This window comes from Alligator mississippiensis, chromosome 3 (genome assembly GCF_030867095.1).
Source record: "Alligator mississippiensis isolate rAllMis1 chromosome 3, rAllMis1, whole genome shotgun sequence".
In the NCBI taxonomy this organism is placed as follows: Eukaryota; Metazoa; Chordata; order Crocodylia; family Alligatoridae; genus Alligator; species Alligator mississippiensis.
The window spans coordinates 197,010,703-197,082,791 of NC_081826.1; the positions used below are offsets into that span (position 1 = coordinate 197,010,703).

Below are 72,089 nucleotides of genomic sequence, written 5' to 3' on the forward strand. Positions count from 1 at the left end.
TTGGTAAAAACGTCTGGCTGAAAAACATTTACAGAACAATGAAAATGTTTTGTTTTTTAAATAAAATATCTTGATTTTTTTTTTCAATTGTTACACTTGAATCATTACATTTTGAAAAATAGCATGTTTATTTAAGGTAAAATCACCCAGAAATTATTTTGATAATTTTCTTTAGTTTTTTTGTTTGAGAGAGAAAACCAAAACAATTTAATTTCAAATTGATCCAAAAGGATTTTTTTCCCAATGTTCTGGATTGGTCATCAAACCAACAATTCAGTTACCTGTTCAGAACCAGTAGATTTGGTTTTACATATATTTTATTTTCATGCATGTGGTCTTTCATGTATTTTCTATTTTTAATATGAATGAATGTGACTATTACTTCTGTTTCTATTAGGATCTAAAAACTAATACAAGTTTCCAATGGCAACAGCTAAACTTCCCAAATGGGAAGATGCACCCAGGGGGATTCAAAGTTCTGTGTTTGTCTAACATAGCTATCTACTAGGGCTGTGCAAATTTTGCCGGCTGTTTCATTTCGATGCTGTTTCAACTCATTTTGAGCTTGAAACAGCAAAATTGAAACAAAATGAAGGGCTTTGAAACAGCCTCAAAATGAAATGAGGAGCAGTCAAAATGTTTTGAAAGCTTTGAAATGTTTCGAGTTTCAAAGCTGAAGCTGGGCTTGCCTGCAGGGAAACAGAAAGTAAGGAGAGGGAGGGGGCTCTGATATTGACTGTGTAGCTGGCCAGTGATTGTAATCCTTCACTGAGGTCCCTTCCAATCCCTGTGCTCTGAGGGAAGGACAGAAAAACAGCATAAAAGCAGCATTTTTTGAACTGGTCTGTTTTCTGCCTTGGGGTCAGTATCTGAGCTATCTTCCAGCAGCTCAGCAGTGTCAGACAACAAAGGCTACTACCATTGATTTCCTACTTGCTAGCCCAGCAAGTGGGATTCCACAATACCTTTTGCTTTCTTTCTATACCCTTTTATTTTATTATTATATTAATTGATTCTTTTCAATTTATTCCTCCCCCAAAACCATCTTTTTGCTTGTCAGGGAGGGGCAAAAGAGGGGGTAGAGGGAAAGCTGAAAGTCCCACCCCCCCAAACTGAGATCCAGCCTCTTTGTTACAACAAGCAGGCATGAGGCTTCCACTAGTTGTACAGGCACAGGAGAGGGGAGCAGTGCCAGTGCCACTGCCTGTGCCTGAGTCTGCATCCCCTCCAAGAGCACCAGCCATAACCCTCCCCACTCCATTTACCACCATGACAACAAGTAGCAGCACCAGAATGACATTCTCCTCTACCCCCATTTCATTTCCCAGGCTGATCCTTCCAGTGCCAGAGTAAGAGCTGGAGCTGAATCTGAATGCCATAGCAAGGGAAATTGTGGGGAAGGAGGGGGAATCATCTGAGTTTGTGTTCCACATCCCTCAAGTTTCCCCTAGAGCCAGGTCTCCTTCCCCAGAAGGCACTTCAGAGGAGGCTGAGGTAGAGGTTATGAAGGCAAGTTGCTCAGCTGAGTCCACTCCTCCTGTTGCTATGCCTCTGCCTGATGAGGAGGGGGAAATTGCAGCATCCACACATGCACCTGCACCCTAGAAGTGAGTGGGTAGTCTGATATGGATCATTTTGAGCTGGCATATGATCCCACATATGCTATCTGCCTGAAACGCCAAGCCAAAACCATCTGGGGCAAGGGAACAAAACACATGTGCACCACAGGGATGCTGATGCATCTCCGCAGGCACCACCCCCTTGCCCTTGCTCCTCCTCAGCCTGGCACAAGTGGGAGCATGCTCAAAGAAAAGTCCCCCTCTCATTCCGAGGCCCCTGTCCCCCTAAAGCAGAGGCAGGCCACCCTGGAACAGTGAGGGAAAGCTGGACAGAAAGGGGGTGTGCATCGCAAAAGTGAACAAGATCACCCAGAGCACTGGGGAGATGCTCACTGTGAATGGTGAGCCCTTCTTAGTTGAGCAGCCAGGGTTCAGGCAGCTCATGGCACTCATGGCCCCATCCTACCAAGTGCCTGCACGTACCACCTTCAGCAGGACGGTGGTGCCCTCCCTGTATGAGGCATGCAGGGAGTACTTGAGGGAGGAGCTGCACAAGGCAGGTCCACAGGTGGCCTTAACACTTCACCTCAGACATCTAGAGCAGCCAGGGTGGGGATCATGCATACTTCTCCCTCACAGGGCACTAGTGCGATGAGTCAGGCCATCTGTGGACTCTCCTTCAAGCTGAGGTGATGGATGAGTCCCACATGGCAACTGAGATCATGGGGGCCATGAACCGTTAGGTGCAGGGGTGGCTTGTTGGGCAGGGTGTGCTCACCCATGGGTTCATGGTGATGACAATGGGGCCAATATGGTCAAGGTGGTCCGTGATGCCAATTTTGATGGCATCTGGTATGCGGCACACAAGTTCCAATGCATTGTCAGGGATGCCTTGGAGGAGGACAGGGCTGCTGGTGATGGTGCCAGCACCACCAGCAAGCTCATTTCTAAATGCAGAAAGGTGGCAGGCTACTTCCACCAGAGCATCAAGGTGGGCAAAATGCTGTGGGACAAACAGGCAAAGCTGAACATCCCACAGCACAAAATCATGCAGGATGTGGATACTCGGTGGAACTCCACATACCTGATGCTCGAGAGGCTGGTGGAGCAACAGAAGGCCATCCATGACATGGTCTTGCTCAGAGACATTGGGATCAGTGGCTCCTTTAACAAATCAAAGTGAGATACCATCTCCCAGATCTTGGTGGTCCTCAAGCCTTTCCCCAAAGCTACTGAGACCCTCAGTGCTGGCGATGACCTCCTTATCCAGGTGATGCCTGTAGTAAGGGAACTTCAGAGCCAAATGGAGAGCTTCTAGGGTATCAATGTTCCTGGCTGGGGCAAGCCACTGTCACAAGATGTGTAGGCACTGGTGAGGTGGCTGAAGAAGGGCATCAGGAAATGGCTTGATCCCTTGCAGTTCAGTATGGTCCATGTGCTGGCTGCCATGTGTGACCCAAGGGTGAAGGGCAGTCTATGCAGCAGCCAAAGCCTGAATCAGTGGACGAAAGTGCTGGTGAAGAGAGTCAGGGAGGCAGAAGGGCAGAGGCAAGGGGATGTGGAAGAGGGGGATCCGCTTTCCCGTGCCAGCACTCCAACCACCAGTCAGTCTCCTCCACACCATCCATTGCCAATGTGGGCCAAGGGCATGGCTTCCATTTTAGGGTCCAGACACACCAGACCCCAGCCTCACACAGGTAGTGCCAAGGCTTCAGTGGCTACCTATCTCACCGAGGATGTGGAGCCACTGGACTGTGATCCCTTGGCCTATTGGGCAAGCCACAGCCAGATATGGCAGGATCTGGCCACAGTTGCCCAGGAAAAACCTGTCCTGTCCACTGACCAGTGTTCTGAGCAAAAGGGTGTTCAGCATTGCTGGGGATGTAGTGACATCCCACCGTACATCCTTGGATCCTGGTTTGGTGGAGCAGCTGGTGTTCCTGAAGGTGAACTTCCCACTGCTGGAGTTCCCCAAGTGCCACATGTAGATGGAGTGAGCACCACACTCCTCACTCTGTCCACACCTATTTCCTTTTTCTTTTTCTTTAACCATTTAATACCTTACTCTCAGAGCTGGAGGCAGCACTCACTGCATCACCATCCAGCAGGGGAAGAACATGTCCCTGCTGAGCTCCCATGCCAGGATGAACTTGGAGGTATGGGCTAGGGTATAGAGGAGGTATGGAGGACATATGGAGGAGGCCTCAGGTCCTGGGCATGACCACTAAACCTATACCCTACCAGGGTTGGGAGGCTTGGTGGGACTGCCAGCAGCATGGCAGACCCAGGAAATGCCAGGACCAAGGATCCCCCTGATGAAAGGCAGGTAGGAGGCACCATAACTTTCAGCCACCACACGCACACACACAGTCCTGGCTGGGGAAAGCCCAGACCTGTCATGTCTTTGACAGGCCTGAGGCTTGCTGCTTGCAGTGGAGTTTGAGGTCCAGGTGAGCTCAGCTTAGCTGCCTGTGGTGCCATCTACAAGACATGGGCTTTTGGGTTTAAAACCCTTTGTCAGGCTGAGGAAGCATCTAGTTGGTGTGTGTGTGCTCTTCCTGGATGGAAGGAATAGTAAAGAAGCCAGAGGCTGACATGTAATGCAGGCAAGAAAGCCAGTCAGTGAAAATGGATGTGTACCACAGGTATATGTGTACCACAGTTTGGGAACCCCTGATCTAGAAGAAGCCAATGGCAAAAGACCCCTGTCATGAAGCGAAATTTGTGGGTTTTTCCCCCACTCACAGATCTCACTATATTGTGGGCTTTACTGGAGGACATTGGTTTTGAGGTTACAATTTTATTCATATTTAAGGGCAATTAAGTTATACTTTTTTCCACAACTGTTATAAAAAGTGAGCATTTTATCACACATAATCTTAGATGATCCTTGGAAAAATGTTTGCAAGCAAAGCTAAAGGAAACTTTAGAATGTAATCTTTAAAATTTAAAATGCAATCTTGCCTTAAATTAAGGAGCCCTCAGGAAATCAAGGATATTACCATGGGCTGGTTTTTCAACCCTGCTTATTCAGAGTAACTACTCACATGAACAGTCTTATTGGATGAACATGAATAACAGTTGAAGAAAAAGAGCTTGTTTTCAGATGCTTGTTTTGCAAAGTGTTTTGTTACCCTTCAGGATGAAGGCACTAAATGTAAACTGTGTATAAAATAAATACAGTTACTATATCTCACGTCTTTCCTCTTTCCAGTCCTCTAGGAACAAGAGAAGGATAGTAAAATCCTGTCATTAAGCAATTGTCTACCATCTATCTATTTCACTATTTTTTAAAGTCAGAACAATGGCATAGCTAGGGCAGGGTGATCGGGGCATGCTTCGAGTGCTGACTTGGTGGGGAAGGGAGAAAGAGAAAGCGCTACCACTACAGCTGTGCAATTGCAGAATGGCATGGCAGCAACCATAAGTCACTGCTGCCCCTACATCTGGCAGCTGCCCCAGGTGCCTGACCACGTTGTTATGCCTCTGAATCAGAAGAGAGAAATTCAGATATCATCAAGTAAGATTGCATATTGGGCTGTATTATTAAGAGGCAGTGTTTGCTCTCAGTCTATAGTCCTCCAAGTAAAATATCAGTAATGGCTCCAGGATTTATTCAAACCCCTGGGACATGGATCGAGCATCAAAGCAGGTGGCAATATCTTCTACAGAGTACTGACTGCCTTTAGTAATACTAAGGAATACTTTGATGATGATAAATATCCAGCTGTATGTGAAGCCTCATCACATGTTTAATCCAGTTTAACTGACAAAATAATAGTTCCCTAGCTAAAGAATCTTATGGATCTGGCTTTCTGTTAACAGAAGTTTTTCATTTATAGATTCTTTAGATATCCTTTAAACCTTTTGCCCAGAATATGGGCAAGTAGATAACTTAGTTGAGAGGCAGGGAAAAAAAACCCCTAAAGAGAGTTTCATGCTTTCATCACTTTAGTGTTATAGGAGAATAAAACCAACATCGTTATAGTATATAGGGATGCAGATAAAACAGGAATGTGGGTGATAAGAAAAGATCTGAATTCATAAGACCATATGGGGTATGAGAAAGTAGGCACTTTCCTATCTTGACACTTTCTAAATACCATGTTAATCCAGCCAAACCAGGCAGATGCCAAATTCAACTGGGGTCACAAGAAAGTATGTTTATGTAGGTGTCAAAAACTCTCAGTCTGCTATAATGACCTGTAAAACTTTTCAGTTCCCCTCACAATAAAATGCCATCCCTGTTATGTACACCCACTAAAGTATACGGAATACTGTAGACCTATATACTTCTTACAACATTCTCCATCTCTCACTTTGATTGACATTATTTACACAGAAAAGTTGCCATTGTTTAACAAGTTTCTGGGGTTTTTTAATCAATTTGACTATTCCAGTTCAGATCCTGTGTGGACACTCACAGCTTCCTCTAAGTTGGTTCCGAACAGGTTTAAGAGAAATCAAATTAAGACAAGTTACGTTAGTTTAATTAAATATTTTTAAAAATAGAGAACCACTCCCGAACTGCAATAAGGATATCAATGAAGGGGCTTGTACATTTGATTTAAATTCTCACTTTACAATAAATTATTCTTATGTATACAAGCTTTCAGATTTGCATGGAAAAGCTTCATATGCAAAAAAATTATTGAAAAGGTCTTTCCCTGTCCCCTAGCTTGCAATTTGTGTTTGTAAAATTCACATCTAAAGTGCTCTCATATTCCAAATGTTAGTGCAAATTATAAGGACTATGCCTCACTCAGTGATGACAGCAGCAGGAGTTTCTCTACAGACTTTATGTGGCTTTGAATTAAGTCTTAAATTCAGACACGAATACTCCAATTTAATGCAACATAAATATAGTTTTTTTACAACCACCAAATTCTGTCAAAGATCAAACAGACTTTTGCAAAGCTAGGCCAGAGTGAAAAGAACATGTTGATAAATATTTGTTTCAGATAGGGGTGGATAACTTAAGAGATCATCAAGAATTATCTGTGCACTGTGCTAGTAAATATGTAGATTACAGGTTTTTGTGGGTGCTACATGTGAAAAGAAGCCAAGCCTAGAGTACCCTCTGTTAAACAAGTTTAGGTCAAGCTATAGCAACATGATTTTTAGCTCTAGAAGTTCCAAGTTGTATCTTAGTGCATTGGCTGAAATGGTAGGACTTTTCCAGAGTTAAAATGTGAAATGCTGGAGGCTGCGAGAGAGAGGGGAACTGTGGGGGGAAAAAAGCCCTGATCAAATCCAGTTCACTCTCCCTTCCAGGATGCATGCTCTGCCACTGTGCGACACAGGCCTCTTTGATGCGCTGAGTGGATCATGGGTTTAGGCCTATCAAGAAAAACCATGGGCGTCTTTACACATGCTCAGGGTGGGGCGAGGGGGCTTTAATTAGAGTAGCTCCAAGAGCCACTCTAATTAAAGCCCCCGCAGTGTCTCATGTTTTCAGCATTTTGCATGTCAAAATGGTGGCAAGGATGCTTTAACTAAAGTTCATTTGGCGAGCTTTAGTTAAACTGCCTCTGCCACCATTTTGAAGACAGGGAAGCTAAATACACAAGACATGAAGGCTGCCGGAGTGTACTAATTATCACCCTCCAACAGACACGATTAATTGAGTCTGCTGTGGCACACTGTACCTTAATAAGGGAGGCCACTGGGAACACATCAACTAAATAAAGCCATGTGGGTCTCCTGCAGGAAGAACACAAAGTATCCTTTCCCCCAGAGGAAGTAGAGTTCCCAACACCTGTAAGACTCATCCTTCATCTGTGCACTCTGAACTCCTGGAAGACAGCCATGAAGTTCACATTCTCCAGCCCCACTGAGGGACCTAATTGGTGGGGAGTGTTGTTATTCTTGGCAGGGCTTTCGCAGGAGGCAATGCCAGCTGCGGGGCCCATCAACAATCCTGATACCCTCCCATAGGTGTAGACGGCAGCATAGAAGCTGAAAGCCCACTGGTAGTTCCTGGCATTGTTCCACTTGTGGCCTTTGCCTTCCCCCACCAGAGCCCTAAGCAAGTTGAGGACTTGTTGGAAATCCCCCTAGTTGTCCAGGGCAAGCTGCACCTTCTTCCCAGACCATAATATGCTCTCCAGAAATTGGAGCAGCAATTCAATGCTGCTGCCAGGACTGAGAGGCCCACACACTCCTGCTTGTACCCCTCCTGGTCTTGTGGTTCAGTGGGCTCCTCCTGGCTGCCAGGTGGCATGGGTGTTTTCTCCTCCTCCACCCCCATGGATGCAGAGGCCTAGCAAGCACTGCCCAAACTACCCAGTCCTCTACATCCCACAACATGGGGAGAAGCAGAGCTGCAGATACTTGGGATGGGGGAGGGGGCAGCACAGGAAGTGGTAGGGCAAACAGCAGGGAGGTCTCTGCAGGGTCCCTCTTGGGGTTAGCTTGGTTCTTGGGGTACCCGTCTTCTCCCTTCTCTGAGCTAGGGTCACAGGATGTGTTGTGGTCCATGTCAAGGGAGGTTTCAATGGAGGATGGAGGATACAGTTCAGGCACCTGGGTGGCAATGGTGCCCTCCCTGGAGTACTGAGGAAGTGGTCTTTCCCATCGGGGCCCACTGGCATGAGCCCCAGGATTCCCACCTCCCTAGGTGATATGAGAGGAAGGGGTCCATTGCCAGACCAGCCCCAGGGGTGGCTGAGGCTGCGGCCTAAGCATTTGTGGCAGTGGGGGGCATGTTATGGCTGGCATAGTTGGAAGTCTCCTCCATGAGCTCTTCTACCACAGGATGGCTCTCCATCCTGGGCCCTCCTCCATGGTGGTACTAAGTTTTTGTTTTTCTTGGGGTGGGAATCCTGGTGCAGCTCAGAGCATGACCTGTATCTTCTCACCTATTAGGGACTTCTGGTGCTGGCCACAAGGGCACCTCCACCAAGAGTTCCCCGTCTACCACCAACAAGGGGGTCCATGAAGGAGAGAGCTGTACCTGGGTCTTGTACTTACTCTTTCTCTGGGCAGCACAAAGCCAGCCTCAGGGTTGCCTGGCAGAGAGATTGGTGCAGCCTGTTGGGGCAGAGCAAGTTGGGCTTAGGGAATGGCAGGGTAGGACACAGAAGGGTCTTCTCAGAGACCTCCTCAGAGTTGTTCTGGCCACTAGGGGACTCAGCTTTGCATCCCCTTTGTCTCAGGACCATGGGGTGGGTCTGGGCTCATGTTTGGGATGATTTTTGGGGAGACCAGAGGAAACCTATAGGGGTGGTATTGATGCCCTCCCTGAAGCTTGGAGAAAGGGATCTTCCTCATTGGGGTTCATTCACCAGTGAGCTCTGGAGCTCATACCTGCCCCAGTTGGTTAGAGGAGGAGGGATCTGCCACCAGACCCATACCAAGTGTGTCTGAGGACTGTGCTGTGGTGCTTATGGTGTTGGGGGGCAGGTCATGGTCACTGTAGTGGGAGGGTCTCCTTCATGGGCTCCTCTCTGGGACAGCATGGCTGTCTCATGCCCTCCTCCATGGATGCCATTTTTAAAAAAATTCTGTATGGGAACACCCTCTTGCCATGGAAGCTGGAGCCTCCCCCCGAGCCAGGGTCCTCATGTAGGTTGCAAAACATGGGAACTCTTTCTCAGGCAGCCAGCACCATGCTTGCAGGTAAGGGCTGGGAAAGGGACCCCAGTGCCCAAAGTGAAAGGGGCAGTGATGGTGGAGGGTCCAAGCTTCAGGGCTGCAAGTTTCCCTGAGGTGGCCTGGACACAGCTGTGTCTTCCTAGTTAGAACCTGTTCTGGCAAGGCCAGGGCTGAGCTTAGTGTATGTGGTGCTCCCTGATCAGGAGCACCTGGTCCCTACAAGATTGGTTTGGGCTTGGCAGCTGGCCTTTGGCCCTTCCCACCTCCAGGCATGAAAGAGGCAGCTGAAGATCACTTTCCCTTCCCCCTTCCCTTGCACTGAGTCCCTTTGCAGACCCCTTCTGGCTCTGCTGCCTCTCCCTGTGTCATTACCAGCTCCCATGTTGGGGGTGCCAAAGTGGCAGCCCCTTCAGGGGGCTCTCTCCTTCCCATGGGCCAGGGTGAGGATGGGGTGGGGTGGGAGGGGGAGCCCAGTGGCTTCCCCTCTAGTTAAGAGAAAGGCTGAGGGGGTCAGGAGGGCTCTGGCAGGGTGCATCCTCCAGCTGTACTATGGTGGTAGGGTAGAGTGGTGGGGAGTGGAGCTGGCATATGCTGGGGGCAAAGGGAGAGAGGGAGGTGACGGGGTCAGAGTGGTGGATGGGGGATGTAATTGGGGTCTGGAGCTCTGCAAGGGACTAGGCAGGGATGGGGCCTGGGGCTGGAGGAGGGGATACACACACAACAGAGGGGGAGGCCCACAGCTTGCACACAAGGGCACACAAATACAAGGGCAGGGGGGAGTGGAGCACAGGAGTCACCACATGGGGGGCAGAGACACTGGGATTCTGCTGAGGCAGCTGCCATGGGTGGAGCAGAGAAGGGGCCCCACTGCTGTTGGGGGGGGGAGGCTCCCCTCAGGCTATCCAGCACCCATGGCAGATCACAAGCTGGGAGCAGAAGTAGGAAGCAGAAGTGGGTGCAGTTGCAGATGTGAGCAAGGGTGCACCCTCACAAGGGGGGAGGGCAGCAGCAGTGGCAATGGTGGAGCAGGGGCTGGCCCAGGTGGAGGCAGGTAGGGGCTGTCTCTGCAGGGAAGCTGTCAGGAGCCTCCTCCAGCAGGGAAGCAGGCAGGGCAGCAGGGTCCCCACAGATGCTCTCTCACCCAGCAACTCCAGCAGCAGCCAGGAGAAGTGAAGAAATCCCCTTTTGGATACAGGGGTTGAACAAGAGGGACCTATAATCTGCTCCAGTAAATGGCAATTCTTGTGTTCCCAAAATAGCCATGGGACTCAGATACTCAAGGTTTGTTGCTTTGGCTTGTAGCAATGGGTTTGTTTCAGGTCTCTTTCTGCAAATGACTCTGTGACATACCCACTAGACGTTCAGCTCAGGCTGTTACACTTTGTTTATCTCTGAAATTCCCTGATGCCTAATGTGTCAGAGAAAATAGGATCTGTCACATTTGTCACAATTCCCTATGTATATACATGTAGAGACCTTAACTAATGAATTGCAAAATGTTCAGGGCTACATCCACAAAGAAGAGCTAGGCTCCGTGTTGTAATGACTCCTTTTCTGAATCCCTCCTGGTGAGTGGAATCCATGCTTTTCCCTTTCATGGGAAGAAATGGGCACCTAATGAGCTTGATCTAGGATTTCCCAAAGTGGTGTACAGGAGCAGCAACTTACACTATAGGGTGGCTGCACCCCCAGCTCCCAGCCTCCTCTGCCCCTAGCAGACTGCCCTTGAGAGCCTCCAAAGGCTGTTTTTAAGCACCTATAGCAAGTGATTATGACTATATCCTCCTCCCCGCCCGACCTGCCACTGTTGTTTTCCGTACTGTCCTAGGGGTCAAAGCTGCTCCTGCCTGCCCTAGCTGGTCTGCACAAGGGCTGAGCTCATCTGGGGACAAAAACAACAGCAATAACATGGCAGTAGAGTCTTTCCCCACCCCTGCCTTCTCCCGCTTTGGGAAGGGGAACTCCCCAGCCCATTCTCACTGCCACTTTCCCCTAGGAATGGAAATCATAGAAGCAAGTTGAATAGGACTCCTCTATGCTAGGCAAGAGCAAACATGAAGAACAGAAGTGGAGCTAAGTGTATTAAGAGCTACTGGTAAAATATAGAAACAATTTGGAACCCCACTTGCCCTGCTCTGAGGTGAGGGCCCAAACTACTTGACTGCATAGTCATGTTGCCTCTTGTGTTCTTGCTTTGGCCTGTTGACTTTTGAACTCTGTTCTATGTAGGGCATAAGTTCAACCAGAGTTGAGAATGTTGTCAACTTCACCAAGACTAGCTCTGGTAGATGCAGGTTCAAATCTCCTAAGGCACTGATGGGAATTGAATCAAGAGCCTTTGGCATTTGGTCATATCCACTGCATAAATTGTAGGTCTACTGCCACCTTCATGACTTCCTTCTGCATCCATGGTTTAAAATAAGTGGCAGCTATACCTATATTTTAACTGGAACTCAATCTTATTGGGGTGTTAGGTATTCTTCCTGCATCTTGTAGATATTATATTAACAGATGGTCATCTTTTAAAGTTATATGTGCAGGTGAGCATCTGGCCACTTAAAAAGGTGTAGAACAAAAGGCTATCAGGTGGTAATAAAAAAGACTAGGACATTTCACAGGGAACCACTAGACTGAATAGATTAAGGACATGATTAGTAAATAGTACTGGCCCAATTTGTCAGAGATCCAAACTTCAGTAATTATATTGAAAGGTTTTTCATATTATAGTTTGGTTTATCCAGATCTCCCAGCATGATGTTTATTGTGTTATTCAACTCTGTATCTTGTAAGAAAAAATAAAGATAATAACCCAATATGCAGATTTTCAAACAACATGGAGAAATGAAAGCAGAAGTTTCTTTTTATAAATAGGTGGCCTTCTAAACTTTTCTCAGTTAACCTTGCAATGATTTTAATAAATACCTGAGTGCAGTGGGAGCTCTGAAAGCTAAACTGAGTCTCAGCAGACCTGAAAATTCATTCAGCAAACAGCAAATTCAAGAACTTTTGAAGACAATGGCAAATTTAGAAACCTAATTGATTTTGTTTCTAAGCTACCTGTCTAAAGTGCTTGGTCTCTTAGGTCTGTCATTTGTCCTGTCTTTCCCCCGCTGAAATTTACTCTACGGTAATTTGTCGCTAAAACCAGATCCTCAGTGGCTGTTTCAAGTGTTGTTAAGCAAGGAGATAATTTCTAACTAGATCATCAGTCATTCCCTACTTTCCCAAAGAAGAAAAAAGATAAAAAGCCTACTCCTAAACTGTGTCTTTGGTGAATATGAAAAAAAAAAAATCAAAATAAAGTATACTCAGTCTGAGATTTATGAGGCAAAGTTCATTAGCTCATTAGTAGGGGGAAATAAGTTTTGAGAGGGTTCATGAATCTAGAACAAACAGAAACTGTGGCACCTAATTTACCTTGGTCTGAAGCACATTACAGATTACTATGGCTTAATTAGGATGTACCACTGAGCATTCAGATGGTCTCTTCAATAGTATTATATGCAAGATAAACCCAGGCTGATTTAGTTTCCTTTAAAAGAGTATAGATTGTTGGGAAAGGATAACATTCCTAATTGATTTTAAGACCAAAGCACTGGGATTGTAGGTTCACTAAAATATTTTGTCTTTTAAAGAGTAATGGCAACTACACCAGAAAAATAATTATTAAAAATAGTAATTCTTTTGGAGATAATTACAATGAGAGTAAAAAGAGGCTTGTTTTTAAATGTTTAATATAATCTTACCTTTCCTATGGCTGTATAAGAAAAAAAAAATTATAATAATCACTTAAATATTATTGCTTCACAATATGAGCCTGATTGTCAACTTGTATAGCTCAAACTGGCCAGACATGTTTATGAAAAAAAAATCTTTTAATTATAGATTAATCGAAGTCACATGTGAAAATAACATGTAAAAAAAAAAAAAAAAAAAAATCTATTGGAGCCAGCTACAGCCTGATCAGACATCATGCAAAATTCCCTATACAGTTCTGCCAGTATACCTTCTACTTGATCTGTGAAGCCTCTATAAATCATCCTACTCTATAATCACTAGAATCTCAGAGTATTACTTTTCCACCTATATAATGGCTTGTGCATCACTGTTTTGGTTTAATCCACACTGTTTAATGTAAGTCTAATATATGCCCAGTGAGTAAATCAGCTTCAGGTCATAATTTAAAAGTGAATTTGATAAAATGGAGAGAAATATTATCTTCTCTGTACCCAAATTTGCACTGATTTAACAAATCCTGTAATTTCAAATGAAATTTGTTCAACCAGTGCAAGGTTGTATGTGTAGGGAAGTTCTCTCCCTGTTGCAGAAGGAAAAATGCTTCAAGTGAGAAGACTGGGTTTCGTAAGGTCCATTATTTGTTGAAAAACAGTAAGAGTCTGATCTTGCCAATACTAGGCATTTTTGTAACTGCCCTTAGGAGTCTCTATGTGATAGCCAAATTAAGTTACATATGCTCTAAAGTGAATGCAAAATCCATGGAACAGGTTGGGCACACAGTGGCAAATTCAAAGGCTGAACTTATTCCATGAAAAGACTTACATGTAAGCAAAAATGTTTCCGTGAGCAAAAGACCATATATGTTCAGTAAAGTCATTGGCCCAAATTCAGGACTCTACTAAACTGGAGTAAAAGTAGTAAACTGATCTTAATTTGAGAGACAATTTTGCATACCTTTTGTCATATTTTTCTTTCTCTTTGTGTCTCTTGTGGATGGGCTGCTCTCTCCAACACAAACCAGTGCATTAGTTTGGTACTAGTGTGTTTACTTGATTCTAAGATGAGAGATCATCCCCCACCCCCATTTAACTTGGTTAGGAAAGCCCCTTGTCTTAAAATTGAGTATGAGGGTGGGGTGAAGCTGGCCACAGCAGCTCAAGCTCCAGACTCTACCTGGAGCCACAGCTGCTGTGTACCCTCCCCCACTCTCTCAGTATCCCACTATCTCCCCTTTGTGATCTCTTCCCTCCTCCTCCCTTTCCCAGGAGGCATCTGATCCCCTGCTTGCCCCACTCTCTTCCTCTTACCCTTGCTCCATGCTGGCATGCTCTGTCCCTGCTACAGCCCAGGGCACTGAATATACCCCAGCCCAGCCCCATAGCAGCAGCGTGTAGCCCAGACAGCTGTTGTAAGTCTGTAATAAACATGGAGCCTGCTGCCACAGAGCAAAAGTAAGGGTGGGGAGGGAGGACCAATGGCTTGTGGGGAAAGGGGGGAAAATAGAGACAGAAAGAAAGGGGGGGGAGGAAAGGCTGCAGTGGGGGAGCAGGCAGTGGCAGGCACAAGCAGGGGGCAAGCTGCTTGACCTCCTCATACCACCTGCTTCTATGCAGTGGTAGGGGGGAAGAATTAAAGATGTCCCTCCAATAATTAGGTTATTTATGTGGGGGGGAAAATGGGGGGGGGGTGGAGTTTTCCATGTATAGAATTTTATTATAGAGGGAGTCATCTTAAATTCAGGGTTTTCTTAGAGTTGAGTATATACAGTATTAGTGGTTTTTAAATTGTGCTTGAAACCTAATTAGTCTAATCCATTACAATTTTGTTGAAGCCCTTTGCTTAAAGGATTAAACAGTATGCCAGTTGCAATATAGGTATAATAAGGCAGTGCTTGGGTTCATCCTTCAAGTAGTCCAGTACCGTATCAAAACTAAGTCGTTCCTACTACAGTTTTGGTTGCTTGTGGTTAAAAATTGGAACAAATGTTTAGAAGTCAGGAGATCTCAGCTCTACCCCCAATTCTGCTACTGGCTTTCTTTGGAACCTCAAGTATTCATTTGTATGCCTCATTTCCCTATAGAATAAATTAATAATACTGCTTGGTACTTTGAGATCTTTGAGTGAAAGGAGAGCTAAAGACTTTTATTGTTATCATTGATGTTGATAAGGGGAGTTGATAGCTTCCTTCATCCTGATTTATCAGTTTGATAAATTGTAACTTTTGCATTATTTGCAACAGTGTGACTTGGAAATTTAACAGGAAAAAAACCCCCTCCAGTCCAGAGAAGTGATTTCTGTTTGTCCTGTAAAATTCCAATCAGATTCAGATAAGATAAATTATTGAAAATTGTCATTTCCTCTCTTTTGCCTGCATTGTCGGGAATATCTTGGCAGCAGACCAAAATAATAACTGAAAATGAATATTCTGTGCCCTATGTTGCTATCAAAGCAGCTGTAGTAACACAGAAGTGGGAATGTACAAAGTTCCTTTTATCATTGACTGAAGAGGCCCTTGGGGGGCTAGATCCCTTAAAAGACAAGGCAGTGTTGGTGAGATTTATATCTATGTGTTTCCACACAACTACCTCCTCAGAAGGATAGGCTCAGGATTCTGGAGTTTTGTTTCTTTGTTTTGGGGAAAGCAGGCTTTAAAAAGGAGGACTTCCCAATTGTAGAGATCTTTGAACAAGGAAAGGTCATTGCAGCTATGCTTTTCCACACTTCATAACCGTCAAAGAAAAATTTCTTCAGGAAAAAAATATTGCAGTTGTCTGTGTCCTCTGCTAGTATGTGATCACACTGAAAAAGGGGCCCAAGCAGTAATTATTGGTTAATTAGGCAGTATTAACTCTTAAGCAGGTATCTGCTGGATCATCTGGGTACAGTACTATGAAGATCTCCTGATCTCTAAACCCCTTCCTAATTTGGACATGCCCCAAACTAATCATGAGGTATCAGCTAACACAGTCTTTATTATTCAAGGCAACCTTGCCCCACAGACAACAGCATCAAACACAAATCAGTGATTAGCAAGCAAACACTTACACAGTCCATAAAGGGTTAATTCACAAACCCAGGGTCTTTTCCCAGACCCACTATGCTGCTTCTAGCCTCCCTGTGGTCTTTCCCTGAGACCTTGAGAGGGCCACTCCAGCTCTGCAATCTCTAGCCTCCAAATCTTCCCTTTCTCTTCTCACCTTGTCAGGGCCTTTTTCCCATATCCCAAGTGAATACTCTGACTTGGTGTTGCAGGCACTAGTCTGGGAAATCTCTCACTCAGTTCCCCCTCTTCTCTCTAGCTCCCTTCCCTAGTAGTTTTTAGCTTCCTTTGGCCAGACAATTATTTTCAGCAGCTGGCCCACTCCTCCTAGTGGAGCTGCAATCAAGTCAGTTCCCATAGCTCCTGATACATACAGCCCACCACCCTGGGCTATAGCCCTTACAGACGTAGTGCCTGCTACATGAAGGAAGAGCTTTTCCGCTTCAGGTCTTTAAGAGGAGCTAATCTCTTCTGATTCTTTTAAGACAAAGGTTCACCACCTCTCAATTCTTTTTCTTGGGAAAAGGAATCAGTGCCTGATTGAACTACCCCTAGGTAATTATCTCCCAGCAAACACAGATGACAAAGTACATATATGTATATAAAATCTCTTTGGTAAACAGATAGCTGCACCACCCCTTAGAGCATGACATTTCAAAATATAAGGATATACAACTATATCATATCTTAATAAAGAAAAATGAAATGTAGCTATTCAGGTGGCTTTTTTTTTTTGGTGTTTTTTTTAATTCATGAATGCCATTCAAAAACTGCACAAACATGTGCCTAACAGTTCATTTGCATGGTTTAGATGCAAAACATCTTTTCTGGTTTTGACTTTTTGTAAGTGCCTAGAGCCATGTCAAAAAGATCTGCGCATATGTATATAAGAAGAGATTTAACTACTGAAAATGTTGCTCCCTAAAAAAAAAGTAATACACCGCACTATTATAACATTGTATTAACGAAGATTGGTCAACACTTTGCTAACAGAGCAGAGAAGAATCAATGTCAACGTTTTCTTAATGTTATGAAAACTAGTCATTTGTAATGTATTCTAATGCTAAGATTTGTTTAAGTAGCATACAAACTTAATCACAAATAGACTTTGCTCTTTATCTTCTGGGAAATTGCATATTCCAAAATATGGGTGAAGTTTACATTTTCTTAAGTATATTTAATATTCTCTTGGATGATAATAGGTTATGTAAGCATGAAACTTTAGAAAGGTGGAGTAATAGACTCTGTTTTTCTTTGTAGGCCCTCATCTTACTAAAGTGACTCTTTCAAACACATTAAATGCATTAAGAAGGTGGATGAACAATGGAAAGAAATACAAGAGAAGAAAAAATGCCACATACATGGTAAGCAGTGTTATTTATTTTATTTTAACTGAGAGGACAAAGTCCTCTAAATTTGTATGAACAAAATCTATATGCACATCTGCCTCCTTGTGAAATATGATATGTATATATATATCCCTCTGGGAGTATGCACATATTAATTTTTATGCAATTTTAATTGATATGTATGCATATTCAGAGACCTGGCTGTAAATCTGGTGATAAATGTATTTGTGATGCCTAATGAGTGTTGTTTTCCCTGAAAACACTAATACATATTTTAATACCTTTGTTTCCACAGAGAGATTAAAATTTTCTTATTGAAATATAGTGAAAGGAATTATTTGTTTATGAGACTAGAACGGCCCCCTTCCATTCCAATAACTGGACTATTTTGTCTACCTGCATAGTGGGGGGAAAAATTAACCTGTTTTTTGTCATGAATAATTATGAAGTTTTCTGAAGAATAACTCATTGTTTAGCCTTTTTATCTATTAGAGATATATTTAAAGAAGTGGAAAGTTTGGGTTTCAGAAGATTTTATGAATATGAACAATATTTTTATCTTGTTGTGACCCTCAATTTATTAGGGAAACTTTTGTTCTTTGTGGCTGATGCTCAAGACAGCATGTGGGTAAAAAAAAAGGAACCCTTGTATTTCATAGCAAGCATTATCTGAATGAGTGTTAAGATTGAGAAATCTTAACTTTCTAATCTGAAATTCATATTTTTCAGTGTTTCCTTTTCTGATTGAAATATTTTGAACTACCAAATCTCCTGTTAAACTAACTACATTATTTAAGCATTCCTTCCCCCCCAGCTACATTTCCCAAACGTTAACACACAAACTACATTACATTACAGAGCTGATGATACTTCTGGACAGCTTGTACTTCAATACAACTTTTTATTGAAAAGTGGAAACTCATTTTTAGATATTTTGCACACTTTGTTACAGACACTGTCTCTATTCTGTAGTGGAAATCTGTTTGCAGGGAACACAAACTTTTCATTTACATTTCACTCATAGCCAGCTTAAGTGTCTTCCCACTTAGCTGTTTGTTGATGATCTTTTCCTTAGGTACCTAACTCCAACATACATTTTTGTGGAGAGCGAACACACTACTTTCTAGATAATAGAGAACCTAGGGATTACACTCTGCAATAATCATCACTTCAAAAACAGTATCTTTGAGGATTCAGCTGCTTACAACGCAGCTAAAAATACAGTCATAATTTCTTGCAATTAGCTTTTCACATGTACATTTCTAAATGGATATTATGACATATAAGAAAGCTGTGTGAATGTCTGTATTTTGGTGAGGAAGGTGATTGTAAGATGATATTTCTACTTCAGGAAAACCTTTTGGTAATCTTTCTCTTAGGTCTGGTGAAACTCTTATTTCTTTTCTAAAGTTACTGTCCACTCAAGCTAGGTTGGGGAAGCGGAGGAATCTTTGTATCTGTGAGCCAAAATACATTGTGGATTTTCTCTTTCAGCTTTTGAGAAAGAATAAAATATACAGATTATTGAAAAATATATTTATGACTCCCAAGTTATGCAGCCATGGCAGGCCACAATTCAATTATTAATACATTAAATGTGGTATGTAACTGAATGAAGATTTATTCATTTTAGAAACACTTGGAGAAATTGTTCACTTACCCTTGGCTTTTAAAAATCTCTCATGGAACTTCTTCATAAGCTGTTTTCACAGTGAATAATCCAGACAAGAATCTCTTTCTCTAGATTCCAAGGGCAGTTGTGTAGGATGATGATGCAACAGAAGTAAAATAGTGGGTTTTTTTTCCTTTTAATAAGAAATGTGAGGGGCAGCAATAGCTATTTAACAGCATGCTTGAAACCTCTTTATGGAACTATTTTCTCTTAGTCCACAAGCCATCTAGGGGAGTCTATGACAAACATGCCCCCCTCCAAGGGTTCTGCAGAGGCAGACTAAGTGATTCAGTCAAGTCACAGTCACACATGATATCAGCATCAGTGACAGAACAGAGAATTGAACCGGAGGCTTTCAGGATCCAAGCCCCATTGTTCGCTTGGCCACCCTTTCTTCCTATAATGGAGCTCTAAGCAACTTCAAGTAATGGAACAAAAAGGGAACCTCATAATGGAAAACAGGATGATCTGACTGTAGTTTTCATAGTCTTGTACAGAGTCCAAGAGCTTCTGTTTCTGTGTGGTTTCAGCCCAGCTGTATGAAAGGCTGGTATGTCCAGATCAAGTTCTGAAGATGTTCACCATGGTACAGTGGATCCAAATTGGCCATTAGCATACCAAAGAATGGGCATTCAATACATAGAAGGCATAAAATCTCTCCTTAAGTTTGGTCTCTACTATATAGCTTTTTTTTCCTGGCAAATGTGGCTATGACTGCAAATTCTCCCACATCTGAATGCATCTATGCAAACAGAAGAGGGCTTCTGCCATTTGGGGATATGATGTAGTAAAGCTGTTAAGAGTACCCCCTTCAGCTGCCACGTCACATCTCCAGTAGGGAGCTCGGTCAGCAAAGCTGTGGTGGCAGCAGACCTGTAATGTAGAAAGTCTCTTAGTCTTTGAAATTCTATGACTTCTGACAGGTAGATTTACAATGTACAATATCACTTGACTGATGACAAGGTTCAGCTGGTAGTTAGGTATTCAAAGTGTATCATATTGTATGTCCTGGATAAGCACCTTCATGACTTATCATCTGAAATCATTAGTGGTTGAATGCCATTAGTGTTTGCGATGGAAGCAGTGTTTTGCAAGCTTGAAAATAATTATGCTGAATATTCACCATTTCTGAGAGGGTTAATTGGGAAAAATGAAATACTGTGCTATGTAGCAGCAGTTATTAAACTGTGAGTGTGTGTTGCAGTTACAATCTCATTTCGTATCAGCAGAATGATACTTTGTGCAAACCTAGCTCTGAGCAGTGGGGTTTTGTCCTTTAGTGTACCAGTTTCAAAAGGACAAGGTGATATACAGAAAAGGGTCAACTGTAGCTTCTAAGGAAACTGTAGCACTTAAGTCTAAGCCAAACCTGTGCTGATTGCAAATAAGTCTGAATGTCCAACAACAGAAGGTCCTTTAGGCAATGAATTTTGATTGTTCTGCTCATGAGAGACTGTGAACTATATGAAGAGAGGATCTTTAAATGTCCCCTGATCCTATTAGAGGGTCATTATTCCAGGTCAGGAATGCAATCCATTGGCAATGCAGCGTGATAAATGCTGACAACTATGAAGTACCAATTATAGGGAGAAGCAAACAACAGCCAGGGCTATATGCTAAATGATTCATTTATAAAATAGTGTCAGGAAGAGAATTGTAATTGGGGGAAACAATTCCTCAAACATTATATAAAGAAAGAAACATCACTTCGAACACTTCATTACTCTAGTGAGCTCCTCTTCCTTTGAAATGGCAAGAGATTTGCCCTTCACACAAAGTACGTAGAATTACTTTTTCTTTTCCCTTTTCTCCTTTTTCCTTTTCTCCCTTTTCAGTCTCGCACTCTCACTCTCTGTTTCTTGTTTTTGTTTTCACTTGGTTTTTGTCTGTTTGTTCATGTTAAAAAAATGTTTCAGTACAAGGCCTTACACTTCTGTCAAACATGCCCATTAACCAATGCTTATGTAAGGGTAATTATTGATGTTATCAGTTTTTGAGACAAATGAAATGAGAGCAATAGTGAATAAGTACTGTATCTCGATCTCACTTTCTCACCTTTGAAATATAAGTAGTTTCCATTGACTGTACTAATGTCAGCAATCTGATTTGTGGTGAAAGAGTAGCTGTTTACAGCTGTCTCTTTCATTTAAAGCACTAGGTCCTTCTTTTTAAAGAAATATGTCATGTGCCCTGAAAGGCAACTGTATCCTTTCCTCAACAAGTTTTATTCCAAGCCTTTATTTACTCCCTAGGTTTCACTAGTTGAGGTGAGAATGGTGTATTTAAAAAATAGTTTGTGTGTGTAGTTATGATGATCCTTATTGGACTGGATGACTGAGAAAACTGGCAATGGGATATATTGTCTTTTACCTCTAGGTCATTGCCATGAATCCATTCAAAGGTGTAAATGAAAATCTTTGCCATCCAGTGACTTCTTGGTGACCATGTACTGGGAATGAATTGGTGATTGTACAGATTCCTAATGGATGTATGGCAAAGTTACAGAACTCTGAAGTCCTTCAACTAAACACATTCTTCCTCTGATATCCATGCTTATTAACTGCTTTGTAACACATGCACAAAGTACATTAGCCTAAAAAAAGTAAAATGATCCACACTTGCCTATGAAATATAAGTTTAAAGTGCTAGCAAATTACTATAAGTATTTTACACACAACATTCTCACACCACCATTGTAAGGAAAGGGCCTTGGTAACAAGTTATGCTTCATGGGATAGCTATACCATATTTCCCAGCAGTTGAATTCCTTTTAATGGAAAGCACAGCTGAATAAAAAAAACTAGATTTTTAATTTTAAATTTAATATTTTCCCAGTCATTAAAGGAAATAGATTTGTGACTTGAGTGTGCTATCAAAATATTCTTGATTTACTATTATGTAACGTAATGATCGAATTTAATATTGATCCTAATTATGGACCTGTTTGTTGTGTAAAGTGATATTTGATTATTCTGGTAAGGAAATATCAAAATACTAGAATCTGAAGCTATACTTTTGTTGCTTGAGTCTTGTATGTGCATAACTCTCATTGATGGTGATAAAAATTGTCCATGTAAAATCCTACTTAACAAATGAATAGACAGCAAAATAAATGTACATGTTAAATTTACTATTATAATGTTTTCAGAGTATCTGGAAGACAGATTGTCTCTGAATAAAATTTACTATATCACCTGTACAGGCCTATCCACCTCTTGATTCTGGGTTTAAGTGGGATATAAATAATGCATATACCTTACGGTTGCATCTGCATAAAAGTTACATTCACATGAATATTATTTATTATTATGAGGGAATATGTACCTTCCTTTAAACATTTCCATTTTAACATCATTGTGAAAAGTTATATACATAATACAAATATACATAATAGACAGACTACCTAGGAGTAGGATATATACAGACTTTTCCTGTATCCTACAGTGTAAAACTTTGTTTCTGAAATCACCTCCATTCAAATTTAATTCATTATGAAATGCCAGTCTCTTAGAATCTCAGCAAGTAAATGTTTGTTTAAAACCCTGCTTTTGAACTCCTTCTGTCGGTGGAGATGGCTTTAAATCATGTTGGATCTGATGGTAATGATAAGGATTATCATCATAATATTCATCTGACACAAAACATTCAAGAAGATTGGTTTCCAGGACCATCTGCAGTAAAGCAAGGCAGTGGAGATCTAGTGCATGTGCTTTTAGAGCCTGCTGAAAACTCGGCAAGTGTGTCAGATGTCATTAAAAAAAGAAAACATAAAATAGGAATATACATTTTCTCAGTATGAGGTCCTTGAGAGCAGAGTTACTGATATGGGCATAGTTACTAATATTTCAACAGCTGTTGAAGTGGAAGGAGAAAAAAGTTGACTATCTGAAGTTGTCCATTGGAAGTAACGATGTTCATATTCAATGAAATATGCTTCATTGCCCTCCGCCTCTCCCTGTGAAACTCTGTTGTTATTTATGGACAGCTCAGACCTTATACTCATTAGATGGACTCTGTAAAATAAAATCAAATATTGAAAGTAGCTGATGAATACCAGCTGCATGATCCTTTGGGGTCCTTTGTATTGATTCCCCATCCCCCAATAAACCTTGAAGGAACATGAGAAAGTAATCATGAGTTTAATTTCAGAAGTACATACCAAAGAGGAAATCAGTGCTGAAAGTCGGGAGGCAAAGAGTGCAGATAGCATTTGCTCATTCTCCCATCTGCTTTGTTTTCTGTCTTCTCCTCTCTTCCCCAATGTTTTATATCTCCTTTTTTCTTTCCAACCAGCACCTTTGAGAAAATGGGCATTATATACTCCCTCCCTCCCACAGTTCAGACACTGGGGTAATGAGAAGAATGTTATATGAAAAGAGCAATGCATAGGCCTCCATTGTTGGCCTAAAAGTGTCAGTCAGCATCTGGTCGCATTTTCTACCCCTTCACCAACCTCCATTAAAAAGATTAGCAAAAGTGGAGCTCATCATTAAATTGAAGAAATTTATCAAGGCCCTATTGAATTAGAAAAAAAATTGAACTTCTCAAATATTTGCTCTAGCTTTCCAGGCCTTTTTAAAACCTTGGGATGACTAAGATTAAACTTAAACTTGTAAACTAAAACTTTGGAGAGAAAGAAATAGAATAAATGTCACCATTTTTTGAGCATGGGTGACACATAATTGGAAGTGAAAAGGTAGAGTTTTAAGCTAGTAGGGATATTATCATAAACCATGCTTATTAAGGTAGGTAAGCTAATAAAAGATAATAGTGTAGAGAGAGTGGTCAGACAAAGTTTCAAGATTGCTGAGGTGATACGCTGTCCCACGGACACTAAGGGCTGCTTATCAACACTCTGGGATAGAATATTCACTTAGCTAAGTAACTAACTCATTTCTTGTTAATGCCTTGTGGCTATATCCTAATAAACGTGCTTTATAGAGTGGAACTCTTGTCTCTCCTCATAAGTCTCAACCCTGACCACACCTTAAGCACAACTGTTCAGGTAACATGATTAGAAGTCCAGTATCTCTGTCTAGATTACAATGACCTGAGGCTTAATCAATCGGAATAAAAGTAAGGTGTGAGTGAACAGGAGAAACAAAACCCTGATGGACAAGCACTATAGTATTTGGTAGAAAATGTAATGTTTAGAAGTTGCCCTTTGAATTTTTTTGCTAATTTTATCCTTAGTTCTAGGGTTTTGTCCAAGGGACTAGCAAATGCTAGATGAGAAGACCCATAACTGGGCAAACAAGGCCACATGCTTAGCAAATCTGCATAGGTCCACTGATTTTCAATGAAACTATGATGACTGGTACCATCTTAGGATGTGATCCCCAATATATGCAAATCATGGAACTGGTGGCTCAAGAACACCAGGTTATCCCCATTAAGGGGGTAAACCAAATACCCAGAGGAAGTTCTTATAATGACTCTTTTAAAATTCAAGGGCATTTTTTTTTAATTGGCTCAAGGTGAAACTGAAATTAGTTTAAAACATAACAAGACAAGCTTTGGAGAGCCAGGCAGACGGCTGTTTGTGTTCTTCTACATTACTGAGAAGTTCTATTAACATCAACAATAGTGAGGGCTTTCATTTGAAAAATTGCATTCCATATTACCTATAATAATCACTGGCTCCATCACTGCAATACTTTCTGAATGTTTGTCCCTCAACTTGCACAAAACACAGCTGCAATTCAGAAGTTGCAGTGGCACAAAAATTCATATTGCATTTTTTATTCATATTTTTCTATTTATGCTGCTGGAAAGGTATCATCAGAGCTATGGTATTGTCAAGGTATAAAAGTATGAGAATTAGTCTCTCAACTTCCTCTATGTTTAGTGAAGATGCCTATATGTGCTACCAGAGAGAATGCCCTTGATTTTCTGAGCGGAGTGGTCAGGTATTTTTCTTTTCACTCTTTTAAATTGTAACCTATAATCTCTCACAACCTATTCTCTTGTCGTTGTGCTTTTCATTGCTGTTATATCATTCTCTGTTTCTGATACCTGTGTTTATGCGGTTATCAGACGTTAGTTATACAGGAGTTTGGTTAGGAGGCTGGGTATGGAAAGTGTACTCAGGAGTGCATAGCTCGACAGAGCCCATGACCCTCACCTTGACTTTCTCTGTAAATGCAGGCTCTGCCTCCAGCACAGTGTTGCCTGGGTACCAAACACAGGAGGAAATAATTCCCCTTGCCCCCTTTTCACTGCATCATTTACAAGATACTATCAACATAAACTTGTCATTGCAATTTGTCACTCGTCTTTGTTGCCCATGTCTCAGTGAAGCCTCCACTCCCCAGGCAGTTGCTGCAGGCTATCTGTTGTAGCCTTGGACAAAACCTCTCAAACATAATAAAAGAGGTAGCATCAAAAAAGAGCCAGCTAATGGCCAAAGCTTTGTCAGTCTACCTCCCACAGGCAGATCTGCTGGTTCTGAAACATAAACAAAGCTAACAGGGCATGCAGTTGCTGGTACTGTGCTTAATACTCTGTACAGTATTGCTAGGGTACTGTCCAGTAACACGATTGCCTAAAGGTGAGTGTAATGTCTATCAGTCTGAAAATGACATTCATATGATCAGGTTATGATAAAAGAGCTTCCTCTACTTCCTTTCTCTGTGTTCACTGGCCAGTGTAAAGAGCTCATGATGGTCCAAAACACAGGGTACATACAGTTCAAAATCTGTCTACTCCCATCAAAGACAACTTCTTTCTCCGTTCCAGGATTGGAGCAGAAGAAGTCGGAGAAGGAGGAATAGGGTAGAAGCTCAGAACATCTTTTTTGACAGTGAAACAGTAAAGAAGGATGAATCAGGTTGAGAACCTGATAGACCTGCACACATAGGACCCAAGCCACAATCCATAAACGTCAGTACAAGGACTTAGACTCATAACAATATTCCACAGGATACATTGGTGGAAGGAGGGGTATTTACTATCCCTATTTCCTGAGCCCTCAAAAAATGTTATCCTAGTTAGCTAGCAAATATTTCTTTTTAAATCTAGCACCTGGGTACCAAGCATGTACAGGTGCATATGCCATTGCTGAGCCATTTGTAGAACACAGTATTACCACAGGGCATTTGTACTATCAAGAATTAATTTGTAAGGGGATCCATTAGCAAGAGAGGGAGTCCAAAGCAATAGTTCAGATAAGTTACATTATTTTTCCCATTGCTTTTATCTCCTCTCCAACCAGTCTGCATGCTTCAGGGGAAATGTTGATTGCCAGCTGGGGACAGGGGAAAATAATTCTCAGTCGTATTGTACAACACAATTAGATGAATTATGATTCATTGGCAATCTCCAGCATTAGACACTGTCAGACAGGAATAGGATATAGGCTCAGATGAATCAACAAACTGATCTTGTAAACACTGGACACAGGTTCTGGATAGTGAGACGATACTAATCAGTCATGTTCATACAATTAATAAGCCTCTGACTGAAAATTTTATATTAGGTTTATTCTGGTCAAGAAAAATTAACTGTGGAGCTTTCCCTCTATTTATTTGTTTTGCCTTGTTAATTACACAATTAACAAGGATATGAGCAGTAAATATCCCTCTTTCCACCAATGTATTCTGTGGAATTAGCAGCATATATCTAAATTAAGAGAATTAGGAGCACATTTCTCACAAAACAACCACTCCTTTTCTGACGTTGCTGTCTTCACTCAAGAGAAATCTACCTAAAGCATCTAAAACGTGAACTTGGAAACAAAAATGCAAGAGCTGGCTGGCTGCTAAGAACCAAGGACTTAAAGATATCTGGTTTATGGCATACTGTAATCTACCTGACTCCTGAATTCTTTCCACACATAAGAGTTTAGAATGACCCTCCACCCTTTGGGTAGGCCATGATCTCCCAGTAATCAGCCTCTTTTCTTTTGATAATTATTTTCCTATTACCCCTGGCTACTTCTCTTCTGCCCTTCTACAGCTATTTTTGCTATGCTGTACTTCTCTTATTCTGGTCAGACCTGATGAAGAATATTGTGCATTTGAAAGCTTGTCTAACTCTATCCCAACTATGCAGTTGTTCTAATAAAAGATATTATTCTATGAAAATATTGCCTCCCACAGAATTAATAGAAAAACAATCTATTTGTCTACTATTTTACTTCTCTTGAGTCATTATGGTCATGTAAGATAGGGTGGCTGTCGGATCTGAGTACCTAGTGGCACTTTATTACTGGACCATAAAGGACCCAGAGTACCCCTCTTTCCATCAGTGTGTTCTGTGGAATGGCAATATGTGTCTAAGTCTTTGTACTGACTTCTTAAGGGTTTGGGCTTGTGTCCTCTGTGCATGGGTCTATCAGAATCCCAACCTGACTGATTAGGCAAGCAGATGTAGCATCTTAGCCACTCATTTCACACACGGAAGAATGTGAGACCTATCTCTTACACTTCTCTTACATGAAAACAGTGAAAGTGCTTTCTAAACCCTTCTGGGGGTGCCATAATGGATTAGCATGAAGCAGGGCAGAATTTTGCCCTATTCTATCATTGTGCCTTCTATTAAACAGTGATAAAGGTCAAGGACAGGCCACAAGAAAACGTGTGCATTGGTAGCAGGGAAAACCATGAATGAAATGTCAAAATTTTTTCCTCTGCCAGTGTCTTTTCATATTCTATTAATGGCAAATCCTCCAGATGCCTTCCTTCTAATACTGTTTTACATGGCATGTCGTAGGAGAATGGAGAATTTGTCTCTGATACTTTTCAGTTGCTGATTTACGTTGCATTGCTAGCTAAATTATTCCCCAATGAGGCATGCTAGTTATGCTACAGTTACAAATGAACATTAACATTGAATTTTTTGTGGGTAAACCTGCCAACTGTAAATCACTTTTTGGTAGCTTCAGGTGCAAACATGTTGCACTCTTTCAGCTCTGGTACATATTTAGCTGGTGTAGGTAAGACTGTGATATCTGTTGAGTATGTATATTAACTACATGCTTTTACTTCAACTGGAAACTCTTCCAGTAATGTAACAATCAGAGTGCATTAGGCAACTTCTCCACAATCAGAAGTGACAATGCTATATGTCTGAAAATTTTAAAGCTTTGTTAGAAGGAATATATCAATTAGGTTTGTGTGAAGCAGCAAGTATTTGATTCGGATTTGGATTTGGCAGATTTGGAGGGACAGTGATTCGATTCAGTGATTCGAGCCACTGTCCCGAATTGATTTGGCTGAATCGGATTTGGATATCTGGCTGTTGAATCAGCCAATCTGGTGATTCAACCATAAACTATAATGGGGAATCACTAAAATACCTATAACTTTGTCATTTTTTTTCAGATTTGGATGAAAACAGCAGGGACTATAGTCCCTTCTAGGGCCAAGTTTCAAGGAGATAGATGCAGGGGTTTCTGTGAAAGTGCCCATCAAACTGTTGAAAGCAAAACTTGTGTCGTGTGTGTGTTAAGGCAGAGCAGGATGAAAACAGCAGGGATGGTGGCCCCTTCTGAGGGCATGAAATCTGCCAGGTTTCAAGGAGATAGGTGCAGGGGATTCTGTGAAAGTGCACTTTAAACTGTTAAAAGCAAAACTCATGTCACTTGTATGTGTTAACTGGGTTACTGGTTGTAGCTGTGTTGGTCTAAGGAATAGGAAGGCAAGGTTATTTGTGTAGATGTGATATCTTTTATTAGATCAACTTAATAGTTGGAGAAATATATCTTGGCAAGTTTTCGGGTTTGAAAACCCTTCGTCAGGCTGAGGAAGCATCTGCAATTGGTGTGTGCTCTTCCTGGATGGAATGAATAGAAAAGAAGCCAGAGGCTGGTATGCAATGCAGGCAAGAAAGCCAGTCAGTGAAAATGTAAGGTTACAGTGTGTCATAAATACAATGTTTATATTGAGTCCATGAGTTTTTGTATTGAGGAGGTTGATGAAGTGAAGTTCATAGCCTTTTCCCAGCAAGCATCCTGCCCCAGCATCCTCCAGCAGCCCTGGGATATGGGTCAGTGCCTGCCCTACCAGTTCCATGGCCTCAGGCCTAGCCGTGAAGCCAGGCCAGCCATGTCACCACCAGCCACCAGCAGCACCAGCTCCACCCTGGAGGGGACCCATGCCCAAGCAGCTGTAAGGCTGCCCCCCACCCCCCCGCCAAACTGAAGATGCTGCTGGGAGTTGCATGCTGTTGTCACTGGGACTGACCCAAGCCACCAGGCATGCCAGCCCCACCCATGTGGTAAGCCCCACACTGGGGGGAGGGCCTTCCCCTGCCTTCCACACCCTGACCCTGCCTCTGGCCCCGACCCCCCTCCCCACCTGGCCCACCCATGCTTCCTACATAAACCCCACAGCATGCAGGGAGGTGGAAGACATGCAAAACTGCCTTTGGCCCTGCAGCTAGGTGGGCACAGGCCTCACACACTGAGGAATGTGCTGATGCCAATGGTGATATCCTCAGGGAAGCAGAGGTGTATAGCACATCCACAGGTAGACCTCCAGGTGGCAGTGAAAGTTGTGGGGCAACATGGACTTTGCCCACTACACCACTGAAGCTCAGGGTCCCATGCCAGGTATGTAGGTGCACCTGGGGCACTATATCAATCTTCAGCAGCAGGGCACAGTGGGTTGGGCGCCACTCAGTCCAAGCAAGTAGCTCCTCACACTGTGCCTAGGACACTCACAGAAGGTCTATGTAGGGGGCTCAGAGCTGGCATGGGGCAAGGCTGGCCCTAGGGTGCCTCCCGAGAGAGGCCCCCTGTTGGGAGAACAGGGGTGCTGGCAGCTCACATCACAGTTGTCTGGGAGCCTCATGCCCCACGAGTCAGAGCACCATAGGCTTGGTGGCAGCACAAGAAACAGCCTGGCCTACAGAAGGAGAAGGTGGGGAGCTGGAGCTGTGACAGCCTGAGAACAGGGTGAGGGAGGCAGGCTGCCTGTGGCCAGCAGCCCGTTGACCCCTGGGAAGCAAGCAGGGATGGGGGCCTTGAACAGTGGCCACCCAGGCCTGGGCCTGTCCAGCTGATTTACCATAATCCATGGGCACCCATGCATGTATGACCCCTAATCTGAGGCCAGGCAGTGCACAGCCCCCAGAGTGGAGGAGGGCTGAGCAGCTTCAGTATAAGCCCAGGGCCTAGGAGCAGAGCTTGCAGTTACACCTATGGAGACATAAGACTAATATCTCTCAGCCTGCAGCACCCAGAACATCTGGAGGTTATGGGTGGGGACTATGGGGTGGAGGAGATTCCTGGTCCTGGGTAAGACCTGAAAACTGCCCCCTGCTAGGGTTGGATGGTGTGGTGGGGCTGCCTTTGGTGGGGAAGTCTCCAGGAAATGCCACACCTGGGCCTCCCCAGGGAAAGTCAAGGATGGGGTGTTGTATGGCCTCAGCCCCCATGACCTGGTGGGTCACCTGATAGAGGGGACAGATTTGGGGTCCAGGCATGTCGGCAGACACCTGAGGCCTGAGTGGGCTGTAGGCCAAGTTTGGGATGCCCAAGGACAGAGAAGGCCAGGGGCTGGAGCCAGCCCAAAGTGTGGGGCAGTAGGCCTGATAGCCTGTCATAGAGTAGGGCCTGAATTGGGTGACCTGAACATCTGCGAGGGGCTGGCACCAAGTGTGAGAGAAAAGAAGCCTGACAAGATGTATGGAGTAGGGCCACACAGAGTAGGGCAGAGTGTGTGTGGCCCATGGTAGGATGAGAATCAGTATGACCCCAGTAAAAAGGGCAGTGTAAACGCCCACAGTTATGGGGCATGAAAGAGACCCAGAATAGGGGCAGAGTTTGGCCCTGGAAAGGGATACATGAGAGTCAACTGATTGGATGCCACTGTGAGGCATGGGACATGGTGTAGGGATGGTTCAGAGCTGTGTATTATGCCCTTGGCATCAGGGCAGTAAATGAGGAACCTCCCACCTGTGAACAACTATTCAGTTCCAACAAAGTTATGGCAGGTGAGTCAGGTGGGAAGACTGCCATGGACAGGTGGGCAGGCCAATGATTGGACCAGCCTCAAGATGGCCCCTTGTCACACTGGTGTGTAGGGCACAGCCCTTGGCCCTGGAGGACAGGCAACACAGGGAGGCCCTGGAATGGCAGGCTGTTCTCATGGCCAAGGCAGTGGAGATGATGGCAGAGGACCGCTGGGTACTGGACACCATTCTGGCCCTGGTGGTCACCTGTGTGCCACCCTCTGCTTTGCCCCCAAATACAACCCCACCTGTTTCCTGGCAGCTACCCACCATCCAGCAGAAGGCCCCACATGGGCCTGGTCAGAGGTCCAGTGCACCTGTACTGGCCAGGAGCCACTGCATTGGCCCCTTCCCCAGGACCCCCTGCACCCAGTCCCACCCTCATGAGTCCCACCCAGCCCCACCCTCACTTGAGCCCAGGACTACTGCTCAACCCAGCTCCATGCAGGTGCAGAGCAGCAGCTGCCTGCAGCAGGGCCAGGACTGCATGCTGGCCCTGCTGACCCTGGCCAGTAGCTGCCAGATGGGGAGAAGGGCACGCCAGAAGACTAGCACTTGTCATTGCCCCTGGGCAAGCTCCCCACCCACCAGGCTCACTGCAGCGTGTGCACCCATGAGGGAATGGCCAGAGGCCAGGGTGCTGGCCACCTGTCCCTGGGCTCCACCCCAGGCACCCCCTCCATGGGGGGGCACTCAGAAGGCAGCACAACAATGTACATAGTTCACATGGAATAAAGGGTGTTTTGGTGGTGGTGAGTGGTAAAGTGGCTATGCTTGGGAGGGAAGGGAGATGGGTTCTGTTTTTGGAAAGGGATGGGAGGGTCTGTTTCTCTGAGGGCAATAAACTGGTTTTCAGAGAACTGTCTGCAGTGAGTGTGGTGCTGGGGATGGGCAGTGGGGTGGGGGTCTGTGGTTAGTCAGGTGGGCTACAGTGGGGAGTACAGGAGGGGGTGGCTGGCCAGTGCCTCTCACACTGATTGCCCTGCCCCCCACTGGAGGGTATACAGCTTGCACAGTGTCTCAGCAGGGGGGTGGAGGGCACCGAAATGAGCAGGTCATTGGCAGGTCATTGAACCATTGGCCAGCAGGAGCTCAAGGCACTGGCCATTGCTGCCAGGGGCAGGGGCCAAAACAGCCATGGCATGGGGAGGCAGAGGCTGTGGCGAGGGGGCTGCCATGTGCTGCCTCTGGGCTCTGCACATTATTCCCAGCCAGAAAAGTGGCTGGCCAAGGAGTGAGGCTGCCTTTTGCAGGTGGCTTCCGACCACAGGTAGCTGCTGTCAGAGCCCCTAGCTCCCCCTGGTGGCAGCAGGGACCCGTTGAAGGGCCTCAGGGAGCATGAGCCATTCACTGTTAGGAGCAGCTAATCTGCTCCTGCTTCTCTACATATGTAGACACCTGCCAGATCAAATGCACATGGAGATGCACCCAGTGAGAGCTGTCAATTCTCCTTCTGCCAATTATTATGCTATTGTTATACCAATTTTTCTGTTACTGTTATCACTGTACAAATTATGTCATGCTGTCTGTATATTTCTTTATGATTTTAGACCTATTTTAGCCAAAGAACTCAGGGATGTGTATTGAAGGGACTACTGCCACTGTCTAATGCAGGCAGAAGGAGGCATTAATGGGTTGGGCACCCAATGCATTTTCTGCTTGTAATTGGGAAATCAACTCCTCAGTAGAAAAAGCATCTGAGACTCATGGCCTTTCAGCCAAAGGAATTCCAGGTGCCTCAGGTTTCTGGAGGTTCTGGTGACTCATGAGGAATTGGAACAATACTGGTGGGAGAGGGGCAAGGCTGGCTTGGAAGCTTTTTAGAGTCTAGATAGGATAGAATTGATCTTTTGGATTTTACCCATGCTGAAGAACGTGGGTGACTGGTGCCACCCTAGTCAGGACGGGGCATGTGCCCACCTGCGACCAGTCCTGCTGACTGAGGGGGTGTCCCCCGTGGGTGATCCTGCAGACCAGGGAGGGGGTCTCCCCAGGTGATCCTGCAATGGCCAGTCGCTGCAGCCAATCACTGTAGCCACTTCTGGGAGTGGCTGCAGCCGCTTCTGGGAGCAAGCACCAGCTGATCGCTGCAGCCACTCCCAGAAGTGGCCACAGCCACTCCTGGAAGTGGCTGCAGCAATCGCAGCAATCGGCTGGCACTTGCAGTGGGGGCACCGGCATTCTCACCTGCCCCCCTGCCCACTGCCTAAGTGGCGAGCATGGCCAAACAGGGGGGTACCCCCTACACGTCACCACTGCTGGAGAAGGATCCCAGGCCCTAGTAGTAGCCAGGGCTGGTAGAGTCAGAGGAAGACTGATCTCTTAAAAAAAAATTAAAAAGAAAAAAAGGAAGAAAGAAAGAAAAAGAAAGAAAGAAGAAACAAACAAACCTGGTAGGACTTTCAGGAAGACTAGGTAGTAACCAGATGAGAGGGCAAGAAACTTTACTTGTCTTATTTTATCTTCAAACCTATAGACCATTTCGCCTATATAATTATTTTCTGTTAAGTAATAACACCTTCTGTTGCTTTGGCTTGTTACTGGTTGCCTGTGCAAAGAGTGATCCCTACGCAAGTGTATCCCAGCCCTTTCTGTGGACCTAAAATTTCACTCAAAGGTCAGGCCCCCTAGAGTTGGTAGAGCTCAGGCGTTTGTTCCGGCCTAAATTGTCCTTGAACTCCAACCCATCTTCAGCATATAGTGTCCCTACCTCTTTCCTTCCTTTTATTTAGTATTATTCCCCCATGGTGCATAAGGCATTACATGTAGTAATTCTGAATGTAGTATGTCATGGAATAATATTGTAATTATATATGCCTAATGCTGTGGCAAAATTCCTAGAAATAATTATAGTCAAGAGATTACTACTACAAATGACATTACAATCACTATGCTGTGACTCTTGTCCGAAAGTTCTCTTATACACATCATAAGTTGTTGGATAAGTTGTTAGATAACGTATTATAATACAATGATGTCTTGTTTTCACTAAGCTTATGAACAGGGAAATATAAAAGTTAATCCTAAGTACTGTAGTGTCATATCCTACTACAATGGCAATGCCTATATATTTTGTGTGGTTATGACATTCCCTACACAATTTAACATGCAGGCATGATCCTCGTTTCTTCCCAAAATACCAATGCCTAGTATTATAATAAAGAACTTGTACAATAAGGAACCACCAAGTAACAAATCTGGCTCATTTTTTTTTCTCCTATACCTATGCAAGACCCCTAGGCAGCAGAATTTGTAAGATGTTGTCTTTATTTTCTGGAGGTCTCATAGCATCAGACATTACAATGTGTTCATAGTAAATAAAGTATATTTGCCTGGTCCCAGTTAAATTTGATAGTAGATTTGTGTGTAGATATTGATATAGAGATATACTCTTCTGTTGATCCCCTTCTTTGCTATATCCTTGAGACATACATTTCTTCTTTCTGTCTCCCTTTCCCCTCCATCTTCTCCAGCTCCCCCTTGTTCTGGGTATGGTGGGAAGGCTTTTTCAAAGAAAGTAGGTCTTGCTGATCCTACCGGTTTAGACTGTACAGGTAAAAAATAGAATTATATTGGCTCTTTTTGGAGAAGTACATTTTAATGTTATAATTAATAACACATGACTATCTGCTACACTACAAGCAATTCATAAACCCCACAAAATCTGTCATTCAGAAATAATGATTCCTTATTTCTCAATAATAAAAAAAAAAAAGGAAATTCATTCCTGAATCTCTTACTTGTGTTTCTCAGGCTAGAAATGTTTGATATTATTCAAATCCATTATCTTCATAGAAATGCCGCTTGTAATTTATTGGGAATTATTTTTTATTCAGTGAAGGTATTGTTGTTAGAAAAGTAATAATAAAATATGTGTTGTTGAATTAGTCTATTGTACTGTACTACTTGTACTTGATGTACTATAAAACTCTGCATGAAAAAGGTTAAATGAAGGTAGGTTTTTTGTTTTTTTTCAATAGACTGAACAAGGTTTGCCTGTGGCAGCTATACTGCATCCCTCAGAAAGTGCAACGTAAGGGTTAAATACAGTCCTTTGTCTGGAAACAAATCAGCAATGGGTGCAGCTGACCTTGGGTTAGCAGCAAGTGTACACAAATTGAAAAGCTCTTCAATATCTTTTCAGAAACTATTATTGAAATAAGGAAGTGACCTGTCGCAAACTTCCATATCTGACACTGCTCAGCAAAGGTTTGCAAGCATATTACAATGCAAATGAATAACAAAAGTCAACATAACGCATCCTCTCATCAGAAGGAATAATGGAAAAAAAAACAATTGTTTTATTTCTTATCCTGGATTTTTTTTTTAATTGAGGAATAAAACAATCCCTGAATCCTAGTGCCTGTGTAGCTGCCAAGTGTTATATGCCTTCACTAGAAAACACTTGCCACCAGCTGGGGTAGGTGCTCTGAACTCACCCGTCTCTTGCTTCTGGTTTTTGACTTCCTTCCCTAGCTGCTGTTTGAAAGGGGAAAGGTGTTGATAAGATCCACTCTTCCTATGGTTTCTATTGCCCTGCTTCAGTCACTTTCCCCTGCCCCCTGCTGTTGCTCCTACTGAGCTAGGGAATGGAGTTAGTGAACTCTGGGGCTTTATTTCCTCTCTCTCCTGCTGTTTTCCAGTGTGTTCAAACATATACTAATTCCAGGTAAATAATTAGTGGGGAAACTTTGGTATAGAATTGTAAAGAAACACTCCAAGTAGGAGAGTAAGAGTGTATTTAGTGTCAATGGTCTTGCTTTTTTTCATTTATTAAATATTATTCTTTGAGACTGTTAATGTTAAAAATGAGGAAGTATTTCATATTAGGGGAATTTTTTTCTGAGGAAAAACCTAGAATTGTAATGTGTGTGCATGAGTGTGTATGCACACATGATATATATATATTTGTGTGACACAAAGTTTCTGTGTGGGCATGTATAAATTACTTACCTGCTTGAGGACTTGCTAGGTTTCTTAAAAGACATGTATTGTTAGCTGTGACACCTTAATTATATGTTTTGCAGAAGGGCTGGATGTGTAACAAAAACATCTTTTCTCTAAAAAGTTATTTTGTCATAGAAAGTAAACCAGAGCTAAGAAACACTCACACCCAAACACACACTCACCCAAACACACACACACAGTTTGGCTAAAAGTATTTTCTCCTCAATTGCTCCTCTCAGTTGCTCAAATGTTTACAATCTTGGAATTTTTTTTTCATGAAAATGCAAACAAATAAAAAATTCTATAAGGCTTTTTTATATATCAAAAAGATCAAACATGATCATGAGCCCAATTTTCTCCTTTGGAAGTCACCTAAAAGTAATAGTAGAAAAGATGGAAATTACTATTGAACTTGGAAGAATGGCTGAAGGAAAATGTGACCAAGTTGCACACCCTCTCTTTTATAGAAGAGAAATTATATTATGAAATATTATGCATTCAGACAAGACTAACCAATGCATCTTGAACACTATGTCAATTGGAGTGATCACAGATGAATCTACAAAGAATATTTCTAGAAATATGGAAAGGTTTCAAGCAGCATATGAGAAAATCTTAAAGTGTTCAAACAGAAGCAGAAAGCAGAACTCATCAATTTATTAGCCAAGCTCTACTGCAAAGACAGGTTGTGAAATTGCGCTAATTGAAACTGAACAAGGATAGACTTCACATCCATTTATTAAGGATCAATTAGGAATAATTAAAACATGAGGCATAGCAGACTAGATGATCCCTTCCAATCAGGCGGTGATAATGCTGTTTCCACTTTGGTCCACATTGCCAATAATTGGGGCTTTGCTAAACAGTTTGCATTAGAAGTACAAGTTGTTGATATGTGTCTGATAATGTGTTGTTTTGCAATCTGGTTCATTTACACAGAGTGTTGACAAAATCCAACTCTTCTGAACAAATGGCAATAGCAGGCAGTTTCCATATTCAGATTCAGAAATCCCCAAGCCTATCATGCACCATGCCCAAACAGCTCCCTTCTTTCTCTGTTCTTACTTAGTCATGCTCCCAGTTGCTTCACTGGTTTACTGCATATTTTACCTCTTTCACATGTAAAACATAAAATAACCTCTTAGTCCTTCCATCTTCAGCCAGTTCAAGGAAAACTTGATTTATTCTGTCTGGGTTAAATGCCACTTCTGGAGCAAAGACTCTTTTTTCCAGTTTTCACAGAGTAAATGGGGCTTAATTTCTCATTTTTTTTAGGCTAATCAAAGGATGCTAAGCATGTATTGGTTTAACTGGATATGTAGGCTAAGGACCTGTTTTGTGGCAGCAGTTAACTTCCAGCATAACTATATCTAATGTAACGATATTTATTTGTAATAATTCTTTTAATAAGCGTAGATATGAATTACCAAAGAAAATATTTATTTTTAAAAGATGATTTAAAAAACACCTGTGGCAGTAGACTGAAACACAGCAGATACAGATTTTGTATCAAGCCCTACAGTTTACTGCTCTTCTCTATGTTTTAGTTTCTCCACCTACAAAATGTACGTAATAATGCTCTCCCAGGTTTTATAGATATATGAATGGAAAGTACTATATAAGAACCTTCAATCCAAAGGCTGTTAAAGTCCATGCTGAAGTCTGACTGACTTCCCTAGACTTTTAGATCAATTCCTATGTGATTGCATGACATTTTGTTCTTGTGGGGATACATACAAGTGTTACATTTAGATCAACCTAAACAGGGTTAGGCAATCTAATGTCCACTTGTACAGATGCACAGAGGGTTTAAGTCTACCAAAAAATTGGCTCACCTAATCTAAGTTTGCTTACCTCAGAAGGTGCATTAACTTAAATCAAGAAAGGGTTAACCTGCTTTAGTGAATGTCTGCATGGATTCACAGCACAGCCCCAGCCAGTGATGGGACAGCCCATCCACTTACCCCAGCCCTCTGGATGTGCTGTTCCTACACCCCCCTCCCAACCATGACTGAGCTATTTTAGTGCCCCCCACAAACTGCCCCCCAACACCAATCCAGACAATACCACCTGGACCCACCAAAACTACCCCACTAGATACATCAGCTCCTCCCCAAGTTACTTACCTCAGCCTGCCCATGCTGTTCCCAGCAGCAGTGAATGGCTGCACGTGCCACCCCCAGTCTACATTTAGGTGACTTAAAGCTGTCTAAACCTAGACCAGGTATAGAGAATGTTTGTTTGCACCCTTGGTGTTTTTAGACCAAGATATAGGTGTATTTTTTTCCAGGTGATGGATTTGGTTTGGGGTGGATCTTCAGGAGCTCGCTATTTTTCTTTTTGAATTAGTTTGTGTATTGCACATATGAGTACAAAGTCTAAGATCTCCAGCACAGGCACTTAAAAAAAAAGTTGAGGTTATCTGATACATTTATTTAGAAGACTAATTTTGCTATTGCAATAAACAGCACAAGTAACATGACCTTGCATCTTGTGAATTATAGTTCTCAGAGGCATTGCGTTATAAGGGATGGGCACCATCTAGGGAATCAGGATACCAGAGTTCCAATGCTAGCCCTGCTCATAAGCAGTTATGTGACGTTGAAAAAAAAAACTATATAGTTCTTTCTTTTTCCTTCCCCACATTTGTTGTCTGTGTTGTGTATTTACCCTGCAAACTCTTTGGAACAGGAATGTTTTCTGTTGCTTCAGTACCCAACACAACAGGGCACTGTGGCTTGTATGGTAAAACAAATATTAATCATAATGTGTGTATGCGTGTGGATGCTCTACACTCTGAATTATGGATTTATATAAAAAGATAAATGTTGTGCACATCCAAAAAATACATAATGTATTATGCGTAATACAACATTGCATATCATATATTCTCCATTCACATTATATGCACATTATTTGCTATATCCTATAAGGTTAATTATTAGGTTCTTACTGACTTTTTATTTCAGACTAACATTAAAGGCTCTCTACAAGTATGTGAACAAGAAAAAGATCGGGAAAAAGTGTGGGTCCCTTACTGAATGAGGGAGGCAACCTAGTGACAGATGATGCAAAAAAAAGCTGAAGTACTCAATGCCTCTTTTATCTCAGTCTTCACAGGCAAGCTCAGCTCCAAGACTATTGTACCTGGCATCACAGTTTGGGAAGGTCAGCAGCTGACAATAGTGAAATAACAAGTTAATGACTACTTAGAAAAGTGTTATGTGTACAAGTCCATGGAGCAGGATGCAATGCACCTAAGGGTCCTGAGGGAGTTGGATAATGGGTTTGCAGAGCCACTGGTCATAATCTTTGAAAACTCATGGCAATTGGGAGAGGTCCTGCATAACTGAAAAAGGGCAAATATAGAAGGAGGAGGATCCGGGGAACTACAGAACAGTCAGCCTCACCTCAGTCCTTGGAAGCATTAAGGAGTAGGTCCTTAAGGAATCCATCTCTAAGCGCTTGAAAGTGAAGAGGCTGCTTAAGGACAGTCAGCATGGATTCATCAAGGGCATGTCATGCCTGACCAACCTAATTGCCTTCTATGATGAGATGACTGGCTCTGTGGATGTGGGTAGAGCAGTTAACATGATTTACCTTGACTTTAGCAAGGCTTTTGATACGGTCTCCCACAATGTTCTTGCAACCAAGCTAAGCAAATACGAGCTGGATGAATGGACTGCCATGTTCCATGGTTCTAATGCTTATGAGAAGAAGTGTAGACCCAGAGTTTGTGAGTTTGAGCCTGGGCCTGGGCCTGTGAAGTTTGCAACAGGAATAGCTTGGCCTGGGATCAAGGAAATATTAAACCTGAGGAAAGGAAGGGTGAAAAGCAGCATAGTAAAGACCCCAGACTTCAAAAAATAAGACTTGGACTTGTTCAGGGAACTTATGGATAGAATTCCCTGGGAAGCCATTCTGAGGGAAAGAAGAGTCCAGGACAGATGGCTATAGTTTAAAGAAACTTCACCAAGAGCGCAAGAACAAACTGCCCTGATGCACAGGAAGACTAGCAAGCATGGCAGAGGACCAGCTTCACTTAGCAGAAAACTCTTTAGTAAACTAAGTTACAAAAAGGAAGCTTATAAGGAGTATAAACTTGGACAAATAAATAGGGAGGAATATAACAGCATTGCTCAGGCATGCTGGAATGAAGTCAGGAAGGCCAAAGTACAATTGGAGTTGCAGCTAGCAAGGGATGTGAAGAGTAATAAGAAGAGTTTCTACAAGTATGTTAGTAGTGAGAGGAGGATTAGGGAAAGTGTGGGTCCCTCATTGAATGTGGAGGGGGGGGGGGCAACCTTGTGACACGATACAGAAAAGTCTGAAATGCTCAGTGCCTTCTTTGCCTCAATCTTCACAGGCAAGGTCAGCTCCCAGACTACTGCACTGGGCAGCATAGTTTGGGGAAGAGGTGAGTAGCCAACAGTGGTGAAAGAACAGGTTAAGGACTATTTAGAAAAGCTGAACATATACAAGTCCATGGAGCTGGACAGGATGCACCTGAGGGTGCTGAGTAAATTGGTTGATAAGACTGATGAGACTGAAGAGCCATTGGCCATCATCTTTGCAAACTCATGGTGATCAGATCCCATATTTAAGAAAGGGAAAAAGGAAGACCCAGGGAACTACAGACCCCAGTCAGCCTCACCTCAGTCCCTGGAAAGGTCATGGAGCAGATCCTTAAGGAATCCATTTCTAAGCACTTGGAGGAGAAAAATGTGATTAGGAATAATCAGCATGGATTCACCAAGGGCAAGTCATGCCTGACCACCCTGATAGCATTCTATGATGAGGTCCTGGCTCAGTGGATGTGGGGAGACCAGTGGATGTGTTATATCTTGATGTTAGCAAGACTTTTGAATTAGTCTCCCACAACATTCTTGCAGGTAAACTAAGGATGAATGGGCTGTAAGGTGGATAGAAACCTGGCTGAAGCATCAGGCTCAGAGGGTAGTAATTAATGGTTCAATGTCTATTTGGCTTCTGTTATGAAGTGGAGTGCCCCAGGGGTCAGTCCTGGGATTGGTTGTGTTCAATGTCTTCATGAACGACCTGTAAGATGGCATAGAGTGCACCCTCAGCAAGTTTGCAGATGATACCAAGATGTGGGGAGTACTGGAGGGTAGGACTAGTATTCAGAGTGACCTAGACAAATTGGAGGATTGGGCCAAAAGGAATCTCATGAGGTTCAACAAGGACAAGTGCAAAGTTCTGCACTTAGGACAGAACAATTCCATGCATTAGATTCCATGCAACCACAGGATTGTTGTTATTATTATTATTATTATTATTATTATTATTATTCCCCTCTATTCAGCACTGGTGAGGCCACATCTGGAGTACTGTGTTCAGTTTTGGGCACCCCACACAGAAAGGATGTAGATAAAGTGTAGAGAGTCCAGCAAGAGGGCAACAAAAATGGTGGAGGGCTGTGAGACCTATGAGGAAAGACTGAGGGACCTGGGCTTATTTAGTCTAGAGAAGAGGAGATTAAGAGAGGACTTTATAGCTGCTTTCAACTACCAGAAGGAAGGTTTGAAAGAGGATGGAGCTAGACTGTTCTCAGTCATGGCAGGCAACAGAACAATGAGCAACAATCTCAAGTTGCAGCAAGGGAAGTTCAGGTTAGGTATTAGGAAGAATTTTCTTACTAGGAGGGTAGTAAAATACTGGAACAGTTTACCCAAGGAGATGATGGACTCTCCATCCTTGGATATTTTTAAGACACAGCTAGACAAGTCTTTGGCTAGGATGATCTAGTTGAGGATAGTCCTGACTTAAGCAGGGAGTTGGACTAGATGACTTCCTGAGGTCCCTTCCAACCCTAATTTTTTTATGATTCTCTGACAGTAAGGTGGATAGAAAACTGGCTGAATCATTGGTCTGCAAGGGTAGTAATCAATGGCACAATGTCTAGTTGGCAGCTGTTATCAAGTGAAGTGCCCTGGGGTCAATCCCGGGGCCAGTTTTGTTCAATATCTTCATCAACAGTCTAGAAAATGGGATGTAATGCACCCTCAGCAAGTTTGCAGATGACATCAAACTGGGCAGGTAGTAGATGTGCTGGAAGGTAGAATGAGGATTCAGAGACCTAGACATATTGGAGGACTGGACCAAAATAAAACCTTATGAAGTTCAATAAGGACAAGTTCAGAGTACTGCACTTAAAATGGAATAATCCCATGTACCAGAACAGTCCAGGGACTGTCTGGCTAAACAGCAGCTCTGCAGAAAAGGATGTGGGGGTTACAACAAATAATAAGTTTAATATGAGCCAACAGTGTGCCCTTGTTGCAGAGAAGGCTAATGGCATATTGGGCTGCTTTATTAGGAGTGTTGCCAGCCAATCAAGGGAAATGATTATTCCTCTCTATTCAGCACTAGTGAGGCCACATCTGGAAAAACTGTATCCATTTTTTGTTTGGATACTTTAGGACAGAAAGGTTGCAGATAGGATACATTGGAGAGAGTCCAGCAGAAAGCAGTGAAAAAGGGTATAGGCCTGGGACACATGACTTATAAGGAGAGGCTAAGGGACATGGGGTTATTTAATCTGGAGGAGAGAAGACAGGGTGGGAATTCAATAACTACCTTCAAGTACCTTGGTTGCAAAGAGGATGGAACTAAACTGTTCTCAGTGGTGGCAGATGATAAAACATGTAGCAATGGTCTCAAGTTGTAAGAAGGGGAGTTTATGAGGACAAAACTTTTTCATGAGGAGGGTAGTAAAACACTGGAACAGGTTACCCAAAGAGTTTGTGAAATCTCTATCCTTGGAGGTTTTTAAGACCCTGCTAGAAAAAGCCTTGGCTAGGATGATCTATTTGGGGATGCTTTGAGAGAGGGTTGGACTAGATGACCTTTTGGGGTCCCTTATATAGGACAGATAGGCACCACAGTTCTACTCCTTCTTGGTCCCACTTCACCTCCCATCTTTTGCTTACCACAACTTTGATATGGTTTGTTGTTGAGAGGAAAGGTTCCTTGGGGCCAGTAGCAGCCTCACAGGTAACCCCATCTTTTTGACCAGCCCCACCTGGGTCCTTTGCCCTCCCTCAGCACCTCCACCTTTAAAGGAGTGCTTCCATGAGTTTCTGAGGGCTTGTCAGGGCACCCTATTGCAGCTTGCCCTGGTTTTTTCTTTCTAGCTGCATCTTTCATTTTGGTGTGCTGATTAAGATCTTAGCTCCTGGGTCTCAGCTTTGCCTCAATGGCATGCTACCCCTCCCCCACCCCCCCAGGATTAAGTCTTACAATGCCAGCCTCTGCCCCACAGTTTAGAACTATCTTCTAGTCTCAATAGCAGGGGAGTGCATCCCAACACCCCTGTTCATAGCCTCTTCCTCCTCTCTAGGCACAATCTTGTCCTCTAGTGCCAAGTCCAAAATGCAAAAAAAAACCCCCAAAACACCAAAAAAAAAGCCAGCTGCTTCTTAAAACAAAATCTTCCTCCCTCAGGGTACATGTTGCCTGCAGGCCCAGTCTTCTTTGGAACCTCCTCATCTCCAGGTCCACTGAGCACCTTGGATCGGTGCCTGCCTGCCTGCCTGCTTGTCTGACTGCTTGCTTGCCTCCAGCAATGCTCTTCCTGCTGCAAGCTTTCCAACCCTATTTTTCTATGATTTAAAAAATGTTGTTCCTCCAGTTCTAGATATTTATATATGATGTAGAGTACACAAGCTTATGAAAGTATAGGTACTGATCATGTAAATCTTTGCACTAGAATAGTTCTGCCAAATGCAATTCAGTGTATGTTAGCTTGCTCTCATGCCTAAATATTTACAGAATAGAAACCAGTGTGACTGACACAAAATATCAGTCAATCCATTTTAGGCACACATTTTCTTAGATGTTATATACCCTTACCAAAAGCTGGGAGAGGTAAATGAGTGTATTTCATTGTGCCTCAAAAGTCAGGCAATATGTTCTATGTCTGGACTACATTTTATTGAGCTTTCATGGTCTGGAGAGTAGAAAAAAATTAAGAGAATGAAGGAAAAAAATGTGAAAGTAAGTAAATATTAAAATGAGAGAAACTGATATATCCAGCTGTATATTCATATCAAACTTACTAAATACACAATAACTTTTTATTCATATTGATGAGTTATTTACTGAATTTTAGAGTCTAAAACATAGCTCCATTTTTTTTTTAATTTGGAAGCATAAGTTTTCTTTTAAATGAACAACTTTTGGATGAGAGAGAAGTTAGCGTGAAGTCACTCTTACTCTAAGGTAAAGCCTGATTTAAAGGAAAAGCAACAGTTCAGGGGGGAAAAAGACATTCAGTTTCTTTCCTCCCATCCCTGTGTTTTGTTTATGCTGTACATTGGTATTAAATACAGAGAATTTTGGCCCAAAATCTCTAATGATGTAAATTGGTACAGATTCTTTGATCTCAATGAAGCTGTGCCAGTATACCCCAAATGAAAGTTTGCTTACTATGGGAGGAGGAGAATTGTTTTTATTTCTTAATATCTAGCTTTTCAGAAATATTGGACTCCTGTTCAAATCACAGCATTTTATGAAAAATATTGATGGAATCTGCCTGGCTAAGGCTGCAGCAACTGTTATGCTGTTGTCATCTGAAAGCTGTAGATTCCTACATTGTTCTGAATGCTATAGAAAAATGAGTTTCTATTTTTATAAATTAAAATAATGTAAAGCTATGAAGAACTGAAAGCGGATGAATAGCTCTTTTCACTTTGCATTTCTGGCTTTTCTATAAACCTTAGGAACAATTAGCTAAGGATTATGTCTGGGTCTAATAGCCATTTGAAAAAGAAAAGAAAGCAAGAGAGAGAAGAAATCAAAATAAACAAGACACCACACAATGATTTGCCCATGAAAAGAGGAAAAATCAAAGGAAGGGAGACCTGCTTATGACAGATAATTTTCATGACCCTTGGTATGGAAGTGGAAGGTGCTCCCATGTCCTGGTGAGGAGTGTAACATAAAAAATCTAAACAAATTCTGCATATAATCTTTATGGAGATGATAATGTGTATTGTCCAGTTCTGCCACCCACGAATCAGTTTGCTGTCTTCATCTTGCCATTTTAAAATTCCAGTTAATATAGGACAATTTTAATAAAATAACTAATAGGTTGATCAATGACTAATATTATGGTTTGAATGCTTTTTTGTCTATTTCTTTTGAATTATTTTTTTCTATATATATTTGAGACCGACACCATCAGAATTCTGCAGACAGAAGTGACATCTTAACTGCATAAGCCCATTGAAAGGGAGAGTTTAACAATCACAGTTCAAAGGATAACAGATTAGTCAGTGGCTTATCTTGGTGATTTTGAAGTGTTCAATAATAGCCAGGTTCGCTCATACAATGTATGCATATGAGTGCTGTATAAACAGTGTTAAATAAAAGGTACTGCATTAAATAATATGACCTTGCTACCTTTTAGTTGCAGTCTTAGAGTGCAAACTTGTTTTAATTAGCAGTCAGGAAGCAGACTGTAACTTCACTGAAGGAGCATTGAAGAATCACTGCCTATTAACAACCCAGCGGTAAGTAAGCCAGCACAAATACTTATAACCAAATAGTGTGCATTTCAGGAGTGGAGAGGATTAGCTATTGGGCACACAACACAGTGGAGGAAATTGCTTTATTCCCAGTACTGCTGGGTACCAGGAGGCAATCACTGTGCCTCCAGCCCATTAACAGCATTCAGAGTGTTGCTTCCCATAGAAGGGGTTATTGGCTAACCACTGGGTGACCAATTAAATGCTATGAATAAGTCCCAAACCAAACAGCAAGGGGCCTGTTTGTGGCACAGTGGTATCATTACTAAAGTGAAAAACTTGATGAGAAAGGAACATATTTAATTATAGAACTATACAAATGGCTAATTAGGACCATAAAGTGAAATGAATGACTTTCCAGTGGATTTTTGAACGTTACTGATAACTGCTCAGCTTCTTTGGAGACCATGAAAGTGATCTACAACTCTAGCCCACATGTCATGGTAATGGATGGATCTTCATTACAGGGAACTTGTTTGACCTGATTGCTCAGGTAGCATGGGTTCTAAAGACAATCCTTGATTCCTTTCACTGCGAGGGTTCCTCTGCTTCAACCCCCTGGTCTGTCATGAGTTCTGCTTGCTTTCACAGTCATTCTTATGGGTTTAAAGGCAAAAACATTATCTGTAATAGTAGCAACTCCCTAACACTTTGAAACCAAAGCATGAAAGAGTTTTGCTAATTTTCTTGCAATACAGACCCATGCTTGGTTTTGGCCTTTAAAATCACAACCTAGTTCAAAAGAAATCTTTCTCCATCACACCCCTCCCCAGGATCTTGCAAACTTCTCTACCCATACCACTTGTTTTAATCTTTATTGTATAAGGCAAAGATTTCTTTAAATTACTTAGCCTTGTTTCCAGAAGAGACCCTAGGGCTCAATGATTTCTTAACGAGAGTTGAACTTTTTAATTTCTTCACGTTGCTTAACCTCAAAATGGGAAGAGGAATACTTCCATTTTGGGCTTTTAAATTGAGATTCTTTTCAGACACTCAGAAGTCTACCAAGGATTTTTTATAAACTACACTGTAATTTCATTGTTATCCTTCCACCATTTACTGTCATTACTGTATTCATGGGGTTGGATTAGTGTCAGTAAACAGTAAGGGCAGAGAGATATAGAAATCAATGTGACCAAAATAGGTCCAATACTGACAGTTCTTGCGTACTTGAAGTACCCAAAATCAAAACTGGTTTTAGGCCAGGGGCAGACAAGTGAATTTTTAAGTAGGAGAGAAAAATATCACCCCTTTTCTGCCTGTGACAGCAGCCCTAGTAGCCCTTGAGCTGTCATGTGATGATTCATAAGCATAGGACCAACCTAAGGGGAAATGTCACATCTTTTTTCATAAACCTGTCTTCTTATACTTTAGAGATACCCAAAAGATGCTCAGAAATTACTGTGGTGGTGCCTGTGATGATCTATTCTGATCAAAGGGAATTGAGGGAAGTAGTTACTTCACACAATTAGATTCTGTATACAGAAAGAGGTTGCAATTTAGGGGTATTCAGCCAGTCATCCCTGTATACATCCATCCCTAGCCATACAATGAACACTATTTTGGAACATGTCTTCTGCTTGCCTAATCAAGACTCTAGATTTCAGAACAAAAAATCTCCTAGTGACTTTTCTAGAGCTTTTCACTGTAAATGACACATGCTAAAGAGAAATTTCGTATTTGTGTTATGTTTCATATCTTCACCTTCAGGCAATCCTTTAGCACACTGCCATGTCTCAAGCATTCTAGCCTAAGGTGTCCATAAATTAATGCAGTTTCTTGTTGACAGATAGCAAATGTTACTAAATTCCAATAAAGATCATTTTCAAATGCATCCACCTTCTTCATGTATCTTCTTATCCAAATTAAATTAGGTGTCTTTTTGACTCCCATTGTGGGTATTAACCAAGCACCTCAGGGAAAAAATATAGTACAGTGAAGCTTAAATTAAATTCAGGTGAATTGTCCTACAAGACTGTCTTAAGGCATGACACTACCTCAAATCCAGAATTATTGTTTAGCCTGTATATAGGAAATTGGACATCACCCTTATATTATTCAATATAAATACTAACAGATTCACTTTCTTAGTATAATACATATTAAGTAAATCCATGCTTTTTAATGATTTTTTGATCGTTTTTAATGGTCTTTAATGATCTCTTTAAAGCTGATTCAATCAGCTATTAGATAAAAGTGCCAAAAAACCCTGGCTGAAGAACCCGATCTATACAGATATTGGGTGAAGCAGGTCAAACTAATGAGATGCCTCTTTTGGGCATGCTCTGCAGTTGGTGCAGGGGCACACAAAGCTGAGAGTAAAGCACTGGACTTTTTTTTCACGTAAGTAGCCTTAGGGCATGTGTAGCCAAAATGATATTTCTCGTTTACGCCGACACAACTGAATTTGTGTTTGCCTACAGAGTTAAACAAGAAGCAATTGGAATAAGAAAACTATTTTTAGATGGAAGTCTACATTAGTTAAGAAAAAAATAGATACTGCTATTAAATAATGTGTATGGTATTATTCATATACATCCTAATGCATTACAAGATTAAAATTTACTGCCAGCATCACTATTATGATATTAAGATTTAGAAAGTAGAAGTAGATGTCATAAAATGCAGAGCTATAGATTTTAGAACAACGCTAATTCAGCTGCACCTTGCTGGGCTTTTTAATTTTATACAATAAACTACATGTATGTGTAATTCAAAATAACAATGCCTTATTTTGAGAATTTTCTGACATTTATGGGTTTGATTGATCAATTTTTTAAATTGAAAATCTGCCTTTAGTTCTTCTCATTATGGTGCAGGAAGAAAGTATAATTCACATAAAAGTAGAAAGAAATGAAGGGTATAGGTTGTAGTTGTTTTGTTCTAAGGACATAGGCAGGCAAGGTTCTTTGGGTAAATCTGATATCATATATTCTCATATACTTCAGTGTGTGCAGAATTGAACCCAAATTCTTAAGCCTTAGGAATTAAACTAAAATGGTTCAGTATGTGTCCAATGTATTAAACACTGCATAAATCAGATGGAAAATATCATGAAATGCATGTGTGATCAAACTTAATGTAAATGTGGCCATATAGTTATAATTATTAAATTCATTTGCTTCATTTTTTTTTGCCAGTCAATTAAGTTTAAGTGTGACATGTCTAGTTTCCACTATTGTTGAACGCTATGATCTCAAAAGTGAAATCTTTTCATACTCTGATCACTCAAAAATAGCTTAACCAATTTTTGTCAAACATTTGAGGGAAAAATAAATTGCCTCTGAGCCACGGCCAAATATATAGAACTTCAGTACAAAGTTGCTTAATAAACTAGGAGCAACTGAGAAAAGAAGGTAGATAAAAGCTGGCATTGAGCTTTTGCATGCCTTCTATGGTTTTCCTCTCCAAGGAATATTTACTTAGAAAACAAGAAGACGATTAACCAAAGGTCTTACTAAAAAACAAAACAAAGCAAAAAACATAGTCTTCTCTTCAGGTTTCCCACAAGATTATGCCCTGGAGGAGGCAGGATTTGTCTTGTTGGCATAAATTAAGGGAACAAGCTGAACTGAGCTCTCAGTATACAGAGATGTAAGTGGCAATACCAGAGACTGAAGCTGGTTGAGCCAAGTCTCTGCGCTTCTTCACTGCTTCCATGACACATGCAGGACAGCTGTATTGTCAGGATACTGATTTCTGCTCTTTGAATCCCCTCAGGAATTCCCCACTTCACAAGATGTTCATACAATAGTTAATGCTGGTATTTTTTTGTCAGTACATTTTGAGTATAACAGAAAGACCTTGTTCTTCTGGCCCAACTTTTCCTCTCTCTTACATATTTTGTCCCCATGAGAAGGGCTTCTATATGATCTTTGGGAAGAGGGAAACACCAGATATGTTCTACCCATCTTCAGTGATCAAAAAGCTGTAGATCCTTTGGACTTTCCATTTACAGGGGTAAAAAATGACAATCTAGTCCTAAATTTCTAAAATTTATTAGTGTTTACCATGTAAATAAATCCATTCTACCCTTCTTATGAGTTTCAATAGTCTATCAGAATAACAGGAGAAGCATGAACTTCTTCACAACCCTTCCTCCTCCACCCCATGGACATACAGAAGAAGCAAGGGCATGCATGATCTGTACACTCAGTGAAAGGGACTGCTGCACTTGTGTAGGCAAAAAATGTAGGTGTAACAATTGAGTAAAAATTAAGAGTTAGGTGTTTTAATCTACATGCTGTGATGCTATTAAAGCTTGATGTCTGTCTCTACTTAAAGCTCTGCAATCTTGTTAAAGGAGTGATGACAGGCATGAAGTTACGGAAGGCTCAAAGTGTACTGTGAGCAGCTATCAACAAAAGGAGCCTTGAATTAAATCCCTGCCCCTAGACTTGTGCTGATCTCACATTCCTTACTTAGGAAGCTTTCTTGCTCTACTTTATACTCGTCCCTTTCGGCACTCATCTTATGAGCAGCAAGGGAAAGCGGAAACGGGCAGGGGAGGGGCAGGAGAGAGCGAGCTCACTTGCTGCCAACCACTTTATCTCTCTCCAGCTATTGTTTTAATAAGCTCCTTCCCGTTATGTCATAGAGCCTTCATAAATATCGGAATTACAGTCATTTATTAGAAGCCAAATAGCTGACTATGTGCTTCTGTATGTTTTGCATGACACCTGGAACATTTTGAATATGATGAATGATAACAAAAGGGGCTCTTGCCTAGCTGTCTGTTCAAAGAGACATCAAAGAGCAGCATTAAGGATACATTTGGAATGTGATAGAATTTTCTACTGGGATGCAAGCTTCAGGAAATTGTTGCTGAAATTCTAGTTTACTCACCTTAAACAAAAGCTTATTTAGGTTTTCTCTATCCCTAGGAAGACAATCTTTATTTTCATCCCATTCAAACAATCACTGGCCTGATTCTGGAGCTTCATTTCTTGTTGAAATAGTATTGTATTGTTTAAAACAGTGTTTTATTGTTTAAATATCCTAAGTGATTTTAGCAGCATACTCATTCCAGTAGTTTACTAATGGCAGTACAGTACTCACAAACTGGCCATTTGTGAACATGCCGATAACCTGTGATCAGCACTGGTATCACTAAAACACTTGTGATCAGGCACTAATTGGTTGATGTGAATCTTTTCAGAGGATGATGACTCAAACAGTCATGTTCAGGGGCTGGTATGAATGGTTTTGCTATTCTATGATGACCTGATAAAAATATAACTCTGAATAGCCACCTAGGACAGTGTTGCCCCTATAGCTTACTTGATAAGGGCTGAGCTATTCATATGAGAACAGAAGGTTGATATCTTGTTTAAATCCCAACACTCCATCTGTCATCTTAAATATTAAGAAATTGGTGAAGCAAGGTCAACAGGGGTATCTCACATCAGGTATGAAATGATACTGTGTTTTGGTTGATTTTCAGAAGGAACACATAAAGGAAGATGTGAAAAATGATACCTGAACATATTTGACATATCTATTATATAGGCTGCTGCTATGTATTCTTGGGTTTGTTAATACAAGTCTGCTTTTGCTGAGTCTATTGTGCATTCTTAATTTGTGTTTTAAGGTAGGGACAGAAGATGATAGCAGTGTTCACATAGGATTTAATCCTCCAGTTCTCATTCAGACAAAACTATCCCTTGTGTTTAGAAGCATGGACTGCTATATGGGACACACTGTTAATTTAGTGATGGTTTGTCCTGGGATTCAAGACAAATTGAATTCTGCAGTCTTTGGTTGTGTATAATGAGGATCCATAAATAACAGAATCCTCATGATTGTCCTCTTTTATATGAGCATGCCCACTATACAGTATTTTCATACATGATAGATTATATGCTTTTTATAGGTTTTGTTTCTAATCTGTCCATCAAATAAATTTGTGTGAATTTGAGCAAAAAGATTGGGAAGTGGTTACAGGTGTACAGAATATTGTGCCATTAAGAATGTTCTACATTAAGAACTTTCACACTAATGTTGTTAACACAACTATGGTAAAATGGTCATAAATTCCTGGTGTAGCTGCAGTACACTAATCCAAGATATGCTGCGCAATCTACCAAAGAATGTGGTAGGCTACTAATAAAAAATGAATTGAGTGTTCTGGTTATCTACCAAATCTGGTGAATCTGGTAATCTACCAAAGTAAATAGCAGCAAGGTAAGCCTTTTTTGTGCTAGCCCGCTGTGTTTACTGAAGGGGATTGCATCAGCATACCAGCATTAATATAAAGATGCCCTTGTGCATGCCTTAATGTAAATAGGCAATAATGTAAATGGCAGGTGCTGACTGAGTGCCCCTGACTCCGGACCCACTGCTCCCCAGTGTGTGGGGCATGGGGGGCCCCAAGCAGCCCCTTGCAGGCTGGTACTCTGCCAACATGCAAGGGAAAAGCCACCATTTCCCACGTTTTTCTCCTTTAAAGGAGAATCGATGTTTAAGGTTTGTTGATCCATTTTTAAAGAGTGTTTGCAACCCTTTCATATATTCTTGTGACCCACTTTTGGGTTGCGACCCACGGGCTGAGAAATGCTGTGTTAGAATCCAGGGTATCAACAAAATATACAAAAGACCACTAACCTGATACAATTATACTGGAGGTGCAGACATTAGCAACTATCACGTTTATCTGGATCCAAGATTACTTTTGGATTTTGTGACCTGATTCTAATTTTCCATGTACAGAATCTCATCATTAGTGGGTTGTCTGAAATTCATCTCCCCACTGCTGTAATGGGTCAGGTGGTAGGACAGCCGGTGCCAAGGGAGTCAAGTGGCCTGAACCTTGCCCCCCATCCCGATCATTTGCCCCATTCTGTAGTGCTTGCACCCCCTGGCATCTGCCCCCTTCTGTTGCTTGGCCTGCCTTCTGTCTGTCCCCTTGCCACCTCTGCCCCCCTCCCCTACTGCCACCTCTTGCTCCACCTTGCCACCTGCTCTCCTCCCCTCTCCTCCCCCTCATTGCTGATTTCTTTCCAGTCCTGCTCTGCCTCTGTCTTGGAGCAAGGAGCACATGGTTCTTCCAGCCTTCACCTGGCCATGTGGCAGTGGTTATAGTAGTGTCAGCTCTGGCTGCAGCCCCATCCAGGGCCAGAGCTGCTACAACTGCTGCCATTGTAGCATGGTTAGCCAGGGGATGGAGTAACCATGTCCTTTGTGCCTCAGGCAAGGGATGCATCCAGAGGGTAACTGGTGGCAAAGGCAAGACGGAAGTGATAGGGAAGGGGCTGTGACTCCAACTCTAACCCCAAGCCCCGGGTCTGGCCAGAGTCAGAACTGTAGCAACCACCTGTCCCTCTCTCCCAACTTGTCTCAAATACAGCATGGGGGGTGGGATTCCCTTCATAGATTCATAGATATAGGGTCTTGAGGGACCTTGCAGATCTTCTAGTTCGACCTCCTGCCCTGGGCAGGAGAGAAAACTGGGCTTCAGTGACCCCAGCTAGGTAATCATCAAGCTTCCTCTTAAAGACCCCCAAGGTAGGAGCCAGCACAACTTCCCTTGGAAGTTGGTTCCAGATCCTAGCTGCCCTGACTCTGAAGTAGTGCCTTCTAATGTCCAGTCTGAACCTACTCTCTAACAACTTATGGCTGTTATTCCTTGTTACTCCGTGAGGCACTCAGGGGAGCAAGGTTTCTTCCATTCCCTGCTGGTCCCCCCTAGTAAGTTTATAGACAGCCACCAGGTCCTTTCTCAGCCTTCTCTTGTGAAGACTGAACAGGTTAAGGTCCCATAGCCTCTCCTTGTAGGGTCTGCCCTGCTGTCCCTGGATCATGTGAGTGGCCCTCCTTTGGACCCTGTCAATGCTGTCCACATCCCTCCTGAAGTGAGGTGCCCAGAACTGGATGCAGTATTCCAACTGCAGCCTGACCAGTGTCTCATAGAGGGGGAGGATCACCTCCTTGGCCCTGCTTGTGATGAATCTGTGGATGCACAATAAGGTGTGGTTAGCCCTACTGACCGTGTCCTCGCATTGGCAGCCTATGTTCAGCTTGGAATCGATAATGACTCCAAGATCTCTTTCTGTCACTGTGCTTTCAAGAAGAGTTCCCCAGCCTACAGGTCTGCTGCTGGTTCTTACTGCTCAAGTGCAGTACCCTGCACTTGTCAGTATTGAATCCCATCCTATTCTCATTTGCCCACCCCTGTAACCTGTCCAGGTCCAGCTGTATTCTGTCCCTCCCTTCTAGCGTGCCCACCTCACCCCAAATCTTGGTGTCATCTGCAAATTTAAACAGGGTGCTTTAAACCCCCTCGTCCAAGTCACTAAAAAAGAAATTGAACAGTGCAGGCCCAAGGACTGAGCCCTGGGGGACTCCACTGCTCACATCCCTCCAGGTGGAATATGACCCGTCCACCACCACTCTCTGAGTGCAGCCCCTCAGCCAATTTGCTATCCATCTGACTGTGTAGGCATCAATGCCACAGTTGCCTAACTTTTTAATGAGGATGGGGTGGGAGACAGTGTCAAAGGCCTTCCTGAAGTCCAGAAAGACTACATCCACCGTGACACCTGCATACAGTGATTTTGTGACCTGATTGTAGAAGGCAATCAGGTTGGTCTGACAGGACCTGCCCCAAATGAATCCATGCTGGTTGCCCCTGAGCATCATCCCTTTTGCTGGCCCTTCACAGATGTGCTCCTTGATAATCTTCTCCAAGAGCTTCCTCGGGATCGAAGTAAGACTAACAGGCCTATAGTTGCCCTGGTCCTCCCTCCTCCCTTTTCTTGAAGATGGGGACCACATGGGCTTTCTCCCAGTCATCCATCACCTGGCCAGAGCACCACGAGTCCTCGTAAAGCAGTGCCAAGGGCCCTGCAATAATCCCTGCCAATTCCCTCAATGCCCTGGGGTGGAGAGCATCTGGACCTGCAGATTTGAACATGTCCAGTCCCTCCAGAAGTTCTCTAACTCAGTCCTCCTTGACCCTAGGCCTGGCAGAGTCTCTCCTGAGCCTGTCCCAAATCTTGGTGGGCGAGTCCCGGTCCCTGCACAAAAAAATGGAGGCAAAGACTTTTTAAAAATGGAGGGGAAAACTTTGTCTTGGATTTGAGTAAATACAGTAAATAAAGGGGGGGGGGAGTGGGAGAGGTGCCCAGTGAACCTACAGTACTGATGGGGAAAATAAAATATACAGGCTGGGCTGCAGGTGACTGTAGAAACAGCTAAGCTGGGCCCCAAGAACTTTGCAGTGGTTTTATTCAGATTCTCCAAATGACGGGTCTGTTCAGGGACAGATCCTGGATGCGCGTACAGTGGTGTGTTTGCACCCGCCTTTCACAGTGTAGCACACACACAGTGCATTCTCTGCTGGTTGCATTCCCCAAAGTAATAAGCTGTCCACCACACCTGCTTTTTCAAAATCCTAGATCCACTTCTGGGTCCAACTTGACAAATTGTATACCAATCTCCCATTGATGAAATGGAAACTGAAGGAGCTTGAGTCATGCAAAATCAGACCCTAGGATCTCTGACTTCATACTTATATCCATGTTCAGTTTTGATTTTGTTAATCTCTTTCCATAAAAAAAAAGTCCTGAAGATCTAATATTTTCATCAAACTATTGAAATGAAATGCAGCAGCAAAATTTCCATAGCTATAATAAAATGATCTGGTGTAATGATCTTTTCTAATTCATTATACTAAGAGCAGGTATTAACAGCTTGCTTACAGCTCTTAGGTGACTACATATAATAAAAGATTTGTCTCTGGCTAGCATTTCTTAAAATCATGTTCATTATCAATGGTATCTGGAGGATGCCTATACTATTCTGCTCTCTGTATCCTGAGAAACAGATTATTTTTGCATTTCAAAAGCTGTGTACTTTATGATGAAGGATTGTTTATGGCCAGAGTTAAGACCTACAGGAGTATTTTAAAATAATACAAGCTTTCATGTCAAGATAGCATGTTTTTAGTGATGTTGCTACTACATGATGACATGTTAGATTCTAAAGATCTTCTGTGAAATCCAAGAGATGTTCATTAGTCTTAAATTGTGTCTTCAAGCTCTTCTGAAAAAAATAAAAATAAAAAAAAGCTTCCCTTTGGGAATCTTGTTTTCTGTCACCAGTCTGAAGTACACTTTAGCAGTCTTCAGGAAATTAAATCTTCAAAGAAAAGTGAGTGCCCTTCTCTCTTTAACCCAACCATAACCATTTCAAAGTATTCTGAGTGGCGTGCATCTTTCCCTATGAAGTACAATATCTTGTCAAAAATATTAAATAAATCATTGCATGATTTTTTTCCCCTTTTTAAAAGCTAATTTTGCCCCCTTCCCCTTTCTTAATTAACAAAAGTAATTCACGGCCTAATTCTATCCTCACTGCTTGTGTAGTCTCACTGAAATCTACTGGACTATTCATGTGGAATGTGCATTGTATGTGGGCAAAAACAGAACACTAAAAGGTTAGGTTTACCCTGATAGACTATTTTTTGAGTTTTCATTAGTATTACTTGAGGAATAAGGTTATTTTTTCTGGCTTTACAGATTTTCTGGATTTATAAATCAACAATCAGTCAGAGGGACAAAATGCCAGAAATTGGGACCTGGAAAAGGACATACATGTTACTTTACCTCAAATGGATTTTCCTTTTCTGCTCTTCTGTTTCATTGTGCCACAGAACTGTCACTGGTTTCATTTCTGAAAACTTCAGGTCATGGTTTCTAATTCTGTCATGCAAGTTGACATCATATCAAGGGTGTGAGAACTAAGCCACTGATACATTAAAGCCTAATTATCGTACTGTAAATATCTAAGTATGAATTTTGTTCCCGCCAACAACTGTACTCTGTTAGTATTGATAAGCAAGTGAAGCATAAATAGTTGAGGCTTCTAATATGGTAGTTATACCCTGAAAGAACAAGAAACACTTACAAATTTTGCAAAAAAATCTGTTCTTGTTGTTTTCCATTGCCAGTGGGATACCATGATCTTTGTCTAAGAACTTCATTTAAATCTCTGGCTACGTGCTCCACATTTCAGTATCCATGAGGGTCATTGCTAAAAGAAATAATGCTATTGACTGAGAAAAGGATCTGTTCACAGAGATTACACAATTATCTTGTCAGTAGATACACACACACACACACACACACACACACACACACACGTGAGCAAAGAAGCCCTTAGATATTTTTACATTGTTCTTGGGGCTGCAGAAGTTTTCTTCCAGTTTTCTCAATGCTTTGTAACCCTCTACAGGCTGTTACTCAGAATGATGACCTTTGATGTATCCTCAACCCAGAAATGAAAAGATTTTTATGAAAAACAGCCTATTAATTAAATTAAATCGGGTAAAGTGTTACTCCCAACTGCAGTGTGCAGAGATTTGTAGCCAAAAAAATTCTAAAGGTAAAAATGGGCCCAATTCTGAGAGGTTGAAACAACTACGTCTCCCTTTGAAGGTCAGCATTAGATCTGGCCCAATGTTCTCGTTGGATGGCTAAACCAGCATCTATGGCCATGTGTAGATGAAACAAGAGGCATGTGTGCACAACACTTTAAAGCGGGGTAAATGCTTTTGCACCGCTTAATGGTGTCGGTGGTTGCATGCCTCAGCAGCATATTGCACATTAATTCTAGCCGCTGTAGGAAATTTGGCAGCATAATGCACCTTAAATGACTTGGGGCACAGCAAACTAGAACTCCTTTGCTGCCCCTGCAGCTGTGGAGCAAATCACTAGGCTCTGTGCAGCTCCATGGCTCTGCAGGAAGCCCTGCAGGTAGCCTGAGAGCAGCCTGGGAAAGGAGGCTCTGCCCATGACACAGGGTTTAATCAGACCTAAATTGAAGTGGTGTTTTTTAAAACCCACCACTTCATTTGAGGGCCCCTGTTGCATCTACACATGCCCTATGGGGTAGAGAGTGGTGGAGAAAACCAAGTGGAGTCTTTGGGCCCTTTATTTGCTCAATGAATAGCAACTCGGAGGAGAATTTCTAAGAAGGAAAGAGATCATGGATTATTGGTCCTGCAGTTACCACTGTGCTGAACTTTGGAAAGTACTTGTCAGTCTCATGTAGGTTTTAAATTACATTTAGCGAAAGTATTTAAGATTCATTTTAATAATGAGAGTCCCTCAGGACTCCATAGCAGACATTTGGGGTGTCAGCCTAAGAGGCCTCAATGGCTTTGTTCTGTTACAGATTTTGTTAAAGTGATGGGCACATACTGGCAGGCTGAACTGAAGATGTGATCCCATGGGTTTGAAATGACTCCCATCAGCCACATGGCACAGTGTGAGAAGAGATAAACTAAGTAGTTAGAAGGATTTCCTTGGGCCTAGATGGAAATGCAAGGGCAAGGCTGTCCATCAGTTGCAACTAGGTGGAGGGGAGAGCCAGCAGGTAATAAGAGAAAGTGAGAGTGTTCCTGAGACAGCTCCACGGGACAATGGACTCCATGGAAAGGCTTGGAAAATTAAAACAAGGAAACTGCCAGCTACTATTTGGTTTCTACTGGGTCCTCGGCTTTTGCATAAATTCTTTATAAAGAGATGGAGTAAACCAAAGAAACACCTGAATCAAAAATCAATTTCGTGTCCTAATGAAAACAAGTCAGTAAGGCCCAAAAACAGACCGACTGTTTCAAAAGAGCAGCAGGGGCCAAAGTTTTAGAATTGTATCTTCAAAGAACATGTACATTAGCTGAATATGCAAACAATCAGCCATCTGCATGTGCAATCACAGCAATTACTCATGCAAATTCTGAAAGTTTCCTCCCCTGAGAGGGTAAACTATGTATATACTTAATTTGGGGGTTATGGCTATATTGTAAATAGTTTTCTGGTATATTCTATAACTAGGTTGTGGTTAATAAATTGTCTTGCTAATGAATGAAAGATTACATCACTGCTTGTTATTCATGCCTGCCTTCCTGTTCTGTTCACCTGAATACAAATGCAAGAGAGATGTATAAATCAATTAATGCACAAATCAAATGCAAATCATCTTGTGCCTAGTAAAATATGTAATTATAAATAAAACTGAGATACTTCGTGAGGCCATGCATTATAATAAAATGAAGCCAAAGCTTATTGCTTAGATACAGTAGAATATGTATAAGATATTATCATAAATATAAAGTATATAGGGAAATTTGCATACATTATCATCCTCAAATTAGTATGTTTAGAAGTATGATGCACTGAAATGTGAACCTTGGGATTTTCCAATGGATAGATGGGATTTGGGTTTTTATGTTTTAGAGCATCCAAAGCTTTCATGTCTGCATCTTCACAAAACAAATAAATACAATTATTCAAGTGTTTTAGGGATTGTCATATTTCATTTAAAAAAAAATGATTTCATTTAAAAATAAAAACAAACTGATACAATTTCATTGATTTGTACATACATTTAAAAACCTGTATAACACACCTGGTAGGAAGCAATAATTATTTATCCATTATGCTATAGCTTCAAGTTATATGCCTGATAGACAATTATAACAACAAGTGATATATGCAAACTTGGTCATCCTGCTGCACTCTCATGCACCGGAATTTCAATTTTGTTGTAGCCCTTAATTTCCATTTTGCTTGGAAAAAATGATTGCCAGATGGCACATGGCTATTTTTACAAGTTGAGTGGCAAGTTTCCAGCTGACAATTATGACATTATTGCAAGAGCCTATGTTTTGCTTTATATTTGGCGCAGACCTTCATGTGTTTCTTCTTTTCTCCTCCCCATTTGCCTCTGCAGCTCTCAATAGACTTTGAGACAAAAATAAAATTCAAGAAGAACCACCAAGGAAAGCAATAATCTTCCCTATAATCTGTAATTTACAATGGAAAAATATTTATAGTGTACAATGAGTGATTAAAAATCCTTCCACCAAGCTTCTTCTGTTCCCCTGCTGCCCCTTCCCCCCCCCCACCCCGCCAAAAAAAATACTGTGGTTGTATATATTTTTGTTTTTGTTTCTATCAAGGGGAACTTGGGACAAATTGTCTCATCCATTGAATATCAAAAAAGCTCTGTAGCCCAATAGTCAATTTGCTGCTGATGCTTTCAGACCTGTCATATGACATCTATGTTACAGCATTCAGTCATGTACTTTATTAGCTATCTTGCTTTAAAGCCTCCAAGGGAGGCTTTGAGAGAGGGGGGAGAAACTGAAAGCAAAGGTAATTGTAATTATAGTCATTTTGTACTATTATGTAGTAGCAATAAATCCAGAACTGCAGTGCAACATGCCAGAGTAGATACAAGTCATGGAAAAAAATTGAATTAATAGGCTGTATTTTTTGTTAGTCCACTATACATACATACATGGAAACACCAGAGTTAATAAAAGCCAATGCATTATATTTTTATCATGCTCAGATACTGGAAGCCTCTCTTGATTGCTTTAATTATTTTGTGGGTAAATTAAGTTAGATCTTATTTCTCATATTTTGTCCCTGTCTTACCTTGCATTTGCATTAGCCATATAATAACTACCTCCTTATTCTTGAAGAGAAAAATATCCAGGATGTACTTGTATATAACATGTGCATGTAATTCTGGACCAAATTTTAAAAAAAATCTTGTTTCAAGTATGTTGCTGTGGAATGTTCTTAAACAGGTTAATTAAGATTCAGAAATGTTTGCCAGCTTGTTTCCAAGTTTCAATGATAAAAATAAAATGCTGTGTGGCTGAAATGAGAATTAGTCCCTTGAGTATAAAAGAAGGACTAGTAGAAATCTGCGTTTCAGGATTGTATTATGCTCCTCAGACCAACTGAATGTGAAGCATCCGACTCTATTTCTCTAATTATTTGCATTTAGTACATACTTTAAGCTAATTAATCATGTAGAGTGTCCTTGCCTATTGCCCACCCCCAAATAAATTAACAGTTTGTTTAGCTGTAGGTAAAATACACTAAGATTAAATGGAATTAAGATGTGCTGTTCCTCTGCTTTTCTTCTCTCTTCCTTTTTTTTTTTTTAAAGAGCTGGTTAATTCCCATTCTTTAGTAATTCTTAGGGAAGGAAAAAGATATAAGTTAAGAAAGCAGGAAAGAAAGCTTTTTAGAATGACAGGCTCTTTATTTTAACTTTTAATAATCAAAATGAAATATCTAGTGAATAATGTGAATCTACACAGACAAGCTGCTCATTCCTTTTAAAAACTGGTCTCTGTATAGAATAAAGCTACAACACAAGTATCTACAGTACAAGGAATGCTTTATTAACAAGTTAACCAAGTTACAAGAGAATAAAATGGAAATAATAGGCAAAAGGCAATGGGAGAACAATGATTCTAAATTCTGTATACTAAAGTGACTTTTAAAGTCAAAGTAATTACATATTCTAGGCACCTCATGTCAATGGATTGTGGTCAGCCTTTAATGATGGGTATCATTACAAGTGAATGTGGCTTTAATCCTCTTGTCTCTTGCTGCACTGATTTTGAACATTAGCATTCTGGGAGACTGAGTCATCAGGTTATTCTGAACAAGTTTTGCAATCATTGACTTAGAACAGAGTTCTGATCAGTGTAGTACAAGGTTAAGATAATCCTTGCTCTTCTTGACATTTTGCTTCTCTCATTTTCTGTTAAGGAGACAATCAGATGTCTGTGGAAGATTTGACAAGTGAAGGTGTTTGAAAGTATTCTCTAAAACCAAGTTAATGGCACAAAATAATGGGGAACCAACCTATTATAAGGCCTAATTTAAACTCACTTTACCAAATTAAAGCATAGCCTTTCACCTGTAGTGCTGAACATCCTACCTCCATTTGTCTTTTCATTTAACTTCTGTGGGACAGCACAAGTAATACACGTCTAAATACTTGAAAGTAAGCCCTTAAATGAAACTTGAAGAAATGTAAGATTAATATCAAAGCTGTAATAATACATTATTCCTCCGATGCCGTATTACATCACAGTGTATGTGAAGAAAATTCATGTACATATAATCCTGTCAGTTTAATACTGTAGTTTCAGTCTACAGAATACTAGAAGATTGGCACTGAAGGTTCCCTATTAAATCTTCTCAGTTTACAAAGGAAAAGATATTTCTGTTTTCTTTCTCTTTGTGTTTGTTTAAAGAGAGAGAGAGAGAGAAACAAAATCACTGACCAGTCACATTTTGGATTTTAAGGTCAACATGAATTCTTTCATACTTTGCCTCTGACTTTGTGGTTGAGGTTGAAAGTGTCAGAGGTATTTAAGGGAGCATAGTGCCAAGTTCCCATTAAGATTTGGAGCCAATCTCCTTTTGGCGCCTCTGCAAACCCTGGTCAAAGATTCTGCAGGTGGATTTAACCAACAGCCCTGAGAGCAGTTTTCAAAGGTTGCGCAGGCAGCTAGCTGCCCAATTCCTATTTTTAACTTTATTGAAGATCTAGAACTCTTGGATTCACATGCAGCCAGAATAGAAGGCAGTTCACATTGCCTCGGCTGTATTCTCGATGTCAAGTTAAGACAACTAACCAAGTTGTACTTGTTTCTTTTCCTTTTCCCAGTCAAAAACAAGAGAGATTTTTTTTCATATCTTCACTTAATTGCCTTGAAAGTGGTAGAGACAACTTCTAGTCCCTCATCTGCCTGAGTGAGTTCAAACCCACGACTCCCACAAGGGTTCCCTAGCTACCAGTCTCTAGGCTAGTCTGGATGAACTTTCTTTTTCCTTTGGTGTGCAGAAGCTCAGTTTCAGCATGATGAGCACAGGCTGTCCTATCTAACACCACTGCCTCCACCTCTTTTAGCTATGTTCCAGAAAGACTGAACCCTGCTCAAAGGGTCTTTCAAAGAATCACTTTAAGTGCCTACCATGAAAAAGGGTTCTGGGGTCTAGAAGTGGATGGAGACAGCTCCCCTGCAAGCCTAATTTGCAAATACCTGCTTATTTTATTAGTGCATGCCCCTCATGTATAATTTTAAATTATTTTTACTATTTTTAAAAAATAACTTATTTAAAAACTCTTTTCCTTGCATTATTTTACCTGGTCTACAGAGCTAGGAAAAATAATCTTTGAATATTCATGGATACCTATGAATGTAATGTTATTTCTTATATATATATATATATAAAAGAAATAACATTACAGTCATATATATAAAAATAAATAAGTTATAAAGAAATAAGTTATAAAGAAATAACATTACATTTATATATAAATCGTCTCATAACTGTCATAAGCAACTTGAGGTATAAAACTCATCTCCTTTAATTGGCTGTACTGGGTACTCACTCACATTCTGCACTCCATAAATAATGACTGGGTTGAGTTGGGACTACAGAAAGCTAAAAGCTGTATGTAAGGAATGGAGAGTAAGACCTCAATGTATTCTGAATGCTTCTTTTACACTTGCTGTGCCTCGTTCAAACAACATCTTTGAATCTTCTGAGAAATGTCCTCATACTTGCATATGTGTCTGTGTGCATGTATTTTTATTCAGTAATCTCTTCTCCCTTCTAACTGTAGTTTTATCTATATAGAATATTGCACTGGAATCACTATTATTGTAAAGTGTCATCATAACTACCATGATCAATTAACTTTATGGTAGAAATCTGGGCAGAAATCCAAGCATGTTTAAATACATTACTGCTAATTCTAAATCTCAAATGTGTCCTTTAACTGTCTTTGAAATGTTCTGTCACTAGAAGGGACAATTGCAAGTCCTTGTTTCTCTGCTTGTGCATATATGAATATTTCAGTTAAAGAGGCAGAATATAGTAGACCCATCCCACTGCCAGCTGGATTTATAGGCTTTTACACTTCAGCTTTTCTAAGATCTAAAACAGAGCTAATCATAAAAAAAGCACTGCCAGGAAACCACGCAAAAAAGTGTCTGCAAAAGCTGATGTTCTGATTTGGAGCCACAGAGGCACAAGAGCACAGGCTTGGCAAAATTCCTTACATTCAGTATTGTAGTGCCGAGGCCTAAGTAGACAGGTAGCAGGCTGCCTTTCCAGTCAACATGAAGCTCAGGCTCCCTTTCCTCAGGCATAGTTTGTACACACAGTAACTTATTCCTGCCAGCAGATTGAAACTATACAAACAATTCTCATGGCTTATACTTCTGGCTACCTGATTGCAGGTACAAGAAGTGTAAGAATGTTTTGTAAGCAAAAAGCTGGCCCATAGACAGAACAGTAGCCTGTCTGAAAATATATATCTTGAAGAATATGAGAGAGGGAGATGCATAGGTATAATTTCAGGTTGAGCTGGAGCGGGTGGAGAGAAAGTGAGAGGAGCTCAGTCCTACAGCCAGAAGTATTGCTGGCAGGCTACTTTCCCTGCTGGTAGGTGCCCAACAGCTGTTAAGGGGAGATAAGAGCTCTACTCAACAGTGCAATATTCAGCCATCAGGAATGCCAAGGGAAAAGTGAAGTAAAGATCTCCCTACCTTCCCAAAGCCTCTTCAGTGCCTGTGCCGTACTGGGAGAGAAGAGGTGGCACCAGTCCCCTAACCCATTCCTACCTAGGGAAGAGGAAGAGGGATGTAAGCAGGATGGAGAAGGAAATAAAGGAGAATTGTAGTGGGGAGGATGAGAGATCCTGGCATGAAAAATATAGGTGGGAAAGAGGAGCCCTGGTGGGAGTGGGGAGACTGGGAAAAGAGAAAAGCAAAGCACCTGTTTGGTGGCATTCTAGGGGAACATAGGTCAGGGCAGGGGAAGTTCAAAGAAATATCATATACATAGTAGAAGAGCCAATGGAAAAAAAGAAGAGAACAAAGGGGGTGACTATGAAGTTGGCTTTCATTACAAAATGTTTGATAGAAATACTCAGGTATTTCATTTTTTGGCAATTCTATTTATAATGACATGTAGTAACACAAGCACCCTGGCATTATTTTATGTAGTAGTGTCTACCTGAGAGGATGTCTTGCTGCTGGCAGCATCTTGGTGGTTTAAGAATCCAAGTTTACATCTAAGGCAAAAGCTATCATACCCTGATACCAATTGTTAAGTTAAAATGACTTAACTTAGCGTAATAGTAAGTAACACAGTTTGCTTCTTTTTTCTGTTTAAGGAACACCCTTAAACAACTGTATTTTCCTTGAATTACTCACTTAAATGTATTCACATTTTTGTGAATTTTCCATCTATGCCTTGATTATGAACAGCTCTATTGACAGCTGGTTGAGAAGTTTCAATAAAAAAACTTATTTTTTGAAAATAAATTTATTTTTTCAGTTCTCATTGAAAAACTAAAATCAGGTTATTTGTGAATTTAAAAAAAAAATATGATTTTGTCAAAGTCATTCACAAAAAAATTTAGTTCTTGACCAGACCTTGGGCTATGCACGCGTTGATGTTCAAGCTCTATTGCTTAGCTGTAGTTGGTCAGAAGCCATCTAAATTATGTATGCTCCCTAATTCGATAAATATATTAAAGTACTTCCAGTGTGAATACTTCTATGTGCATATCTGGAGTGATTATCCTTACACGTCCTTCCTTTTGTGTGCAAGCTAGATTTTCAAGAGCCTTTAGATTGCCCTGCTTTTAAGTTATGTACATACATCTTTGGATTCTTGTTTTTGTGCTTGCAAAAACTTAGAGTAAGGAAGAGTTTTGAGTTTTGTTGAAATTAACTGAAATGAGGTGCTTGATTGAGGTGGTCTGAAAAATTGCTGCCTGCCTATGTAAAGCTATCAAACAGTAGTTTGTGTGCAGCAATTGAAGGAAAGAAACAAGAATGAACCTTGGTGTAATGAAGAACAATACATGAATGGAGATCAGACATCCTAGTGGCTTACCCTAAAGCATAAAATTTGACCATGGTATAGTCTCATAATCAACATTACGCATTTTCTATGTTACATGCTGATGTGTAAAACAGTAAATTAATTAAAGAAAATGTTTCTTCTTCAGTAATCAGGATAAAAGAGGGAGCTTTAAGACAAATCCAGTAGTCAGATGCTTAAAGATATACCTGATTTGTACATGACAATCCACATTTCTGATAGGGTACACAGAAATAATGTGTAAAATATTGGCCCTGAAATTACAGGTCATTTCTGTATTTTGGTGTCTTCTGATTGGGGTCCTTTGGGAATGATACCACATTTTCCCACATACAATGAAACCCAGGATAAGATGCCCATCTTTTTTTTGAATGTCAGAATGAATTTAAAACGATCTTTTCTAGTAACAAGTATCTGAACAACAGCACCCAGGAAGCCAGTACTGTTCATTGTTCTGTTCCCTGTGGATCACGTGAAGAATCACTTTTGTTTTTCTTGGTAAGCAACAAAAACTGTTCTTACCATACTTCTCACACAATGCCTACTCAAATTTGTGGCAGCTGGTTGTTAGAAAAAAAGGTGTGTGTTATATACCAGAAAATATGGTGGTGGTGGTGGAGGTGGTAGTAATAGTAGTAGTAATATCCAACTCTTGAATAAGTGTCAGATTCTTGTAGCATAAAGGGACTATAATGCTCTCTTGGAGGGGCAATTTGTGTATTTCTGTGACTCCTTATGTAACTTCTGACCTCTGGTGGATACGAGCAGGTGGGTGTTTACAAAACATTGCTGAACTTCAATAATTGCATGGAAAGCATAGTGCCCCTCTGTTGCAATTAAATTGCACTGTGGTCTAGAAATGATCATGTACATAAATAAAATTAAGCTGCTTCTGCCTCAAATTTTGCATAGCTCACCCAGTCTCAGATATTGAGACCATTCAGAAATACTGGTTACCAAAATGAATGTATGTGTGAGAGTTGATTCAGAGGTGAAACAAAACTTTTCAGGTAAAATACAAATTACTCTGAATTTTGAACTGAAACCAAAATAAACTGCAGGTCATTTTGAGAAAAGGGCAGAAAAATTGATTATTTTGTGGGAATTTACATTTATATTTCTTCATGTCAGTTGGGAGAATATTGTTCATCCTCCTGAGGATCTACCATATTTACTTGACTGAAACAAGGTTCCTGCCCTCCTGACCCCCGCCCCGCAGTCAGCAGGAGAAACAAAGCACCTTATCTTACATTCACATTCAAGGAAACCTCATTAAATACATTGTCTATCATTAAATTGCTGCCAAAAGTATCATGTGGGGTCTGACAGTAAGGGCAAGGGGGAAGAAGCTGCAGGGGGAAAAATTTGGGGCAGAGGGCAATGCAGGGAAACCCTCTAATAATTACATTTTATGCCTGGAAAATTGTAACAACATTTTAAAATTTCCAGATATAGAATCTAGTTATTGGGGAGGTCTTATATTCAGGATCATCTTATGTTCAAATAAATATGATACTTGTTTAGTATTTTTGATCCATGTGGATTTGGGACGAACTGAAACCATGGCAAAAAATTTCTAAGTTAGATTTTTACTGTTATTCCAAATGAAAAAAGTTTGGGATATTTGAGTGTGTTTTTCTGAATCTCTGAGCCTTGCAATTTCATTTGTCTGGCTTTCTTGACTAGTAAATTTCATATTTGCTCCTTCATGCTTATATCTCTCCCATCTCTTTTACAGATTCATTCTGTATTTTAGTATAGAAAGAAATCCATTATGCTTTAGGTCTTTCAGAATCTCATTGAAGACTGCTATATTAAGGTGCTAGCATGGTTGGAGTGTTGGGTTTCATCATATGGCTCTATGACCATTTTCATTCTAAATTATTTTTATTTGCATTCTCTTTCATAAAGCATTTTGTAGCTGCAAGTCAGATCCTGATCACTGTGCAAATATATTTGCTATTATCTTTCAGATATGGGCTCACATCCAAAGGTTGAATGCAACCATGCCAGAATTTCAGTGGTGCTTAAAATGCAAATCCTAAATGGTTCCATTTTCATAAAGGTCTGAATCCTCTGAAAATGAGTGTGTTTAGGATTCAAAAGTGGACTTAAACCTTTGCATCTGAAGGCCATATCTAAGGCCTAGCAGTGTGGGATGCCTGTTCAGAATTCCTAGTGAAGATTGTGTGAGCCATATACTTTTACCCCTGGGGGAAATCTGATCATTGGTAAAACAAATATAAAATACAATAAGAACATGTGCAACTAAGAACATCTCGGCAGTAGGCATTTGGTAGTTATTTATACATCCTTATTGAACAGGACTATAAACACTTTTAGAAATAAAGTTTTATTCAATAATTCTTACAACAGTTTCATAGGGGTTTTGTTTTTCTCCACTATAAACAAAAATTCATAATTCCAGTGCTTTATAAAAAAATCTGATTTTTTACTCATTGCAGTACAACCTGTTTCTTAGAGCTCACATTTGTGTTGTAGACATGATTTATTGGGTGTCCCATGATGAAAGCAGAACAGAAATTCAAATAGTTGTTTTCTCTAACAGTAGTTGTTTTTAAAGCAGAATCAGGGTTTGGCAGTCCATTATTTAACAGAAGATTCCCTCCTCATCTACTAAATGAGCAGCAAAATTCAAAATTTCTTCAAATCCAACCTATGCATGAGACCCATCCACATCTTCCAGAGACAACTCTTTAGCAGAAGAAAGTAATTAGCAGGAAGTAATAGTAGTAGCAACTGGTAGAAAGTAATATCAGTGTCTGTTCAAACCTTAGATTTTATGTTTTTGATTTCCAATAAGAATTTCATGTTACTGTGATTTGTGTGTAGTCATACTCATCCCCAAAAAGCTAAACTAACCTTACCAATCCAGCTTCCACCTGACTTATACTGGTATATCTGTTTAGAGTTCAAACGTTACTACATTATATGGAAGATTTTTAGAATTTATGGCGTCTGCTCTATATAATATTTTTTTATTTTATACTTATGATTTATGTCAAGCATCTGTTTAACTGTTTCATTGTTCATCACTAAGTTCCTGAGCCATTCAGTCCCCAGATTTCATCTTTTTTTAAATAAATTACTGGTATCTATGTACACTAAAAATTATTCCCAGGCAGTATGTCTAGATCCTTTTTCTCACTTTGGCTCCTTTGCACTATCACGAAGTGAAAGAACCTTGAATCAGAGGGTACAATGTCATCTTGTCCCCTTGCCTCCAGCGTCTAAATTCTGCTACCTAATTTAAAAACACAGAACAAAATCTCAGCCTTACCATCCAATCCAAAAGTCACAGAAGTCTTTATTTAATAGTGAATGGTCTTTGCTTCAAGCTCTGCATAATGGTGCATTTCACATATTGAGCCACATCCACAAGCAATGTAAATATTTTGCATTTGGATCCACAAAGGGATAAAGGCATTCAGATTCCACTGTAGATGTCTAAGTCCAAAAGTTACTGTATTTCTCTCACATGCTGCATGCCCTGAAAAAAAGAAACCCACCTTGTTTTCAGAAAGTAGACTATAGAAAAAAGATTTTTCCATAATAATGGCTTGGCATTGGCTTTTTCATGGAGATGTAATGCTTCAGGACCGCTGGCAATATTTTTCTTTCTTTTGGCTGCTCAGCCAACTGTTGCCAATTTGAGAATGGCTATGAAAGAGTTAACACTGGACTCTGCCACTCCTGCTTACTGCCTGAGAGAGAAGCTGGCAGCTGTCTTCCAGTACAGTATCTGCATGCTTCCATTCCTCCCTGCTTCTATTCCAGCAAAGAAAAATCAATTTTCCTGTTTAAGGGACACACCTCAATTCTGTATTTTGTTGTATGTATTTTGGGAAAAGGCAATGTGTGTGATATATGGGTAAATAAGGTATAACTTCAGAGCTCTCATTGCCGCACCTAACCCTGGAGGCACCTAAAGTCTGGAGTCCCTGATACTGAAGTTCTCCAGGTATCTAAGTATCTGCTTCTCATACATGTCTAGAAGCATGTCAGTCTGATCAGCTGGGCACCAGTCTGATCAGACTAGGCACCTTTCTTACATGTGATCCCTATCATGATTACTAGATTAGTAATTCTTTTACTTTCTATAATAGGCTGCACAGAGAACAGAGCTGGCTAGGATGGGCAAAAATGGTACTTATATCTGCTTTCAGTCCAATAACACAATGGAAAGAATACTTCCCTGATGTAGGAGATTTGGATTACATTTCTGTCTCTGCCTGAGGAACTTGAATCAAAAGATTTCCCTTCACAAGAATGAGAGAAGGAATAGCTTTATAATGTAATGATTAGGAAATTCATTTTGGAGGGAGGAGAGTAGGTGCTAGTCCCTATTCCAGTGAAACTTTCACCATTTCCTATGAATTATTTAATAGTAATTAAAAGGCATTCTACCTGCACAGTAAAATATAGACAACATTGATTTAACTTGCTTTTCCTAGACTTCCCAAAGGGCTTTACATAGGCATCAGGAAAGCAAACAGCTGCTGTGGGAATGCTAAATGAAATTAATGTCTTTGGTTCACTAATTCCAAACACTGCAGCATTCCAAGGGATTTCCAAAAGGGAAGGAAAAAATAACAGAACAAAAAATCCTTGAAAATAAAATGTTAACTTCTGAAGAATATTATGGTTTGATAGCATCTGGTTGTTTGCTCTCATTTTTTTAATCCAAGAAAAAATGAAGTGTATGCGCTCCTTTTTGCAGGGATCAAGTCACATCATAGCAAGCCATGTAATTAATTTGTTGATTCAGTTCACTGTTGTCTTAGTTTGGATTTTTGGAACTGCGATTGAGTCACTATAGTATCACTTACACCTAAGATATTTTTGCTTGAATTGTTTCTTTTTCCTATCAGCAAACCTCACTGAGGAGGATGCAAAGTGAAATTAGCACCCTCAGGTTTGAAATAATTGAATTTTATGGAAAAAATGGCTTTGAAAAATTCCTATTCAGAAATTAGAGACACTTATTAATAAAAGAAATACCTATCTACAGCTTTAGATGCCCTTTAGACTATTCATTTAAAAGGCAAAATCAGCATGGGGGAAGGGGATGGACTATGTAAAGCCATGTTCTTCCTCTTTGCATCATGGGGCTGGCTGGGGGTACATTTAGGCTCAGAATAACTCAGAGCCACCTTATTGTTGCTTTAAGTGAGTAAGTGTGAAACAATATCCTAGATACCACTTAGCTGTCTGAATTCCACCACTACTGCTTATAAGTGTTAGTCAAATCTTCAGGATTTATAGCCATACACAGAACTCTTGACTTGGCTATTTTCACAAATTTGGTTTGACATTAGCACAGTCTTTTTTCTTCCTCTACCAGCAAGATGTTAGTCTTAAAACCTGCGACTTCAGTTTAGGATTAGGAATAGGTTAAGGAGGGAAAGAAACGATTCATATCAAGACATGAGTCCACAAAGACTTGTACCAATTCCATTCTATATGCTAACTATATAGATTTTTAAAGTAATTTAATCTTAACTTCTACACCTTTTCTTTTGGAAGTAGACTTTGAATTAAGAGAGTGATGCAGGCAATATGTTACTGAGTTGATATTACACTGCATAAAGGAATAATATTTTTTGTGTAACAATGTAATTTCCCAATGTTGATGATTTTTAGTTCGGTTGGTAAGCTCTTTGGTGCTGTTGGAACTGGTCATTCATTTTTTTCATTGTTATTCTTTTTCAAATGAGGACAGAAGCCCTGGACTTTTCCTTCTTTTCATTTCTGTCACCTGTGCCTGTATATATTTGAACTCTGATTTAATCTATTGTGGAAGTGAATAGTTTTACCTTTCTTATGAAGGAACATGTGGGATTAAAAGGAATATTAGAGTTGCAAAAAAACCCCAAACCCTCCCCACAAAAACCCAGAAATTAGCAAAGAGTGCTTTCCTTGCAAAACACCAAGAGAGTTTCAAAGTAAAAAAACAATTACTGTGAAGGGGAACAGCTAATAGGAGAAAGTGCCTCAGTGTTTCCCCTGCATCAGAATATAAACTTCAGTACGTTCTGGTAAGCAGAAAACAAAATGTTATTTTTTCCCCTTAGACCAGGAATTTGTATGTACAATTGGAACTTAGATCTCCAAGAATGCTGACATGGTAAGATGATGGAGAAGGAAAGTGGCATTATAGTTTGTAAACAATCAGTTTTATTCTGCACAGAGAGTTATTGTCTTGGCTGTCTGCAAGAGTACAGTTTCAAAGTACACAAAAATGTAATGGATCAAATTATTCTTGTCATAGACAAGCTGCAAAATCTAGATCCACATCTGACTGTCAGGCTTTTCCAGGCTAGAGAAGTCTTCCATTTGATAACCTAGTAAAGAGTCCTCTCATAATTATTTCACAGTATTAAGTGTATGCAAATGAGAGAGTACACCTTGCTAAATGATCTCCCTAGAAGCCTTCAGCGTAAGTTTGAAGCAAGTTCCTTAGAAGCAGTTGCAAAATGTTCTGTAGAAATAAAGTGTGGGTAACTTGCATTTATTTTCCTTTGTAAACAGAGAGCTTGTGAAAATAAACTTGGAAGGTAAATGAAGCTGTTTTCAAATATGATACAACAACATCAGCATAAACATTTAGGGTAGATTTTCAAAAGAGCTCAGCACCCATTAAAGCACTGAAATAAACCGACAGATTCTCAGAAATGTTCAGCACTCAACAGCTCCCACTGACAACAGAATAAAGTGATGAAAGGGGAGTGCACAGAGATAAAAGCAGAGAGATACTTAAATGTGATGTGATGAGTGAAAGGATATGAAGGGAGCTGGCTATGTGGTATGTCTCAGCACAGACATTCCCAAACTGCAGTGCATATAGCACTGGTGCAGTACTGCTAATCTTGAGAGAGCAATAAACATGATCCTAAAAGAGAGAGAGATTATTCGTGTTTCTTAGCTGTCTTTTGATTTTTGAACC

General features: G+C 41.2%; 1 long non-coding RNA gene across 1 annotated transcript; it reads left to right on the forward strand.

The window, feature by feature from the left end:
• Positions 1-16,080: 16,080 nt before the first annotated feature.
• LOC132249135 (uncharacterized) lies at positions 16,081-56,421 on the forward strand. Its single transcript, XR_009460539.1, has 3 exons — positions 16,081-16,488; positions 17,194-17,297; positions 55,922-56,421. It is a non-coding gene; the product is annotated as an uncharacterized LOC132249135 (long non-coding RNA).
• The last annotated feature ends 15,668 nt before the right edge of the window (positions 56,422-72,089 follow it).